A 62252-nucleotide genomic window follows, 5' to 3' on the forward strand; every position below is an offset into this window, starting at 1 on the left:
CCAAATAACAATTATTTAGGTTTTAATACCAATCTCAATGGTAGAGGGAGCGTACGATGCTTGATCATATCAACATTGGAAATACTTCCAACACATATCGTCAGCTCACCTTTAGCTAGTCTCCGTTTATTCCGTAGCTTTTATTTCGAGTTACTAACACTTAGCAACCGAACCGGTATCTAATACCCTGGTGCTACTAGGAGTACTAGTAAAGTACACATCAACACAATGTATATCCAATATACTTCTATCGACCTTGCCAGCCTTCTCATCTACCAAGTATCTAGGGTAATTCTGCTCCAGTGGTTGTTCCTCTTATTACAGAAGCACTTAGTCTCGGGTTTGGGTTCAACCTTGGGTTTCTTCACTAGAGCAGCAGCTGATTTGCCGTTTCATGAAGTATCCCTTCTTGCCCTTGCCCTTCTTAAAACTAGTGGTTCCACCAACCATCAACAATTGATGCTCCTGGTTGATTTCTACTTTTGTGGTGTCAAACAACACCAATATCTCAAGGATCATCATATATGTCCCTGATACATTATAGTTCATCACGAAGCTCTAGCAGCTTGGTGGTAATGACTTCGGAGAAACATCACTATCTCATCTGGAAGATCAACTCCCACTCGATTCAAATGATTGTTGTACTCAGACAATCTGAGCATAAGCACAACAATTGAGCTTTTCTCCTTAGTTTGCAGGCTAAGAAAATCGTCGGAGGTCTCATACCTCTTGACGTGGGCACGAGCCTGAAATCCCAATTTCAGCCCTCGAAACATCTCATATGTTTCGCGATGTTTCAAAATCGTCTTCGGTGCCTCAATTCTAAACCGTTTAACTGAACTATCACGTAGTTATCAAAATGTGTATGTCAGATGTTCGCAACATCCACAGACAATGTTCGAGGTTCAGCACACTGAGCGGTGCATTGAGGACATAAGCCTTCTATGAAGCAATGAGAACAATCCTCAGTTTACGGACCTTGTCCGCATAATTCTACTATCAACTTTCAACTAAATTTTCTCTAGGAACATATCTAAACAGTAGAACTAAAGCGCGAGCTACGACATAATTTGCAAAATCCTTTTGACTATGTTCAGGATAAACAAGTTCATCTTATGAACTCCCACTCAGATAGACATCCCTCTAGTCATCTAAGTGATTACATGATCCGAGTCAACTAGGCCGTGTCCGATCATCACGTGAGACGGACTAGTCAACATCGGTGAACATCTTCATGTTGATCGTATCTTCTATACGACTCATGCTCGACCTTTCGGTCTTCTGTGTTCCGAGGCCATGTCTGTACACATGCTAGGCTCGTCAAGTCAACCTAAGTGTTTTGCGTGTGTAAATCTGTCTTACACCCGTTGTATGTGAACGTAAGAATCTATACACCCGATCATCACGTGGTGCTTCGAAACTACAAACTGTCGCAACGGTGCACAGTTAGGGGGAACACTTTCTTGAAATTATTATGAGGGATCATCTTATTTACTACCGTCGTTCTAAGTAAACAAGATGTGTAAACATGATAAACATCACATGCAATCAAATAGTGACATGATATGGCCAATATCATATTGCTCCTTTTGATCTCCATCTTCGGGGCTCCATGATCATCATTGTCACCGGCATGACACCATGATCTCCATCATCATGATCTCCATCATCGTGTCTTCTTGAAGATGTCTCGTCATCTATTACTTCTACTACTATGGCTAACGCTTTAGCAATAAAGTAAAGTAATTACATGACGTTTATGTTGACACGCAGGTCATAAATAAATTAAGACAACTCCTATGGCTCCTGCCGGTTGTCATACTCATCGACATGCAAGTCGTGATTCCTATTACAAGAACATGATCAATCTCATACATCACATATATCATTCATCACATCCTTTTGGCCATATCACATCACATAGCATACCCTGCAAAAACAAGTTAGACGTCCTCTAATTGTTGTTTGCATGTTTTACGTGGCTGCTATGGGTTTCTAGCAAGAACGTTTCTTACCTACGCAAAAACCACAACGTGATATGCCAATTGCTATTTACCCTTCATAAGGACCCTTTTCATCGAATCCGATCCGACTAAAGTGGGAGAGACAGACACCCGCCAGCCACCTAATGCAACTAGTGCATGTCAGTCGGTGGAACCGGTCTCACGTAAGCATACGTGTAAGGTTGGTCCGGGCCGCTTCATCCCACGATGCCGCCGAATCAAGATAAGACTAGTAACGGCAAGCATATTGAACAAAATCAACGCCCACAACTACTTTGTGTTCTACTCGTGCATAGAAACTACGCATAGACCTAGCTCATGATGCCACTGTTGGGGTACGTAGCAGAAATTCAAAATTTTCTACGCATCACCAAGATCAATCTATGGAGTAATCTAGCAACGAGGGGAAGGAGAGTGCATCTACATACCCTTGTAGATCGCTAAGCGGAAGCGTTCAAGTGAACAGGGTTGATGGAGTCGTACTCGTCGTGATCCAAATCACCGATGATCCTAGTGCCGAACGGACGGCACCTCCGCGTTCAACACACGTGCAGCCCGGTGACGTCTCCCATGCCTTGATCCAGCAAGGAGAGAGGGAGAGGTTGAGGAAGACTCCATCCAGAAGCAGCACAACGGCGTGGTGGTGATGGAGGAGCGTGGCAATCCTGCAGGGCTTCGCCAAGCACCGCGAGATATGAGGAGAAAGAGAGGGAGGGCTGCACCAACGAGAGAGATCAAATCGCGTGTTATGGGCAGCCCCTAGGCCTCACTATATATAGGGGAGAGGGAGGAGGGTGCACCCCCTCTAGGGTTCCCACCCCTAGGGGGGGCAGCAGCCCTAGATGGGAAAGGGGAGGCGGCCAAGAGGGGAGTCCCTCCCCCCCAAGGCACCTAGGAGGTGCCTTCCCCTCCTAGGACTCTTCCTTTAGGGTTTCCCCACACTAGGCGCATGGGCCCTAGGGGAAACTGGCGCCCCAGCCCACTTTGGGCTGGATCCCTTCCCACTTCAGCCCATGGGGCCCTCCGGGATAGGTGGCCCCACCCGGTGGACCCCCGGGACCCTTTCGGTGGTCCCGGTACAATACCGGTGACCCCGAAACTTGTCCCGATGGCCGAAATAGCACTTCCTATATATAATTCTTTACCTCCGGACCATTCCGGAACTCCTCGTGACGTCTGGGATCTCATCCGGGACTCCGAACAACATTCGGTAACCACATACAAACTTCCTTTTTAACCCTAGCGTCATCGAACCTTAAGTGTGTAGACCCTACGGGTTCGGGAGACATGCAGACATGACCGAGACGTTCTCCGGTCAATAACCAACAGCGGGATCTGGATACCCATGTTGGCTCCCACATGTTCCACGATGATCTCATCGGATGAACCACGATGTCAAGGACTTAATCAATCCCGTATACAATTCCCTTTGTCTATCGGTACGATACTTGCCCGAGATTCGATCGTCGGTATCTCGATACCTTGTTCAATCTCGTTACCGACAAGTCTCTTTACTCGTTCCGTAACACATCATCCCGTGATCAACTCCTTGATCACATTGTGCACATTATGATGATGTCCTACCGAGTGGGCCCAGAGATACCTCTCCGTCACACGGAGTGACAAATGCCAGTCTCGATTCGTGCCAACCCAACAGACACTTTCGGAGATACCCGTAGTGCACCTTTATAGTCACCCAGTTACGTTGTGACGTTTGGTACACCCAAAGCACTCCTACGGTATCCGGGAGTTGCACAATCTCATGGTCTAAGGAAATGATACTTGACATTAGAAAAGCTTTAGCATACGAACTACACGATCTAGTGCTATGCTTAGGATTGGGTATTGTCCATCACATCATTCTCCTAATGATGTGATCCCGTTATCAACGACATCCAATGTCCATGGTCAGGAAACCGTAACCATCTATTGATCAACGAGCTAGTCAACTAGAGGCTTACTAGGGACATGGTGTTGTCTATGTATCCACACATGTATGTGAGTTTCCTATCAATACAATTCTAGCATGGATAATAAATGATTATCATGAACAAGGAAATATAATAATAACTAATTTATTATTGCCTCTAGGGCATATTTCCAACAATAGTAATGTAATTAATTGATGAGTTATGCATGCGTGCGCAGCTTCCACGATATTCTCCTGGAGATTAAGCTTGAGCAGGGACTAGTAATCGTCTTAGACTCGAGACGAAAAGATCCCGAGACCTATGCGGACATGACTAAAATTCTCAACAAGTAAGTTCAATCGATCATTATCGCACCATATCGGCAACTTTTTGTTCATTTCCTGATATCTCAAGTAATAATTATTATCTCTGTCTTGCAGGGTTTGGAAAAAGTTCACTGCAGAAGCTCCGGGACTGCCAAAGGAGCTACGATATACATACCCGAAAGTAAGTACTACTAGCTAGCTACTTCCGCGCATCTCCCGTTGATTCTAACTACTTTCATCGATGCCATTTATAATGCTTCATTATCAGTTTGATTGACCTCCATTTCTCGTAAAGTGCTTGTGGCAGGAACAAGGGAATGATTTCTGTGGATACTACGTCTGCGAGTTCATCTACTCTCAAAGACAATTTGATGTGCGTAAGCAATAATATTCACAATTTCATTTTATTACACTATCATTTCTGTTGAGTTTCATTCATATATATGTATTAACCCCTTTCTTCAAATTAGACGTGGCAGATGCGGAATGAACTCCTACCAGAAGATCGCATGAAAGCAATTCAAGAGGAATTGGCGGGATTCTTTTTTGACCACGTCATCAATAAAGCCGGAGAATATCATGTTGAAGCTGGGTTCTTATATAATTAGGGGAGATTCTATTGTAAGAGATCTTAATATTGTATATATGTAGCTAGTAGCGTCGGATAGATATACGAAAACTTATTGTTCGCGCAATCTCTCGGAGAAGGAGAGGTCGATATCACTTCTCTTGGTATGCATGACGAACTTCTGTACTTAATGGTTTCCTTCATTTGCTTACTAGCTAGCGTGTCCAGGGCCTCTCTATACGTATAGTACGTAGCGTCGACCAAGCACGGAGATAAGAGAGGACACTTTTCTCTATTAATTAATTAGCTACCTAACATAATATGTGAAACACTTTAATTAACCATACAAACCCCCAAATCCCCACCCCCTTTCAGAAGAAAAAACAAAAAACTCTAACCCCTGAAAAGCTGACTCGTGGATGATTTTAGGTCCCGGTTGGTGCCATCAACCGGGACCAAAGGCTCTTCTGCCTGGGCTCGCCGCAGCGGCCACGTGGAGGCCCATCTGTCCCGGTTCATATAAGAACCGGGACTAAAGGCTAATGGCTTTAGTAACGACCCTTTAGTCCCGGTTACTAAATCGGGACAGATGAGCCTTACGAACTGGGACAAATGACCATTTTTCTACTAGTGCCAAGTTAGGTTAAAAAAAACACCACGCACGTTGCCATCGAGAGCGAATCATTTTGGCCGCCTGACTCGGGCAAGCATATATGTGCAGCTATCGGCTAGATTCCCACCAAAAACTAGAGAATATTTCCTGTACCAAAGACCAATCCTTGCTGACTTGCTCTGCTAAGTTAGGAACTCGGGATAAGCTTCTCCCATAGATCCAAACGCACAAGGGGTGCCTTGATAACATTTTTCAAACAATACGGGGCTGTTTGGTTTGAGACTAAGTTTACCTAAGGTTGTCACATCTAAGGTTAGGCAAGTTTGATCAACATAGATTGGTGTTTGGTGCAAGCCACATTTTAGGCAAGCCACATTAGGGTCCCACATTACATAAACTCAAAAAGTGTGGTAAGATTCTCTTCGGCTTGTCAACTTGTAGCTCTCATTTTAAAGAATTAACCTTAGGCAAGTGTGGCAATATTGTATGGCAAAGTGTGACATGATTAGGCCTAGAACCAAACAGCCCCTACATGTGACCTGCAAGTAGACTTGGTCACAGCACACAAATGGGCTGACAAAACCAAGGTCCCGGCAACGGCGGCATATGCCCGGTACATGTCCTCTGGCTGCCCTATAAATATCATCCGTGCCATGAGATGCATACACCATAGACCATACAAAACGCAAATCAAGAAGCAAAGAAGGAGAAAGAGAAAGCAGAAGATGAGCACCGCCAAGACGTCATGGCCGGAGGTGGTCGGCTAGCCAGCGGCGCAGGCCGTGACTCAGGTGAACACCGACAGGCCTGACGTCACAATCGAGGTGCTCCCTTCTGGCACCAATGTGGCCCCAGGGTTCAGTAGCAATCGCGTCGGCGTCTTCTTCGACGGGACTGGCAGCGTCGCGGCCACTCCAACGGTTGGTTAGGCCGGCGCCGCCATCTTGCAAGATCGACGTACCACTTGACAGATCGAAAGAGTCTTTTCATGTTATTTTGATTATTTAGAAGTGGAAGACACATTTGATTTCATTAATGTATTCGTTATGATTGTAGCCCTTAGCTACTTAAAGGGCGTGCTGGGTGTGTACTCTTTGCGTCTGTATGGTCTCGATGTAAGTTTTGAGTTCATAATATACGTACCCTTTATATTAAAGAAAAGAAATTAATGAGTGAAGACCTTTATGGACAAAGATGTCATAGTTGTAATTGTAATGGGCTCCAATGAACCCAACAAATGTTGGTAATTCTGCAAAAACTTATAGCCTGGTACTATTATCACATGGTTTGACCATATTGGTTTATATGTGTAAACCCAATACCCAGATTTCCTGGCTTAGACCGGCTTCAAGCTTAAGTACTTCGGCACTAAAATGATGTGACTTTACCAGAAGAAAAAATAAAATGATGTTGTTCCCAGTCGCTTGACAGGTTTACTCACAGCTTTCCAGAGCATAACAAAGGCTCAATTTACAATTGTTGTTGGATTATTAATATTATTATGTTGTTTTCCACATTGTAAGGGATATATATTGCTTTGTGTATAATGGAATTTATGAGTTTAGTCAGTAAAAAATCTGCTTAAGTTATATTTAAAGAAAAAGGAGTTGATTGAATAGAATAGCCAGGCCCTGTGTCGACCCCCGCTAGGGCGACTCTCAGGCGGTGCCCAAACCCTAGCCGTCGGGGGCGCGATCTGCCTCTTCCCCTCCCTCCGCCGCCGCCGGGCTAAGCCCGGAGGCTGACGGCGGTGGCGGGGGACTCCCTCTCTCCCGCGTCTAAGGGGTGGTGCGGGGCCCCTAAACGCGTGGTGGCACGGCCGATCCAATCTATTAGGTGCGGCGGCGTAGTGGTCAGCCCTGCCTCGGGCGGCGGCAGCTACAGGCGTCACTGTACCGGGAAGGGCGGTGCTATGGTCGGCTGCGGTGCGCCATCGGGCGTCGGATCGGCAGCGGTGGCGTGGAGGGCCTGGTGGGCTGTTCGGGGGAGCCTCTGGTCAGATCTGATTTGGCCGGTGCAGCTGGTGGTGGTGGCCATCTCCTCCATCAGTGGTGGTCGGCCTGAGGCTGGATGGTCAGATCCCGAGATCCGTCATCTAGACCCGGCTGCGAGTCGGGAAGATAGAGTTGCCTGTGAAAACCGAGCCGATGGCAGTGTTCTGCGTCGTTACCTTGATGAAGGCATCGTCGTGTAACTATTGTCGACCCACTTGTGCTGCTCCGGGGGAAATCCTAGGATCTGGTCTTCTACATCGAACGATGGCGGTACTGCGGTGTCGTTTCTCTCTTGGGAGCATCGTTTGGAGCAGTGCTGGAGGACAGAGGCAGGGGGTGGAAAGGCTTCGTCTTGCACAGAGCTTCAGTGGAGATGTCAAGTCATGCGTGGACGGCGGGTGATACGCTGTGTCATGCCTGGTCGGCAGGTGCTACGCATGATAGATCATCCTAAATTTTCGTGTCTGGATGGACGAGCGCAGGGCAGTGACGCCGTTGGACGCCGTGGTGGCGTCGACGGATGGACGGACTGGCAAGGATGATGCGGATCTCTCTCCTGAAGATGGGTCAGCGGTCCGATGATGATGGCGGCTTCTAAAACGTGTGCATGTGGTGTACGTTTTAGGTCTGCTGCATCGGCTATTGGTTCCGATACATTATGTGGATGGATCGGAGACGTCACCGGTTTTAGATATGGGGAATGAGAGCACTCCACATTATCGAGTCGTGTAGGTGTGAGTGGTGGCTTCGTGTGGATTGATGTATATTCTTGTTAGACCTTTGTTGAATAATAAATAAAGATGGTCGTATGCATCGACTGATGCAGAGGTCGGGGGTTTTGACCTTCTTTTCCAAAAATAATTATTTAATGAAAAAATGTAATGTGTTACTGCTTTTCTACAACTAAATCGCGTAATTGAAACTTAACAGGAAACTTATCGCCATGCAAAGTATCACCTTCGTTATCATTTCATGGTGCATTTGAAATTCACACTGGTCCAACTGTTAACAACAATTTTCGTTGTGTTAACCGCTGACTAGACAAGTTCATCGAAGAAAAGAAACTACCGGCTTATCCGGTTCACAGGAATATGAACCATATATGAATGAAAAAGGTATAGGGGTGCAAAACTAAGGATTCAAAACCGGAGGAAAACTAAAAGCTGGACGTTCGGTACAACGTTGGAAGAGCAGAGGAAGCCGTTCCATCAGGGGGTACTCAAAGAGCAACTTTACGGTTTTTGTTTTTTCTTGGCTGCATAGTGAATCTCTGCGGTAAAGCATCTGGCTGGCTTGAATAAACTATTTAGAAAGTAATTGATCTTTCTCGGTCGAGTTTTGCTAGACTTGCGGGCACATCTTACGGAATCTAATTTACGGGCTGAATTGGCAGGAGCAGATTGGAAACTACCGGGCCCACTATTGAAACCGGGGGAGGAGAGTATACCTAGCCAAAACTCGGGCCGGACCGGGCTTCGGGTCGCGCCTAGTCAAGCCCGAGTCAAAAAACCCAAGCCCAAGCCCGGCCCGGCCCGGCCATCGGGCCTGGTTTTTAGGCCCGAGCCTGGCCCAAACACATAAAAGCCCGACGGGCCTCGAGCCGGGCCTCTTCAGGAAATTACAAAAACGACGGGCTCGGGTCTGGCCCGGCCCGGCCTTCGGGCTCAAAATCTAGGCCCGAACCCGGCCCGAAAGCAGTGTCAGGCCGGACTAGGTCGGGCTTTTTCGGGTCGGGTCGGCTGGGCCGGACTTTTCATGGCCAGGACTAGAGGAGAGATTAGTGGGTGGAGCTATACCTAGCCAAAAGTTGGGCCGGCCCAGGCTTTTGGCCGGACCTAGCCAAGCCCAAGTCAAAAAACCCAGGCTCGAGCCTGGCCCGGCCCGACCATCGGGCCTGGTTTTTAGGCCCGAGCCCAGCCTGAACACATAAAAGCCCGACAGGCCTTGGGCCTTGGGCCGGGCCTCTTTAGGAAATTGCAAAAATGACGGACCCGGGCCCGGGCCGGTCCGGCCTTTGGGCTCAAAATCTATGCCCGAGCCTAGCCCGGGAGAAGCGTTGTGTTGGGCCGGGCCGGGCGTTTTTGGGCCGGGCCGGGCCGGGCTTCCCATGTCCAGGACTAGGTGGAGCCAGGTACGTCCGTAGATAACAATCCGTAGGAGTCAGCCCGTAGCTATAGCATTTTTGTTCTCTCGGGCATACGTGAAACATGAGCTCCTAGTGGATTTCCCATTTCCTATGGAATCACGGGACATGAGCAGTATTCTAGAGCTAGAAAACATCGACTAGATTGGCACCAGAAGCTAGAAAACATTTCGTGTATCAAATACCAATCTTTAGTTGGCTAGGCTTGGATAGCTTTTGTAAAAAGAGCCTAATGACCCGAATTCAATTCCTAGAAGTCTAGTATTGGGCGCCGGTGCGCCGGCCGAAAGGTTCGGCCAGTCTACCCCCAGCCGCCTGATCTAGAAGCACGAGGCCGTCCGATCGCACCTTCTCTTCTATCTATTTCTTACCTTATCCTCTCCTCGAGCACACACAGAGAGAAGCAACTTAGTCAGGGCCGCCATGGATGCGCGACCACGAAGCACCGCCGGCTCGCACTGACCGCCGCGCTGTCGCAACCGCATGCCTCGTCGTCGCCGTCGCTGCTCGCCGGTTGGAGCACTGGTCGCCGCCCCAGTTCACTAACCGGGTCGCTGCCCTCCCCCCTCCCACCGACCGTCGTTCGAGCAGCCCCGACGACCTTGCAGCGCGCCTCACCGCGGTGGCCGTCGCAGTTCGCCGCGGTGACCTGTCACGGCTCTAAAAATGCTTCGGTTGTTGCAGCTTTGGAATTGCTGATTCCAGCAAAATTTCTTCCCGGTTGTATCAAAAATTGCTTTGCATCTCTGAAAAAACATAGGCTCCAGCAAAAAAATCCAAAGGTTCCAGCAAAAAAAGATGCTGGTTGAAGCAAAATTGCTTGTTGGTTGTATCAAAAATTGCTTGCCGATCCCATCGAAGAAGAAAGCCATTGCCGCCGTGGACAAACACCGCCATGGGTGGATGCAGCAAAATTTATCTTCGGTTCCAACAAAATCATAACATGGTCGTAGCAAAAAATCGACTGGAAAAACAGGTTATGTCATGGAGATAGATGCAGCACAAATCCACAGAACACCGGTAGTAGCAAAAACCAAAAACAATTGTAGCAAAATTGTTCGCCGGTTCCAACAATATCAGCGTGGTAGCAGGATTTGGTGGGTTGGTGGTAGCAAATACATGGGCTGGTTCCAGCAAAGAAAAGCATGCATGTAGCAAAATCTTGTTGCGGCGGTCATGGAGACGAGCACAACCAGCTGGGCGGCTGTGGCGACAAGCGCTGGTTGCCGCACGCTTGCGGTGATGCAGCGGCTCGCCGGAGCGGCGTGAGGCGGGTGGATAGTGGTCGCTCGCCCGAGCAGCGTGGGCAGGTGGTGGTGGGCTCGCCGGAGCAAGGATGCGACGGCGTGAGCGAGAGGCAGAGACGAGGTAGGCAAGATATGAGCGAGAGGATGAGTGGATGGGGATGGGCGGTTGATAGGATAAGGACGTGGGTGCCTGGGGTTACGCGTGGGACCCATGGAGACGTGGTGTGCGTGAGGCACTGCAACCGTTGTGTTGTGCGCGATGAGAGCGGTGCGACCGACCGAAAGTTCGGTCGGCGCGCCGGATACAAGCATTTTCCTTTCTAAAATTGACAGGTGATGCGAATTAATAGGTGATGCACAGGGATTTTCTCTCGTTTATTGAGAATCAAGTTTGATGCATGGTGGAATCACTTATCAAAAAATATCTTGATACTTGTTTAAAAAAATTCCAAGGACCATGTTTATTTTGGTACTCATACTAAAATGGTTGTATGCATCCCTAGTTGGTATAGAGGCCGGGGAAGTGAAATTCTCCCTTATTTTGACATTCGGCGCCTCTTCATCAAGAGGATAGGAGTAGCGACAGGTGTCGTCTAGATGGTGGCCTCGGGCTTATTGTTGTATTACCTTGTAAGGTCTTTACGAATAATAAATAAAATGGTCGCATGCATCTCCCAGATGCAGAGATCGGAGGTGTTTTCTCCTTTAAAAAATAGACCCAAATGCACAAGAAGTACCAATATTTTTTGAACAATACATGTGGCCTGCAAACAGACTTGGTCAGAGCACACAAGGAGTGACAAAACCAAGGTTTCGGCAACTGACATCATAGCCCCTGGTGCACATCGGATCCCAACAACACTACACTCGCAAAAGTTTACATAGGATTTATCTTAGATGAGATTATTTTATTGAATATCAAGAGAGAGAAAGACATCTAGTTACTGCCGTGGACCCATAGGTCTGTGGGAACTACTCACAAATCATCGCGGAGGCGGCAAGGTTGATGAAGAACCTCCCCAATGATTTTCTCCTCCGGCAGAGTACCGGCGAAGGTCTTCAGATGGGACCGCAGAAGAACAGATGCTTGCGGCGGCATAAGAATTGTCTCGGGTCTCGTTCTGGGGTTTTGAAATATTAGGGAATTTATAAAATAGAGATTAGGTCAATTGGAGCCACGGGGGCCAGAAGTGTTGACCCCAACCCCCCTAGGGGTGCGCCGTGTGAGCTTGTCGCTCCCTCGTGCATCTTCTGGTCTCTACTCAAGCTTCTAGGGTCTCTCATAGTCCAGAAAAAATCACAGTAAAGTTTCATCGTGTTCGGACTTAGTTAGTACTTCGTTAGTACTCCCTTCATTCTATAATGTAGTACGTTCACATTTTTCGAGATTTAACTTTGATCATAATTTTAACTTTCGAGTAAGAATTTTCTACGAGATAAATAAAACGCAAAAAAACAGGAACTGACACTGAACACTATGTTAATAGTTTAGTACTCAAAAATGATATAAAATAACATATAAAGTATGTAAGAATGATAATATAATAGCATAAAATAATTAAAAATATAGATGCATTGGAGATGTATCGAACCTCACCACTCGAACAAAAGGTTACCACAACACATGTCTATGTAACAAAAAAACACCACTTTGCATCTGGGTAGCAGGGGCATGCAACCAAACAATCATGCGTGTATTCTTGTTCATTCATATTGGGAAATGCAGACAACCAAACTACGTACGGAACATGATTTTCTGTCTTTATCCACTCTGTCAGGCCCATCAACTTTGGGGGGGGGGGGGGCAGGCTCTCATTTGCTAAAGAGGACAAAATCCATGCAGGTTAGTATAGTTTTTGCTAGGAGCTTGATGTACCAAAAGCATCAAACTCCCTATTCAATCGAAATAACAGACCAAAAGCTAGAAAACATTTCATACCAAATACCAATCCTTGGTTGGCTAGGCTAGGATAGTTTTTGCTATAGAGCCAAACGCACAAGGGGTACCTTGATGACATTTTTCGAACAATACATGTTGCCTCGCAGACTTAGTCACACCACACAAGGGGGTGACAAAACCAAGGTTCCGGCAACGGCGCCATATGTCCAGTGCACACCATATCATGCTCTGGCTGCCCTATAAGTATCATCCATATCTAACATAGTCACAGCACAAGTCAAGCAGCAGCTCATCCAGCACTCGTGTAGTTCTACCTAGCTCGTACGTACTGCTTCTGTCCATGCATCCCCTGTTACGATCTTTGTTCTCGCACAGATTTATCTAGACGTTCACGACTGAACACATTGTGCTGCAGATTCATCTTGGAGGCGAGGAGAAAAGGAAGAACAGAAGATGAGCACCGCCAAGACGTCGTGGCCGGAGGTGGTGGGTTGGCCGGCGGCGCAGGCCGTGACTCAGGTCGGCACCGACAGGCCCGACGTCGCCATCGAGGTGCTCCCATACGGCACCAGCGTGGCCCCTGGGTTCAACGGAGAGCGGGTCCGTGTCTTCTTCGATGGGACTGGCAGCGTTGCCGGCACTCCATACGTTGGTTAGGCCCGCACCGCCATCGCCGTGTGTGTCGATGTTACCGGTTGACGGATCATATTGAAAGAGGGGTTTAATGTTACAAGGCCGGGTGTGTACTCTTGAAGTTATATACTTGTATTGTCTCGATGTAATGTTTTAAGCTAATAAAATAGTCTCTCCGTCTCAAATTAGTTGTCACATAAATGGATAAAAATGAATGTGACTAGAACTAAAATATGTTCAGCTAGATACATCCATTTATGCAATAATTAATTCCGAACAAAGGGAATAGTACCTTTTACCAAAGAAAATATTTGAGTGGAGACTTTATGTTAGGAGCTGGTATAGTTGTAAACTTGTAATCGTACTGGGATCGAATGAACACAACAAATGTTGATAGTTCAACACGAACTTATATATATTGGTATTATTTGTCACTTGATTTTACCGTATAGGTTCATACAGGTGAATCCAATCCACGGTTTTTCTAGCTTAGAGCATCTCCAGCCGTTCGGCTCCCCAGTGGCTTAAAGTAGCGTCGCCTGGGGCAACTGGCGATAAAATGGGCGTGTGGGTGGTCGGTTTCCCAACCGCCGCCCCGAGGTCGCCCTAGACGCCGTTTTTTAAAAACCAAACTCGGTTAAAAATTCGGCCAAACACGACACAAATTTGAAGAAAATTTAGGCATTTCATCGATATTTGTACAAATTAAAGACATAACTTAAAAACAAACTAAAAACATCGACGACTACTACTACTACTACTACTACTACGCTACCATCGCCGCCCGCCGCCTTCAACCTTCTACATGCCGAGGAGCCTGTAGAAGTTGTTGTAGTCGCCGCCGTCCTTGTTGCACCCCTGACCCGTGTCGCCGATGCGTGGGGGGTTGGACGGCCCGGGTGCATCGTCGTCGCTGTCGTCGAGGATGACGATGCCGCCCTCGTAGCAGCCGCGGCGCCGGGCGGCGATCTCTTTGAGGGCGCGGTGCTGGCGCTCCATCTCCTGCCAGACGTAGTCGTCCCGCGCCCATTTCAGGCCAGTCTCCTCGTCGGCGGCCATGGCCTCATGCTCCTTCACGGCGAGCAGCCCCGGCTCGGTCTTCGGCTTGACGAGGCGGGAGGAGAAGGGACACCATCCTGGTTGATGACGAGGGCGCCGCCGCGGGTGCGTCGCCCGAGCGGCGTCTCCCGTGGCTCTGACTTGATGGGGAGGAGCGCCGGCGACCCGGAGGAACGGGAGCCCGACGATGACGAGGATGCCGTCTTCATTCGCCTCGGCATCTAGGAGCTGTCGCGGAGGCGAGAGAAGGAGGGGCACCCGGTACTCCAACCGCAGCGAGTTGCTGCCCTCGATGTGCTCGAGGACGGCTTCGAGCGTGCGCCCGGGGATGCCCCACCATTGGCGCCGCCCGTCGGCGTTGAGGCGGCCGTGGGGCTCGACGCCGTTCGTGGAGGGGAGCTGGTCGGCGTGGCGGCCGTCGAAGTACGCCATCCACGGCGTGTGGTTGTCGGGGCGTACCTCGGGTGTTGTCGCGCGTGCTTCGGCAACGACGATCTCATGCGCGCGATCTCTGCGCGGCGGTGGGCGGCGGCGGCACCGGGACTCCGCCGGCGCTGAGCCTCCACGAGCCCGGCACCCGCATGTCTAACGGCACCGGGTAGTGTGCCTCCTAGAGGAGGCGGGCTTCGTCCTCGTGCGGGTGGTGGCGGCCGATGCCATTGACCGCCGCTCTGTCGCCGGGGTAGCGCTCGGCCATGGTCGTCGGAGGAGGGACGTCGGCTGGGAGAGAAGGGAGAGGGGCGTCGACGGCGATAGGGCGAGAGGGGCGTCTTCTGTGAAAGGGGGAGAGGGGCTGTGTGTGCGGCCACCGGCGAGGGAGGGGCAGCTTTTATAGCGGCCTGTGGGCGGCGAGCGGGCGGCAGTCGTGCGTACGTGTGGCAGGAGGGGGCGGTACACGCGTCGACGCCTTCACTGCGTCACCCATGAGGAATCAATGGAAGGCTGACCGGCGGCAGCCTTCGCATTGATTCCCCACAGGAAAACGAGGCGATGAGGATGAAGAACGCGCCTAGTCGCTGACTCGGCGGGTCCATCAGGCTTTTGCGTCAAAAATGTTTTCTCTGGCGCCCCCAGCACGTCGGGTTCGGCTTGGATCCACCGACGCTAAATTCGGCCCTAACCGGCGAAAAATGAACTTCTAAAAGCGCGACTGAGCCGTTTTTTTCACGCTAACGATAAGAAAAAGGCCTTAAAGGGGTCTGTTGGGGGGAGGGGGAGTGGAGATGCTCTTAGCCTCCAGCTTCATGCTTGATTACTTTGAATAGATTTTACCTGTCGTGTCCCTGACGCAAGACATGAAAGAAAAAAGTGTTCTATTTGAGTATTAATTACTTTCTCCGTCCCATAATATAAGGTAGTGTCAAAAAATGTCTTACATTATGGGACGGGACGAAGGAAGTACCATACATTTGTACTGGTGGGAACAAGAAACAGAAGCCAATTTCCATGACCCAAAAGAGTGCCTGGCCGATGCCATCCTTGACGCAGGCAGTGGCACCATCAAGCTTGCAGGTACGCCTCTAGCAAGCTGACCATGAGGGGAAAAAAACATTAAGGAAAGGGCACTGTAGTTGGAAAAAGAAGTAGCCGCTCAAGTGATAACCACGTCAAGCCGAAACTATTTGCAAACAAGGAGAAGCAAGTGACGGATTAGCATATTCTTTAATTCAACAACCTATTTTACACTAAAACCACCAGCAAGAATTAGTCACTATACTAATCTGATAATATCATATGTGATTAATCAAACACATTCGAAATTCCAACACTCATTGCAACTGAGACAAATGGCGCAGAAGCCCGAATCTGGCCGAAAAGTTGCTTGGTTATATCCACATGTTGGTACTCGTTCCATCGCCGTCGTACCTATGTAAGACATTATTTTTCTACTTGGGGATCTCAATTGTTCTCAAAATCAATCTAATTTCTTTAGGAAGAGATATCATTTCCTTTATATGGGCGGAGAAGGCTTGTTGCGCAGATATTAAAATTTAGTACCATCAAGGAAGCAAGACACAGAACCCATAAAACTCAGACCAGTTCAATCTCGAAAGAAAAAAAACTCAGACCAGTACAAAACAAAATAAACTGTCAAATTCAAGTTGGGCCAACATAGTCAGTGCAGCACCGGTATAGCAGAACAAAAAAGGAGATTGCACATTACCTAGAAGTCATGTTCACAAAAGGCTCTATTATATACCCAACAATTTTGTTTTTTGCATTATTAGAAAAGCTAGTTTTTTGCATTGGTGTCATACTAAAAGATTTCATTAAAGCTGAGGAAAACAAAGTCCCATGGAAGATTTCATTATAGATGAAAGCTTACCTACATAAGCATAATCTTTATATTTATCTTTATATTTACCTAATAATAAAGCAAATTGGGTTTTTTTCGTCCGTCATGGCATTTTCAGAAAAGTCCCTCTATTTGAAAGAATTCAACCCGCAGTCCTGTTTTAAGTTAAAACGAATCGTTATTTTCGTATTTTACACAAAAGTCCCTGTCTTTTCTTGAAATCAACCTGCCGTCCGGATTTAAGTCACACCTGAACCGTTATTTTACATTTTTCGAAAACACCCCTGATGTTTTAGATAATTCATCGGCGGATCATATTTAAGTCAAACAAATGCTTTTTAAAATCATCCATATCTTTTAAACCGTAACTCCGATTTGAACATGTTATATATGAAATTTGATTAGAAAAATATGTAGAATATGAATATGAGATTATTTTTACCTGTTAAGTATTTTTAAATATTATTTTGGAATATATTTGAGTCAAACCAAATGATTTTCTAAATTATCTGTATCTTTTAAACCGTAACTTCGATTTTAACATATTATATATAAAATTTTATTAGAAAAATGTGTGAAATCTAAATATGATGTTAATTTTACCTGTTAAATATTTTTAAAATATTGTTATGGAAGCAAACTTATAATTTATAGCGTAAGATTCGTTTTTTTCATACCGACGGCGATCCGGATTGCAAATAAACACCCCACTATAACGGTATACGGAAAAGAAAACATCGATAACTACACATGCATACCTCTGAAAAATGTCGCAGGAGAAAACAACAGATTTCTCATCACGAGAGTGAGAGAAAGCGAGCGAGAGAGAGAGGGAGAGGGAGGAGAAAGGGAGAGAGATACGTCTTAGGATTAACCATATTCAACACACGTTTTTTGTTGTTTTGTGTGAACACCGAGACCATCGCCGGCGAGGGTGAGAAGGAGGATAAGCGAGAAGGAGGATAAGCGGCAACACAAATATGATGCCTCGCAAAAATAAAGGAGATGGACCTATTGTGGTCTTGAGTGATGGTTGTTGAGTTAAGAGCGTGTGTTATGTTTTCTCTCCCGTTGCAACGCACGGGCTCTTTTGCTAGTGGAATAAAATCACAGCAGGTAGTCAACTATAGGTTGGCAAGAAAATGAACTTCCCAAACAAAACAGATGCTCTTGGAACCTTTACCAGGACTCTTTTACAATTCAAGTAGGTATCACATTCATACACGTCCTATCAAGAGAAATAACTAATTCCGCATTGTCAAACCAGAAAGTGTCATTCATGTACATAACTCAGCACATCACATAAGATGAAGCAACTACTATGAATCTAAAATCTCAGAGGGTATGTACAATTGATCCAAGCAAAGCACTCACCGAGCATGAATTCACCATTTGTCGCCGCCTCCTACTTCAGCCCATCTACTCCGCTGTTGCCCTCACCAACAGTCCTATCAGTTAACTATAAGCAGAAGAAAAGGATTGAACAACAGCCGATCATCTGCAAACTAGGAAGGAACGGAGTGAAGGCACCGAAAGAAAATTTGGGACAGCGTTGTACTGATCAGCGCAACCATCACCTCACCGGGAGGACACCGTCGGCAGTAGGTAAACCCGCCTGTATTAATTTCTGCTTAATCTAGTCACTCAAAATAATCTCCATGTAGAGTAGATAATCATAATCTGATTAAGACATGCGAATACAGCACAAAGTAACAAAGTATTCTAATCCCTCCTAACCTGATACCGAGATTCTTCCCACTAAACTCAAGCAAAGTTTGTAAACATAGGTTAATGGAAACCTGCTCAGGATGTGCATGCAGTGTGTAGAGCTGGATAAATCATTAAATCTAAAAAAAGTGAAACAAGGATACATAAAAAGTCGACACTCGAGTAACTACTGCCTGAAAATATCATACTGCAAATTTTACATTGCCCATGTATTCTCAGTTATTACCTTTTGTACAATGGTGCCCTGGTCAAAAAGCTCCTACCAAGGACAGAAGTGATACCAAACCTGAAAAATATCACTTAAATAACACCTCTGGTAATACAAATTCCATTATTAATGCAGACCATAGAGTCCTGGATAAGTGGATTGCATACCATATAGTATGCAGTACATATGACACACATATCAGTTATATGTACTGATAGGAAGAGATATTCGACAGGAAGCTCCAGGTAAAAAGTTTTTTTTTAAAGATCAAGAGAACCTACAAGATACTCCATTATAATTCTTGAAGAGTTATCTTTATCTAACAATAAAGTAAATTGGGTTTCTTTCGTCCGTCATGGCATTTTTCAGAAAAGTCCCTCTATTTCAGAGAGTTCAACCCGCAGTCCTGTTTAAAGTTAAACTGAATCGTTATTTTTGTATTTTACACAAAATTCCATGTCTTTTCTTGAAATCAACCCGTCGTCCAGATTTAAGTCACACCCGAACCGTTATTTTACATTTTTTGAAAAAAACCCTGATGTTTTAGATAATTCATCCGCGGATCATATTTAAGTCAAACAAATGCTTTTTAAAATCATCCATATCTTTTAAACCGTAACTCCAATTTGAACATGTTATATATGAAATTTGATTAGAAAAATATGTAGAATATTGAATATGAGATTATTTTTAAGTATTTTTAAATATTATTTTGAAATATATTTGAGTCAAACCAAATGATTTTCTAAATTATTTGTATATTTAACTTCGATTTTGACATATTATATATGAAATTTTATTAGAAAAATGTGTGGAATCTAAATATGATGTTAATTTTACCTGTTAAATATTTTTAAAATATTGTTATGGAAGCAAACTTATAATTTATAGCATAAGATTCTTTTTTTTCATACCGGCGGCTATCCGGATTGCAAATAAACACCCCACTATAACGGTATACGAAAAAGAAAACATTGATAAGTACACATGCATACCTATAAAAATGTCGTAAGGGAAAATAACAGATTTCTCATCGCGAGAGTGAGAGAAAGCGAGCGAGAGAGAGAGGGAGAGGGAGAGAGAGAGACGCCTTAGGATTAACCATATTCAACACATGTTTTTTATTGTTTTGTGTGAACACCGAGGCCATCGCCGGCGAGGGTGAGAAGGAGGATAAGCGGCAACACAAATATGATGCCTCGCAAAAATAAAGGAGATGGACCTATTGTGGTCTTGAGTGATGGTTGTTGAGTTAAGAGCGTGTGTTATGTTTTTTTCTCCCGTTGCAACGCACGGGCTCTTTTGCTAGTCTACAGACATTATTAATTCAGACCATAGAATCCTGGATAAGTGGATTGCATACCATACAGTATGCAGTACATATGACAGACATATCAGTTATTGTATTGATAGGAAGAGATATTCGACAGGAAGCTCCAGGTAAAAGGTTTTTTTAACAGATCAAGACAACCTAGAATATACTTCATTATAATTCTTGAAGAGTTATAAATCTAAAGAGAACAAATACAGAAGCATCCAAGCTATTGATGTATTAACTATCAGCGGCATCCGGTCATGTATTTTAAGAGAAGATCCCAAGACAATGAAACCAAAGCAGATTCTAGGCTCTAAAAAACACCTTCAACAAACTTGAACTTCCATCCTATTAATTAATCTAGACAACCAGAGAACCTTGTGTGTGGTTTTGTCCTCGACAAAACATATTAACTCTCTCAAACCAAAGAAATAGCTTCGCAGATTTCGCCAAAAGGGACAAATCATTACTACTGACCTGGGGCAATACGAGAGCATATCCAGAGCTCATACGAGCACTCAAGCAAGGTGATTTTGAATTGGAGACCTATATGGTCCGTTGCAGCAGTGCTTTTTGCTTGTTGTGACAGGCCATCTCCTAATACTGTTCATACTCCAATTGGGTGGGACTCTAGACGGATGGCAGCCGATGTGCTCAATCGATAGGGGCAATAACAGTGAGGCATTGAAAGCATGCAAGCCAACAAAGAGCAGGCAAGGCGGTGGATCAGGCGACACAAGAAGCCTGCATTGCACCGCAGGCACTGTGGTGGCGAACCCGAGCATTTGGACTTTGATAAAGTACCTGCTGAACAAGGTTGCATACCTGCACTATGCAACATAACACAATCAACACTACAATCGTTGCAAAAAATGAAGAGCACTACACTCGTTCAAGTATGCATCATGTTTCATGCAGATCAATCAGTATACCTTTTCCTCAGCATGACCATAAAGTTCTCCTGGAAGAATAACTACATGATGTACATACCACCTTGCAAAGCTAAGTAAAAAAATTGATAAAATGTAACTGAAATTTTAAAAATTCACTAAATAACTGGTCTGCATTTTTAGATACTAAAAATATTCAATAGACAACAGCAGAACGAGAGATCAATGGCAGGAACAACCCTGAAACTAAATCCTAGGCCAAATCAATGGCTAATTCAACCACATTTTTCTTTCATTCCTCTAATATATGGACGCCAATAAGTGCCACGCGTGTGGGCGTTAGGGGGTCTGCCCACACATTTTGTGTGGTGTATAAGAGAAACAGCCCACACACCTACGTGTGAGCAAAACAAGTAATGCCCACACACCTCTTTTTTTCCTCCCGACCCCTCTCACACGCGTGCGTGCGGGCGAAATAGATAACGCCCACACGCCCCGTACGTCAAGCCTCGTACCTCGTGGTCCCGCACGCCCCGCGTGACAATCACCGCGCGTCCCGCAGTTGCCATGGTCCAGACCCTCGTCCATGTTCGTACATCCACGTTGATGGAGACTTCAACCCACGGAGGGTAACGGTTGCGCGAGTCAATGGAGGGCTCCACCCACGAAGGGTCCACGAAGAAGCAACCTTGTCTATTCCATCATGGCCGTCGCCCACGAAGGACTTGCCTCACTAGCGGTAGATCTTCACGAAGTAGGCGATCTCCTTGCCCTTACAAACTCCTTGGTTCAACTCCACAATCTTGTCGGAGGCTCCCAAGTGACACCTAGCCAATCTAGGAGACACCACTCTCCAAGAAGTAACAAATGGTGTGTTGATGATGAACTCCGTGCTCTTGTGCTTCAAATGATAGTCTCCCCAACACTCAACTCTCTCACACAGGATTTGGATTTGGTGGAAAGAAGATTTGAGTGGAAAGCAAGTTGGGGAAGGCTAGAGATCAAGATTCATATGGTTGGAATGGAATATCTTGACCTCAACACAAGTGTAGGTGGTTCTCTCTCAGAAAATGTGTATTGGAAGTGTAGGTATGTTCTGATGGCTCTCTCCACGAATGAAGAGTGGGTGGAGGGGTATGTATAGCCTCCACACAAAATCTAACCGTTACACACAATTTTCCAAACTCGGTGGGACCGAATGGTTAAACTCGGTCGGACCGATTCAGCAAACCTAGTGACCGTTAGGATTTTCGGTGGGACTGAGATGCAACTCGGTAGGACCGATATGGTTAGGGTTAGGGCATAATGTAATCTCGGTGTGACCGATTACACAAACTCGGTGGGACCGATTTTGGTAATAAGCTAACCAGAGAGTTGGTCAGGTAAACTCGGTGGGACCGATTCGCTCATCTCGGTGAGACCGAAATGTTACAAAAGGGAAACAGAGAGTTTACATTGCAATCTCGGTGGGACCGATCGCTCATCTCAGTAAGACCGAAACGTTACGAAGGGAAACAGAGAGATTACAATCCCATCTCGGTGAGACCGATTTGCCTAGGGTTTGTGGCAGTGGCTATGACATTTGAAACTCGGTGGCGCCGGATAGAAAGAATCGATGGGGCCGAGTTTTACTTTTGGTTTAGGTCATATGTGGATGTGGGAAGGTAGTTGAGGGTTTTGGAGCATATCACTAAGCATTTTGAGCAAGCAAGCCATTAAGCAACACCTCATCCCTCCTTGATAGTATTGGCTTTTCCTATAGACTCAATGTGATCTTGGATCACTAAAATATAAAATGTAGAGTCTTGAGCTTCAAGCTTGAGCCAAACTTTTGTCCTTAGAATTTTGAGGGATCCACTTTCCTCATCCATGCCATGCCATTCATTGAGCTTTTCCTGAAATATTAATCTTGGAATAGTGTTAGCTCAATGAGCTATATGTTGTTAGGAATTACCAAAACCACCCAGGGTTAGTTGCACTTTCAATCTCCCCATTTTTGGTAATTGATGACAACATATAGATCAAAGCTTCGACAAATGATAATAAGAGTGAAAGATATTGTCGCTTTGAGAAGTATGTGAAAAGCAAGAGCTCCCCCTAAATTTGTGCATATCTTAAGATTTGCTTTGGACTGCAAATGCACAATGAGTTAGGATCATGGGTTACTCTTCCATGTCACATACATCTTGGTGGAGCACTCAAAATGATAAGAATTAAATACATGCACTCATCACCAAGCAAAGTGAATGATCATATAAGGATAAGTAAGATAATATCATCTAACAAGCATAAGTGTAGCTTATGATCAACCACATGATCATCAATGTCTCACAGATAATAGCATAGTATCTCAAGAAATCAAAAGACAAACAAAGTTCAACCACCAAAGCAAGAGAGAATAAAAAGCAACGCTCTCTCTCGAAGCCTATAATCTATACATTTTTCTCCCCCTTTGGCAACAAGTTACCAAAAAGTTCATAGAAAATGCATAGCACTAGAACGTCTCTCAAGCTTGGTCTTCAGGTGGTGGTGTCCGGAGAACGCCAAGGACGAAGGCTTTAGTTGATGTGGATGGAGCTGAAGGAGTTGGTGCTGGAGCTGGTTGCGCTGGAGCTGTAGCTGGTGCAGATGAAGTGACTCTAGTGTCTGTTACTGGCACTGCAGTTGATCTCTGAGCTCGAGGCACTCTGGCAAATGCATCAGTGGTTGTCTTGCCCTTCCTCTCCTGCATATCATCTTGAAGTTGCTCCACAACAGACTGAATCTCAGTTACCTTCACATCTAAATCATAGAATTTTTGCTCCACGATTCTTTTCAAGCTCTCCTGGTTTTGAGTCAGGGTGGCCAGTCCCTTCTCAATCCTTAGAGTGGATGCAATCAGGTAGCCAAGTTGATCTTGCTTGCTTTTCAAAAAGTACTCAGATGCCTCCTCTTGAGTTGGCATCTTGGCAGCCTTCTCTTTCTTTGCGTTCTCCTTCTTCTCTTGAGCTTGTACTGATGATGGTTCATTCTCATTCATCACAACTTGATTGTCCTCAAAGTCTGGGTAGATAGGCAAGTGTTCCTTATCCAACAAGTATGTGCATGTGCCCATCTTTGAGTTTATCAACTCCTGGATCTGTGGGGCATATCCACAACTTCTTTTCTGGTCAGCTGCAGTCCTCTTGATAGTCTCAACTATAAGGCTCATGACCTTGAACTTCTGTGGCACATCAAATATATGTAGCAAGTTAATTGCATGGCCTCTAATCATTCTGTGATCACCAGACTTGGGCAAGAGAGTGTGCCTAAGGATCCAATTGATTGTAGGCATCCCTGGCAGCAAGTGTTTTACTGACCCAAACTGGTGAGTCTCAAGATCATCTTCAGGAATCTCCTTGTACATGTTTGCCATAGAGTTGTGATCCATCTTCTTCTTGGCATAGACATCCAAGTCATCATCTTCTTCCTTAGCAGCATTGATCAGATTTGCCCATTCCTCAATAGTTGAGTGGTACCTTGTACCTTCAGACATCCATACTATCCTGCCATCTGGATAGAAGTGTGTTGTGGAGTAGAATTGCATTATGAGCTCCTCATTCCACTTTGTGAGCTTCTGTCCAACAAAGTCTGCAACTCCACAAGCACTGAAGCTGTCAAACACACCAGGATAGTGTTCCTCATTTTCCTTGATATACTTCCAGTCGACCCACCTCATTTCACACACTATAGGCTTCTTGTCCAACAACACTGTCTCATAGAAGTCCTGCTATTCCTTTGTGTGGAACCTGTAATCAACAGCAGTCCTTCTCCTGGTAGCATATGGATCTGTCTCTCTCCATTTCCTCAACCCTGAGTCTCTCCTGATCTTCATGTTCTCAGCCACAGGATGAGCATCATTGTGGTCTGGAATCTTGGGTTTGAGCTTTCTCAGGACTTGCCCTTCATCATCTTCATCAGCAGCAACTTCAGGCACTGGGGCCTTGTTCTTCTCAGCAGCTGGTATACTCCTGGTATTCCTCTTAGGTGCACTCTTGGGCTTGGAGGCTGCTTTGGGTGCTTCTTTGGGCTTTGATGAAGCAGCCCCTGTCCTGATAGCATCACCCATAAACTTCTGTACCTTGGGTGCTGGTGCAGCAACCTCTTCTTCTTCTTCCATCATGGAAGCCTTTCCAATCACTCTGGCCATGGTCTTCTTGACCCTTTCCTTCCTTTTCTTTCCTTCTGCAGTAGCCTCTTTGGGTTCAGATCCCAAAGGGACTTGAGTAGATGCTCTGGCCTTAGACATTGGAATTCTCTTTGCAGGAACCTTTTGCTTCATGCCTGGCTTGGTGGCAGCAGCAGTGCTATATTCCTTCTTAACCACTTTCTTCTTGGAAGTGGCCTCATCCTCAACTGCCACATAGTCTTCATCCTCAGACTCTGAAGTTTTCTTCTTCCTTGTTCTGGTGGCAGCTTTGGGCAAGTTGCTGGGAGTGCTCCTGCTACCATCATCTGAACTGCTAGAGGGACTAGTGCCCTCACTCAGGTGAACCTGCTCCTCTGACCTGTTCTGGCTGTCACTCTGATCAGACATATTGCAAACACTGACTGCAGACCCTGTGAATAGATATAGATGAGATAGAGTGGATGAGCATCACAAAATGCAGAGGTTTTTGCAAAAGAGTGAGTCAAAAAATTAGTTTTAGTTTTCCACAGAAAGCATTTCGGATCAACCGATTTGTAAACTCGGTGATACCGAAGCAGCTGTTGGAACCTAAACTAGTGAACTCGGTCAGATCGAGTCACAGTTCGGTGGCACCGAGACTGCTAGGGTTTCACAAAGTCCTGAACTCGGTCACACCGATTTGCAACTCTTGGTCAGACCGAAAATTACATGTGCAATGGCCTGAGCCGAATCGGTGGTATCGAGTTCCACAACTCGGATGGTCCGAGATGGTTTCGGCGGAAACCTAACCCTAAATTTTCAATTCAACTCTAATCTACGGAGTGTTCTGACTGGATAGAAGCGTTTCAATCATGGTAAGAATCATAATAAACACAATGTGCTAGGAATCGGACGGGGATAGCACTGTGATCGAGTCCATACCCTAGTTCGGCGATGAACTCGCTACGGCGGCAACGGCGGGGAAGAATTCCGTTGACGGCAGCGGAGACCAGCGACAGGAGGCGGCTGGCGACGAGGAGGACGATCCGGAGACCAAGGAGGCAGAGCGAGCTATGCGCGGGCAAAGGGGTTTCGAAGAAATTTCCAAAATTTTACCCGTGAGTATATATAGCCCGACCATGTCGGTGTGACCGAGTGGAACAACTCGGTGGCACCGAGATTCATAACTGCAAGCAGTTACTGAAACTCGGTGTGACCGAAATGTTCAAATCGGTTGCACCGAGATTGAAAACCTAGATCGACTTAGTGATCTCGGTATGACCGAAATGGAGGAATTGGTCAGACCGAAAAGCATAAAGAAGTTTTGGAAGTTTAAGTCTATGACGAATCGGGGACTCCGAGTGCTCCTCACACAGAGTGGTTCGAATCTGACTTGATCAAATTTTGTGATGTAGCATGAATAGAGTTTGAGACGAGAAAAGCATAGATAGCTAGAGAGGGTTCTTAGGCATTCTTGTCCATCCACTTGGCAAAAGAAAATAAAACCAATCAATCAAAACAACAAGTGGATGTCCTCGAATGAGTAAAATATGCAATCAACATGCTCACACAATAAAATGGCAATTGAAATATGTGGCAAAGCATGCACAACCAATTCTAGCATCTATCAAACAATTGGCGATGACTAGGTCATCTATATATGAGTATATTGACTTAGGAGTCAAATGAGAGCATTTGATCATAGGTCATACTCATCGTTTAAGCACAAGTGGGGTTACCACTTTCACATAAAGCATTTGTTGTGTTCACACCATTAGAGTTGCTTTAGCTTAGATGTGAGATCCCCCCTAAGAGGGATGAACTAACCTTGGGTTTTGTCGATGATGACTTCATGTAGATGTTGAAGATGTGGATGCTCAATGTTGATGTAGATCATTTGGAGCTATCCATTGGAGTGAGTTGCACTTTCAATACCTACACGGGTTAGTCCCACAAGGAACAAACAAGGATATCCATAGACATAAAGTGATGCACACACAAGATGATGTCTATGAAAGCTTTTAGGTTACCTTGTCCCTTGTCTTACCAACAAGAGGGTTTGTGACTCCTTGAACTAGTGCAAGATGTGGAAGTTGATTGCACTTGTTCTTGCCAAGATGATAAGAGTGAAGTATGTTGGCGGAGTCACCCTCAAGAACTCTCTAGTTCTTCTTCTTCGGGATCCACACCATCTTGATGGGAATCCTCATGTTGTAGTTGTACTTGATGAAGTGGAACTTGAAGTAGTCTTGGGAACCCACTTGACCAAGGCCTTAGGAGCTTCTTCAAATGCATCAATTTCCTCTTGAAGATTGTCCTTTCCTTTTTGCTTGTGGTCTTGTGGTGGAAGATCATCTTGAGCTTGTGTCCCTTTGAGAGAAGTAGGATCATACTTCTCTTGTTGAGGAACAAACTTCGTCTTGGGGTATTGATCTTCTTCCCACTTAACTCCATTGGCATTGAACTTTCGTTCAAAACCAACACCTTGATTCTTCCGGTGCCTTCCTTGGTTGCGTACAATTTCCTCGAATTGCTTACTTCCGGCAAGGCTCTTGTAAACACCTTTCTCTATAATTCCCTTTAATAAGCTATTTTCGTGCTCAAGTGTAACTTGGCTAAGAGAATCATTAGTGGAATCAAGAGAACTACTAGAAGCAACAATATTGGATTTAGCATGATTATTGTTACTACTAGAGGAAGAATCTTTCTTGTTCTTGTTACTAGACTTGACTTGAGGCATGTAAGTGGATAAGAGTAAACGCTTGGCAATGTAAGAAGAACTTTTCTTACGAAGATCATCATTGATTGCTTTTAAGAACGCATGCTCTTGCTCAAGGTTGAGCTTTTCAAAGCGCAATTTCTCATGAGTCCTTAAAAGTTCTCGATGATCTCCTAAGATAGTTTCATGAACTAACTTAAGAGTGTTTAGTTCTTTAGTTAGAGACTCAATCTTCTCCTTATCATTGTCATTCGTTTTATCTTGATTAGCATGATTAATTGACGTTTCATCATAGTATTCATCACTAGAGTTGTCAACAAGTAAATCATCATCACCTAACAAGTCATCTTCATCACTATTAAAATTAACATACTCGGGGTGTGATACCTTTGGGCCTTTAGCCATGAAGCATGTTCCAACTCCTTCATTTGGTGAGTCAAATATGTCGTAGGAGTTGGTTGTCACAAGTGCTAGACCGGCAACACCTTCATATTGAGTATATTCGGAGTCGGAGTGATAGCTTCTCTCGGAGTGGTTGTCGGAGTCAGAGTCGGATACCCACTCACCAACATGAGCTTGATGTCTTCGTTTTGTGTAGCTCCTTGATGACTTGTCCTTTCTTTCCGAATCCTTGCTTCTCCGTGAGGGTCTTCGTTCATAACGATCATCTCTACTCCTTCTTTCTCTAGATGGTTATTCTTCTCTTCTACTTCTTCTCTTGGGAGAATCTTCTCTTCTCTTGTAGGGGGCCGTACACTCATTGGAATAGTGTCCGAGCCTTCCACAATTGTAGCAATTTCGCTCTCGACTAGAAGATCTTTTGTCATTGTAGGACCTTGATTTGGAGCTTCTCTCTTTGCTTCTACTCTTGTAGAACTTGTTGAAGTTCTTCACCATTAAGCTCAATTCTTCATTGAAGGTTTGTTTCTCACTCGATGATGTGGGGGCTTCACATGAGGCTTTGTAAGCACCACTTGATTTGTTGTGAAGTTCCTCTTTATCCTTGAGTGACATCTCATGAGCAACAATTCTTCCGATGACTTCCGTTGGCTTGAGATCTTTGTGATTGGGCAGCATTTGGATCAATGTGCACACGGTATCATATTTTCCATCCAAGGCTCTTAGGATCTTCTTGATGATGAATCTATCGGTCATCTCTTCACTCCCTAAGCCGGTAATCTCATTTGTGATAAGAGCAAGCCTAGAGTACATTTCAGCGACACCTTCACCATCCTTCATTTTGAACTTGTCAAGTTGACTTTGAAGCACATCCAATTTGGATTCGTTGACGGAGTCGGTACCTTCGTGCATATCAATGAAAGTATCCCAAATTTCCTTTGCATTCTCAAGACGGCTGATTTTGTTGAATTCTTCGGGGCACAATCCGTTGAAGAGGATATCACACGCTTGAGCGTTGTATTGCAGCATCTTCAACTCTTCCGCGGTAGCTTCACGGTTCGGTTCTTTCCCATCAAAGAATTCACCTTGCAAGCCAATACACACAATAGCCCAAACGGCGGGGTTATGTCCAAGAATATGCATTTTCATCTTATGCTTCCAACTAGCAAAATTAGTGCCATCAAAGTAAGGACCTCTACGGTGATAATTTCCCTCGCTAGACGCCATACTCTCCTAGGTTGTGAAATCAAGGCTATGACCACCAAAAGCTATGGAAATCAAAGCAAATGGAGACCAAAGCTCTGATACCACTTGTAGGATCGAAAGTATGTCTAGAGGGGGGGTGATTAGACTACTTGACCAAATAAAAATCTAGCCTTTTCCCAATTTTAGTTCTTGGCGGATTTTAGCTATCTTAGCACAAGTCAAGCAATCTCCACACAATTCAAGCAAGCATGCAAAAGAGTATATGAGCAGCGAAAAGTAAAGCATGCAACTTGCAAGAATGTAAAGGGAAGGGTTTGGAGGATTCAAACGCAATTGGAGACACGGATGTTTTGTCGTGGTTCCGATAGGTGGTGCTATCGTACATCCACGTTGATGGAGACTTCAACCCACGGAGGGTAACGGTTGCGCGAGTCCACGGAGGGCTCCACCCACGAAGGGTCCACGAAGAAGCAACCTTGTCTATTCCATCATGGCCGTCGCCCACGAAGGACTTGCCTCACTAGCGGTAGATCTTCACGAAGTAGGCGATCTCCTTGCCCTTACAAACTCCTTGGTTCAACTCCACAATCTTGTCGGAGGCTCCCAAGTGACACCTAGCCAATCTAGGAGACACCACTCTCCAAGAAGTAACAAATGGTGTGTTGATGATAAACTCCTTGCTCTTGTGCTTCAAATGATAGTCTCCCCAACACTCAATTATCTCTCACGGGATTTGGATTTGGTGGAAAGAAGATTTGAGTGGAAAGCAACTTGGGGAAGGCTAGAGATCAAGATTCATATGGTTGGAATGGAATATCTTGACCTCAACACAAGTGTAGGTGGTTCTCTCTCAGAAAATGTGTATTGGAAGTGTAGGTATGTTATGATGGCTCTCTCCACGAATGAAGAGTGGGTGGAGGGGTATATATAGCCTCCACACAAAATCTAACCGTTACACACAATTTGCCAAACTCGGTGGGACCGAATGGTTAAACTCGGTCGGACCGATTCAGCAAACCTAGTGACCATTAGGATTTTCGGTGGGACTGAGATGCAACTCGATAGGACCGATATGGTTAGGGTTAGGTCATAACGTAATCTCTGTGTGACCGATTACACAAACTCGGTGGGACCGATTTTGGTAATAAGCTAACCAGAGAGTTGGTCAGGTAAACTCGGTGGGACCGATTCACTCATCTCGGTGAGACCAAAATGTTACAAAAGGGAAACAGAGAGTTTACATTGCAATCTCGGTGGGACCGATCGCTCATCTCGGTAAGACCGAAACATTACGAAGGGAAACAGAGAGATTACAATCCCATCTCGGTGAGACCGATTTGCCTAGGGTTTGTGGCAGTGGCTATGACATTTGAAACTCGGTGGCGCCGGATAGAAAGAATCGGTGGGGCCAAGTTTGACTTTTGGTTTAGGTCATATGTGGATGTGGGAAGGTAGTTGAGGGTTTTGGAGCATATCACTAAGCATTTTGAGCAAGCAAGCCATTAAGCAACACCTCATCCCTCCTTGATAGTATTGGCTTTTCCTATAGACTCAATGTGATCTTGGATCACTAAAATATAAAATGTAGAGTCTTGAGCTTCAAGCTTGAGCCAAACTTTTTGTCTTTAGAATTTTGAGGGATCCACTTTCCTCATCCATGCCATGCCATTCATTGAGCTTTTCCTGAAATATTAATCTTGGAATAGTGTTAGCTCAATGAGCTATATGTTGTTAGGAATTACCAAAACCACCCAGGGATAGTTGCACTTTCAGTGGGCGAGCCACTCGTCATGGATGTTATGCTTGAATGCCGCTAGGGCTTCTGCATCCGGATAGTCTACAATTTGATTTTTCTTAGTCAGGAAGCGTGTCCAGAATTGTCTGGCCGATTCCCCTGGCTGTTGGGTTATGTGGCTCAAGTCATCAGCGTCCGGTGGCCACACATAAGTGCCCTGGAAGTTGTCAAGAAATGCATCTTCCAAATCCTCCCAACTGCCAACGGAATCTGCTGGCAAGCTATTCAGCCAATACCGAGCTGGTCCTTTGAGTTTTAGTGGGAGGTACTTGATGGCATGTAGATCGTCACCGCGAGCCATGTGGATGTGAAGGAGGAAATCCTCAATCCATACAGCGGGATCTATTGTGCCATCATATGATTCGATATTTACGGGTTTGAAACCCTCCGGGAATTCATGATTCATAACTTCATCAGTGAAGCATAGGGGGTGTGCGGCGCCTTTGTGCCAGGCTATATCCCGACGTAGTTCGTATGAGTCTTGTCTATTGTATTCGGCCCGGGCGGATTTACTCTCGGTGTACCCGACGCGACGATCATCGTCCCGTGTGGGTGCACGTGCTCGTGTTCCGTATATTGACCTTGCGATTTTTGCCTTACTGTCCAAGATGTCTCGCAGGTCCTCTGTGTTGCCCTAGACCTTAGTATTTTTGACTGAGTGGCGACGGGGTGCGGTCTGAACTTTAGGCCGAAATGCCTCTCTGGTTCGGCCGCGTAGTAGCCAGCCAGCCGCATCGTACACTGGTGAATGAGGTTTCAATGCTTCCTCCTCGAGGTGAGGTAGCAACCTGCGTTTTGGGTAACTCTTGGACGGGCGCTCGAGTCCATGCTCCTTGGCTGCAAGGACTTCGGTCCATCTGTCTGCTAGCAAGTCTTGATCAGCTTGAAGCTGTTGTTGTTTCTTCTTTAGGCTACTTGTCGTGGCCATAAGCCGGCGCTTGAAGCGCTCTTGCTCGACGGGGTCCTCAGGCACGATAAACTCTTCGTCGCCGAGGCTTGCCTCATCTTCGGAGAGAGGCATGTAATTGTCCTCCTCCGGTTCTCCATCTGTTGCCTGCTCTGGGGGGCTAGCTTGTTCGTCCTCTAGCTCTGCACCGTGCTGGAGGGGATTGTTGTTGTCTTCGGCGCTATCCGGAGTGTTATTATCTCCTTTGCCGGTATCACTGCTCTTGCTGTGGCGGGACTTAGAGCGGTTCCGCTGACGTCGGCGCTTGGGTTGCTTCTTGGAGGGGTCATCCTCCGCTTTCTCATCGCCATTGGCTTCTTTGGGGGTGTCCACCATGTATATATCATATGATGAGGTGGCGGTCCAGTGCCTCGAGGGCGGTGGATCCTGTTCGTCTCCGGCCTCGTCGTCCGTCGAAGTCTTCGGAGCCGAAGTCGAGCATGCCGGTTAAGTCGTCGACAGTGGCTACTAAGTGGGTGGTGGGTGGGCAGCGAATTTCTTCGTCGTCCGCATCCCATTCTAGCCGGACATAGTTCGGCCAAGGTTCTCCTGACAGGGAGAGAGACCTTAATGAATTTAGCACATCCCCGAAGGGTGAGTGCTGAAAGATGTCCGGGGAGGTGAACTCCATGATTGGCGCCCAGTCGGACTCGACGGGCACGGATATGAGCGGCTCGGAGTCCGTGGCCGGAGATGAATCCAGTGGTTTGGCGACACGGCTCTCGTAAGGGGTGAAGTCAGTATCCGACTCTATCGCCACTAAGAGTGCGACCTCCATGGCGGGGTCCATCCCTCCGCTCTCGGATGGCACGACTTGCTTCGGATTGATGGACGGAGTAGCTGCGGATGCGATCTCCCGAACACTGTCCGACGGTAGAGTTACGTCTTGCTCATCATGACTGCGCGGCGCGTCCGGCATGGGCTCGAATCCGTCGAAGATCAAGTCTCCGCGGATATCGGTTGTGTAGTTCAAGTTTCCAAATCTGACCTGATGGCCAGGGGCATAGCTCTAAATCTGCTCCAAATGGCCAAGCGAATTGGCCCACAGTGCAAAGCCGCCGAATATGAAGATCTATCCGGGGAGGAAAGCCTCACCCTGGACCGCATCGCTAGCGATGATCGAAGGAGCCATCAAGCCCTATGGTGACGACAGAGTGGAACTCTCAATGAAAGCACCAATGTTGGTGTCAAAACCGGCGGATCTCGGGTAGGGGGTCCCGAACTGTGCGTCTAAGGCGGATGGTAACAGGAGGCAGGGGACACGATGTTTACCCAGGTTCGGGCCCTCTTGATGGAGGTAAAACCCTACGTCCTGCTTGATTATTCTTGATGATATGAGTATTACAAGAGTTGATCTTACCACGAGATCAGAGAGGCTAAACCCTAGAAGCTAGCCTATGGTCTGATTGTATGTTGTCCTACGGACTAAAACCCTTCGGTTTATATAGACACCGGAGGGGGCTAGGGTTACACAAGGTCGGCTACAAAGGAGGAGATATCCATATCCGTATTGCTTAGCTTGCCTTCCACGCCAAGTAGAGTCCTATCCGGACATGGGACGAAGTCTTCAATCTTGTATCTTCATAGTCCAACAGTCCGGCCAAAGGATATAGTCTGGCTGTCCGAAGACCCCCTAATCCAGGACTCCCTCAATTGTCATATTGCTTTGCATGATCATGTAGTTGACATCGTATTTGTGCCAAAGCCACCATGCATAATTTATCATACACGTCACTCTTGATTCATTGCCATTCCCGGTACACCGCCGGAGGCATTCATATAGAGTCATATTTTGTTCTAGTATCGAGTTGTAATCATTGAGTTGTAAATAAATAGAAGTGCGATGACCATCATTAATAGAGCATTGTCCCAATACAAAAAGAGAAAGGCCAAATAAAAAAAGAAAGGCCCAAAAAAGAAAAAGAAAAAGGGACAATGCTACTATCCTCTTTTTCTACACTTGTGCTTCAAAGTAGCACCATGATCTTTATGATAGGGAGTCTCTTGTTTTTTCACCTTCACATACTAGTGGGAATTTTTCATTATAGAACTTGGCTTGTATATTCCAACAATGAGCTTCCTCAAATGCCCTAGGTCTTCGTGAGCAAGCAAGTTGGATGCACACCCACTTAGTTTATTTTGTTGAGCTTTCATACATTTATAGCTCTAGTGCATCCGCTGCATGGCAATCCCTACTCCTTGCATTGACATCAATTGATGGGCATCTTCCTAGCCCATTGATTAGCCACGTCAATGTGAGACTTTCTTCTTTTTTGTCTTCTCCACATAACCTCCATCATCATATTCTATTCCACCCAGAGTGCTATATCCATGGCTCACACTCATGTATTGCGTGAAAGTTAAAAAAGTTTGAGATTACTAAAGTATGAAACAATTGCTTGGCTTGTCATCGGGGTTGTGCATGATGAGAGCATTCTTGTGTGACGAAAATGGAGCATGACCAAACTATATGATTTTGCAGGGATGAACTTTCTTTTGCCATGTTATTTTGAGAAGACATGATTGCTTAGTTAGTATGCTTGAAGTATTATTATTTTTATGTCAATATTAAACTTTTGTCTTGAATCTTTCGGATCTGAACATTCATGCCATAATAAAGAAAATTACATTGAGAATTATGCTAGGTAGCATTCCACATTAAAAATTCTGTTTTTATCATTTACTTACTCGGGGACGAGCAGGAATTAAGCTTGGAGATGCTTGATACGTCTCCAACGTATCTATAATTTTTTATTGTTCCATGCTATTATATTATCTGTTTTGGATGTTAATGGGCTTATTTATACACTTTTATATTATTTTTGGGACTAACCTACTAACCCAAAACCCAGTGCAAATTGCTGTTTTTTTGGCCTATTTCAGTGTTTCGCAGAAAAGGAATATCAAACGGAATCCAAATGGAATGAAACCTTCGAGAGAGTTATTTTTGGAACAAACGTGATCCAGGGGTCTTGGAGTGGATGTCAATAAAGAAGCAAGGAGGCCACGAGGCAGGGAGGCGCGCCTGCCCCCCCCCCCTGGGCGCGCCCCCCACCCTCGTGGGCCCCTCGTAGTTCCACCGACCTACTTCTTTCTCCTATATATATCCATATACCCCAAAAACATCCAAGAGCATCACGAAACCCTATTTCCACCACCGCAACCTTCTGTACCCAAGAGATCCCATCTTGGGGCCTTTTCCGGAGCTCCGTCGGAGGGGGAATCGATCATGGAGGGCTTCTACATCAACACCATAGCCTCTCCGATGATGTGTGAGTAGTTTACCACAGACCTTCGGGTCCATAGTTATTAGCTAGATGGCTTCTTCTCTCTTTTTGGATCTCAATACAATGTTCTTCTTAATCTTCTTGGAGATCTATTTGATGTAACTCTTTTTGCGGTGTGTTTGTCGAGATCCGATGAATTGTGGGTTTATGATTAAGTTTATCTATGAACAATATTTGAATCTTCTCTGAAATCTTTTATGTATAATTGGTTATCTTTGCAAGTCTCTCCGAATTATCGGTTTAGTTTGGCCTACTAGATTGATCTTTCTTGCAATGGGAGAAGTGCTTAGCTTTGGGTTCAATCTTGCAGTGTTCTTTCCCAGTGACAGCAGGGGCAGCAAGGCACATATTGTATTGTTGCCATCGAGGATAAAAAGATGGGGTTTATATCATATTGCTTGAGTTTATCCCTCTACATCATGTCATCTTGCCTAATGTGTTACTCTGTTCTTATGAACTTAATACTCTAGATGCATGCCTTGATGAGCTTGTCGCTCCCTCGTGCATCTCTGGTCTCTCCCCGAAGCTTCTAGGGTCTCTCATAATCCAGAAAAAATCATCATAAAGTTTCATTGTGTTTGGACTTTGTTGGTACTCCCTCCATTTCATAACGTAGTGCACTCACATTTTTCGAGATTTAACTTTGACCATAAATTTAACCAACTTGGGTGACGGCGGCGGGAGTATGACAGATACCTTTGAATTCGTATTCGAAAGAAGTTTTCAAAGGTGTAACTTTTCAGTGAAATGATTTGTGTATTATTGGTCTAATTTATGGTCAAAGTTGGATCCCGAAAAGCATGGACGCATTACATTATGGAATAGAGGGGGCATGGTTTTTCTATCAAAGAAAGAAAACGCAAAAACAGGAACTGGCACTGAACACTGGGTTAATAGGTTAGTCTCCAAAAATAATATAAAATATATAAAAATGATAATATAATAGCATGAAACAATTAAAATTATATATATGTTGGAGACGTATCAAACCTCACCACTCCAACAAGAGATAATCACAACACATGTCATATATGTAACCAAACAACCACTTTGCATCTGGGCAGCAAGGGCTTGCAACCAAACATTCGTTCGTATGTTTTTGTTCATTCATACTGGGGAATGCAGAGAACCAAACTACGTACGAAACATGATTTTCTATCTTTATCCGCTCTGTCAGGCCCAGCAACTTAATAGTGATAGTTTGGTTGGGGTATGTAGTTTGCCTAAGACGATATGATTTCTTTAACAGGTCGTTTGGCACCCATCATTTGGGTGAAAATTTGCGGAATTCATTTGTGAATTTCAACATGAACGTGTTTGGCTGCCCAGAATTTGGCGTGGAAAATCATTTGACAAATCGAGCTGATTGAAACAGTATGTAAAACCAAATCCCGTCAAGGTACGTGTGATTCCCCAAATCTGTTTAGCCCCGACGCCTTCGTCTTGGGATCCGGCTGGAAAATAATTCTATAAGACCAGGTCTCACGTGAGACCCATTCTGATGGATGACACGTGGCATTCATAAATCATAAAGCACCCCTCACTTAAAATCATGGGGAAGAGAGATTAGATGCTTTGTGATTTGTGAATGTCACGTGTCATCCATCAGGACGGGTCTCACCTGCTAACTGCGAGACCTGGTCTCATATAATTTTTTTTCGATCTAGCTTGCCTGATTTTAAAGCGATGGGGGCGGGACTTATTTTGTTCCAATTAAATCAAGTCACGTACGCGGAAATACGGATAGGCACACGCCGAGAGAGCAGACAAGTCTCGTCCCTCGTCTTGTCCCTGACGCCCGCGTCTCCTTCAGCCACAACCGACCACAAGATCTGTTGCCGCCGCCCAGTCCAAGGACCCGGGCCACCGGAGTCCATCTCCACCGGCATGGCATCCCAACGCCAGGCCAAAGGCATCCCCATGTCCTGACTGTTCTTAATCTCCGATCCGATCGATCTGATCAACTGATCTGAATTGATTTGATTGATTGCAGTCGCTGTGCAAGGCGTGCGGGATCCGGTACCGGAAGAGGCGGCGGGTGGCCATGGGGCTCGACCCGGAGGCCAAGAGGAAGCCCAAGAGGGACGACGACGCCCTATCCAAGGCTGCCGCAGCTGCAGCCGCAGCCACAGCCGAGGCCTCTACCCAGGAGGAGGACAAGGCCGGCGACGACGACAAGGCCGGGGAGGAGAAGGCCAGCACCAAGAAGACCAAGACGACTACAAAGACGACGCACACAGTTGAGCTCCACATGGTGGGGTTCGCCAAGGACGCCGTGCTCAAGCAGCGACGCCGCATGCGGAGGAAGCCGTCGTGCCTGGGCGAGGAGGAGCGGGCCGCCATACTCCTCCTGTCGCTCTCATCAGGTGTAATATACGCCTGAACCTTGGTCTTTGGTTGATCAATCGTGTTAGTCAGTTGGATCGATCGCTGATGAATATGAAGAAGCGTTGTTGGCCAAAGTTTTTTTTTTTAGGATCAACGCTGCTGCATCTTTATTTAGCCAGCAAAGCTGGAAATGTCATCAGCAATTACATCAAGCACAAAGTCAGGGGAGACCCTAACCACACCTTACATAGCTCATCACCCACACCTACTTTAGCGAATTTATGAGCAGCAACGTTTGCCGAACGACGCACCCACTCGACACGAAATTCCAAGCAAGAGTTGAGCAGCTCCTTTATCTCTTGAATCCACGGGCCAACAGCACTCAGGCACCGTCCAGGTTGTTTTAACATCTGAACCACAGCCATGCTATCAAGCTCAAGGTGTATACGCTGAACACCAAGCTCGACAGCAAGCTGCACACCCCGCTGGCAAGCAAGAATGCACACCCCGCTGGCAAGCAAGAATCTCAGAGGCTTCAGGGACCGCCATGTTAGGGAAGAAGTGACATACCCCAGCTCTGAAAGCTCCACCATGATCTCGAAGCACCGCACCCCTGCCCCCCGAGTTTCTCTGCTTGGAGACAGCTCCATCCGAGTTTACCTTAACCAAGCCCGGCGCCGGGGCCTCCCACTTCTGCACCTGACGAGGCTTCGGAGCCCTTGCTTCCACAGCATGAACATCTCTCCACTCCACCAGGTGTGAGTAGACACCTTCGACAACCTCACGTGGATGAGCAATCCTTCTTCCATCTCGTGTTTCATTACGAGCATGCCACAACCCGTACGTTGCATGAATCATAGCTTGTTTCTCATCTTCATTTGCACCTGCAAAGAAAGAAAGCAGCCAGCTCGAGAGTGCCTTCTGGGAGTCCATAGGAAGCGGTGGTGCTGCCACCGCAACGCCCTTCTCTGAAGACAAAATCTGCCAAAACTGGGAGGAGTGTGGGCAAGCCCAGAATCTGTGAAACACCGTCTCCTCACGACCGCAGGCCACACAGAACACCCCCGGTTTGATCCGACGTCGGTGCAGCTCATGACCCACAGCCAGGCCATTGCGGATCATCCTCCAGACATGGATTTTGGCCTTGCCTGGTGCATTTGTGCTCCACAAGCCCAGGTATCCACTGTGGTCCTGTACCGAAGATGAAGAGGCTGGCTGTCCAGTCCTCACACGCTTCAGTGAGACCGCCAAATGGTATTGCCGATCGCACACTAAACACCCCATTCTTTGTACCATTCCAAGCCAAATAGTCGTCGGCTCCAACACCCCCCACAGCTACTTGTTTGATATCATCAGCATCTGAAGGGGTGAACATGGCGTCGATCTTGTGCACATCCCAGCCTGAACCTTCCTCGTTCAACAAATCAGCCACTTTAGTTATGCCCGCCATATACACTTGACCCAGTGGTCGTAATGAGCCTTGTCGCGGGATCCAATTGGCCAAAGTTTGTTGTTGGTAAGGATTTCTTCTCAAAATCATAGTGACAGCCAAACTTAAAATTTGGATTTGGAATCTGGATTTTGCCAAATGAAATCTGATAGAGATTTCATTTCACTTGATTTCTGCCAAATGAAATTAAATCATAGGAGCCAAACGAGCTGTAAATGAAATCGGAGAGGGGGGCTCTCATTTGCCCAAAAAAAAAACAAGCCCGGCAGAGCAACAGATGCAAGGAGGACAAAATCTTTGCAGGTTAGGATAGTTTTTGCTAGGAGTTTGATGTACCAAAAGTATCAAACTCCCTTTTAAATCGAAATAACAGACCAAAAGCTAAAAAACATTTCATGTACCAAATACCAATCCTTGGTTGGCTATAAAGTATATAAGAATGATAATATAATAGCATAAAATAATTAAAAATTATAGATACATTGAAGACGTATCAAATCTCACCACTCAAACAAGAGGTTATCACAACACATGTGTTATATGTAACCAAACGGCACCACTTTGCATCTAGGTAGCAAGGGCTTGCAACCAAACACTCGTTCGTGTGTTTTTGTTCATTCATACTGGGGAATGCAGACAACCAAACTACATACAAAACTTGATTTTCTGTCTTTATCCACTCTGTCAGGCTCAGCAACTTAGTAGTGGTAGTTTGGTTGGGGTATGTAGTCTGCCTAAGACCATATGATTTCTTTAAATGAAATCGGAGAGGGAGGCTCTCATTTGCCCCCAAAAAATAAAACAAGCCCGGCAGAGCGACAATTCAAGGAGGACAAAATCCATGCAGGTTAGGATAGTTTTTGCTCGGAGTTTGATGTACCAAAAGCATCAAACTCCCTTTTAAATTGAAATAACAGACCAAAAGCTAGAAAACATTTCATGTACCAAATACCAATTCTTGGTTGGTTAGGTTAGGATAGTTTTTGCTATAGATCCAAACGCACAAGGGGTACCTTAATAACATTTTTCGAACACATGTGGCCTCGCAGACTTAGTCACAGCACACAAGGGGATGACAAAACCAAGGTTCCGGCAACGGCGGCACATGCCCTGTGCACACCGTATCATCCTCCGGCTGCCCTATAAGTATCATCCATATCTAACATAGTCACAGCACAAGTCAAGCAGCAGCTCATCCAGCACTCGTGTAGTTCTACCTAGCTCGTACGTACATGCATCCCCTCTTGCAATCTTTGTTCTACTCTGTGTCCATCTAAACGTTCACGACTGAACACATTGTGCATTTGTGCTGCAGATTGATCTCAGGAGCGAGGAGAAAAGGAGGAACAGAAGATGAGCACCGCCAAGACGTCGTGGCCGGAGGTGGTGGGCTGGCCGGCGACGCAGGCCGTGACTCAGGTCGGCACCGACAGGCCCGACGTCGCCATCGAGGTGCTCCCATACGGCACCAGCGTGGCCCCTGGGTTAAACGGAGAGCGGGTCCGTGTCTTCTTCGATGGGACTGGCAGCGTTGCCGGCACTCCATACGTTGGTTAGGCCCGCACCGCCATCGCCGTGTGTGTCGATGTTACCGGTTGACGGGTCATATTGAAAGAGGGGTTTAACGTTACAAGGCCGGGTGTGTACTCTTGAAGTTCTATACTTGTATTGTCTCGATGTAATATTTTAAGCTAATAAAATACTCTCTCCGTCTCAAATTAATTGTCATAGAAATGGATGAAAATATATGTGACTAGAACTAAAATATATTCAGCTAGATACTTCCATTTATGCAACAATTAATTGCGGACAAAGAAAATAGTACCAAAGAATATATTTGAGTGGAGACTTTATGTTAGGAGCTGGTATAGTTGTAAACTTGTAATCGTACTGGGATCGAATGAACACAACAAATGTTGGTAGTTCAACACGAACTTATATATATTGGTATTATTTGTCACTTGATTTTACCGTATAGGTTCATACAGGTGAATCCAATCCACGGTTTTTCTAGCTTAGAGCATGTCCAGCCGTTCGGCTTCCCAGTGGCTTAAAATAGCGTCGTCTGGGGGCCAACTGGCGATAAAATAGGCGTGGGGTGGTCGGTTTCCCAACCACTGCCCCGAGGTCGCCCTAGACGCCGTTTTTTTAAAACCAAACTCGATTAAAATTCGGCCAAACACGACACAAATTTGAAAAAAAAAATAGGTATTTCATTGATATTTGTATAAATTAAAAACATAACTTAAAAACAAACTAAAAACATCGACGACGACTACTACTACTACGCTACCGCCGCCGCCCGCCGCCTTCAACCTTCTACATGCCAGAAAAAGGGTCATTTGTCCCGGTTCTGGAACCGGGACTAAAGGATCGTTACTAAAGCCCCCCCCCCCCCCCAACCGGGACTAAAGGCTCTCCACGTGGCCGCTGCGTGAAGGTCCACATTTAGTCCCGGTTGGTAACACCAACCGGTACTAAAAGAAAAATTATGATTTTTTTAAAAAAAATCTTGAATTTTCAAATTTCTGAATTATTTTAACCTCTAATCTCTAATCACCCCTCATCACTGCTCAATTTAACCTCTAATCTCTAATCACCCCTCATCATTCCAAATCATCTAACTTTCCGGATGGTCACCCATCCTTTCACTACCCCAGCCTGAGCACGCGCAACTTTCGGGTTCTATTCTCCCTCGTTTTTAAGTCTGCACTTGTTGTTTTCCTGACAATAATAAGATGTCAATCCTATTAACTCTCAGGAGTTTAGCTTGAGCATGAAGTCACACATTTCATTGTTTGAGTTTGAAACTATCGTTCTAAAAAATAATAATTATTTAGTAACACTAATATTTCTTGAATAAGTTGTTTGACCATTGTTTGACCACAGTTTGACCATAGTTTGACCAGATTTGACCAAAATTCAAAAAAAACTGAAATAATTATTTAGTAACACTAATATTCTTGAATAATTATTTAGTAACACTAATACTTCTTGAATAAGTAGCTTGACCAGATTTAACGAAAATTCAAAAAAAAACTGAAATTTAAGCATAACTTTTTTCCTTTTAGAATTTGAGAATTCTAAAAATTTGCAAACAGACCATAGGCTGTCAAAATCAGATGCGGATTTTCGTGCTGAACATCTTAATATATTATACTTTTTTCTGACATCGTATGCAAAAGTTATAGCTGTTTTACATTTTCCCTACACTTTTTGCAAAACATGTCCAAATTTAAGTTTTTAAATTTTCCTATGTAGTAACATAACTACATCTCGAAGGATTTTAACTTTTGAAGTTTTACCATTTTCTTTTGTTTTTTACAAAACTGAAAAGGCGATACACGGGGGGGTGAATTTGAAAATTGCACCATTAGTACCGGTTCGTGGCACCAACCGGTACTACCTTTAGTACCGATTGGTGCCACGAACCGGTACTAATGCCTCAATCCCATTTGTCCCGGTTGGTGGCTCGAACCGGGACTAAAGGTCTAACCTTTAGTACCAGTTCGTGCCACGAATCGGTACTAATGGGCATCGCACCCTTTAGTCTCGGTTCGTGGCACCAACCGAGACTAAAGGTCCCATTTGAACCGGGACTAATGCTTGTACGGTGCCCTAGCCGCTCGAACCGGGACTAATGCTCACATTAGTCCCGGTTCGTAATGCAACCGGGATTAATGCTCTTTTCTGGCCGAACCAAAGCCCTGTTTTCTACTAGTGTGGTGTAGTCGCCGTCGTCCTTGTTGCACCCCTGACCCGTGTCGCCGATGCGTGGGGGTTGGACGGCCCGGGTGCGTCGTCGTCGTTGTCGTCGAGGATGACGATGGCGCCCTCGTCGCGGCCGCAGCCGGGCAGCGATCTCCTTGAGGGCGCGGTGCTGGCGCTCCATCTCCTGCCAGACGTAGTCGTCACGCGCCCATTTCAGGCCAATATGATATTTACAATTCCATGGCGAGCATGCAGTGTGTAGAACTGGATAAATCATTAATTCTAAAAAAGTGAAACAATGATACAGAAAAAGTCGACACTCAAGTAACTACTGCATGAAAATATCATACTGCAAATTTTACATTGCCCATGAATTCTCAGTTATTACCTTTTATACAATGGTGTCCCTGATCAAAGATCTCCTACCAAGGACATAAGTGATACCAAACCTGAAAAAATATCACTTAAATAACACCTCCAGTAATACAAATTCCATTATTAATGCAGACCATAGAATCCTGGATAAGTGGATTGCATACCATACAGTATGCAGTACACATGACATCACATATTAGTTATATGTACTGATAGGAAGAGATATTCAATAGGATGCTCCAGGTAAAAGTTTCTTTTCAACAGATTATTAGAGAGGCGATAAAAGCTCTAGATCAAGACAACCTAAAAAATACTCCATTATAATTCTCGAAAAATTATAAGTCTAAATAGAACAAATACAGAACCATCCAAGCTATTGATGTATTAACTATCAGCGGCACCTGGTCAGGTATTTTAAGAGAAGAGCCCAAGAGAATGAAATGAAAGCAGGCCCCAGGCTCTAAAAAAACACCTTCAACAAACTTAAACTTCCATCCTATTAGTTAATCTAGACAACCAGAGAACCTTGTGTATGGATTGTCCTAGGCAATACAGATTGACTCTCTCAAACCAAAGAAATAGCTTCGTCAGATTTCGCCAAAAGTGACAAATCAGTACGACCTGGGACAATACGAGAGCATATCCAGAGCTCATACGAGCACTCAAGCAAGGTGATTTGGAATTGGAGACCTACATGGGCCATTGCAGCAGTGCTTTTTTGCTTGCTGTGACAGGTCATCTCCTAACACTGTTCAGACTTTCATTGGGTGGGACTCTAGAAGGATGGCACCTGATATGATCAATCGATAGCGGCGGTAACAGTGAGGCATTAAAAGCATGCAAGCCAACAGAGAGCAGGCAAGGCGGTGGATCAGGTGACACAGCAAGCCTGTGTTGCACCGCAGGCACTGTGGCGGTGAACCTGAGCATTTGGACTTTGATAAAGTACCTGCTGAACAAGGCTGCATACCTGCACTATGCAACATAACACAATCAACACTACAATCGTTCAAGTATGCATCATGTTTCATGCAGATCAATCAGTATACCTTTTCCTCAGCACAACCATAAAGTTCTCCTGGCAGAATAACTACATGATGTACATACCACCTTGCAAAGCTAAGTAAAAAATTTGATAAAATGTAACTGAAATTTTAAAAATTCACTAAATACTGGTCTGCATTTTTAGATACTAAAAAAATTCAATAGACAACTGCAGAACCGAGAGATCAATGGCAGGAACCCTGAAACTAAATCCTAGGCCAAATCGATGGCTAATTCAAGCACATTTTTCTTTCATTCCTCTAATCTAATCATGCTACTCAGCTACTGTAAAGGAGGTCCAAATATTGTTAAGTAGAGCCGAGGAATAAAGCATTGGAAACAAAACAGAAGTGATCAATCTTCTTGTTCTGTGCCTGTAAAACACTAATCAGACTGGGTATCCAAAATAAATCAAGTCAATGTAAAAGAGATAAATACAAATAATTTGTTTTTTCATTCCAGTAAAAATTTCCCCCAGCACGTTATGTATGCGGATGCACAATAATAATAGAGTGTGCTGACATTATAAACTTATTATTATTGCAGGCCAAACTGAACCTTAAACACAAGTAGGCCTAGAAAGATAACATATACTCCCTCTGTTCCAAAATAGATGACTCAACTTTGTACTAACTTTAGTACAAAATTAGTACAAAGTTGGGTCATCTATTTTGGAACGGAGGGAGTATTAAGCATTGGCAATTTGCCACACATGGAATCTGTTTCAAATTAAGATATGCCACTAACTCCATTGTAAAAGAATTAAACGAGAAGTCTTCATGAGAACAATGGAGGAAGGGCTCACCACAAGTTTAGGTTCGTTGATCTGGACGTGGCATCGAGAAGAACAACGGGATAGAGGGGCTGGGTGGAGCTAGCCATCGTGTGATCCTCATCTAAGAGGCACATGTATGCTTCTCGCTCATGTCGGTCCTGTGCAGCCGCAGCCCCAGCTCAGATGAATCAATGTTACAAATGACATGAATGTTCAGTAAATTCTCATCTCCAAATCTAGTGCGTTTAATGAATCAGATCTCAAACGTATCCTCGAAAAAAGACATCAAGGCGATCTGCACTGATCTTAAGAACATTCTTCAGCAGCAGATCAGTGGAAGTGCAAGACAATAGCAGATTGTCAAATTCTATCATTGTCCCTTGAACTCCTAAGCTTGAGAACACACAAATGCTTCTATTTATTTAACGCACCTCTGCTTCAAACTTCTGAATTGTTGCTACTTCTGAATTCTCTGATTGTAGTGTGACAACTTCTGACATTTCTGATTGTATGCAAATTGGCATAAATCTGTTGTCTATTCACCAAGCTTTTGATGATGAATCAGATTGATGCAACATTACTACTGTAAGATCTAGATTGAGACGAGGGGAAAAAATCTTGCAATATGATCACAATATGTATCAGATTGAAGCGGCAAGCTTAGCATTTCTTCAGATATTTCCAAGGGAACAGCAGGGTTGAACAGTGTTGTTACTTCGGGTCTGAATAACAGTACCGAGAGCACGTTTTCTTACAAGATGACAGCCGGAACATGATCTAACTACAGGTCAACATCGATCCATCACACGCCAGAAGAGATTTGACAAAGAGCCTAAGAGGAGGTGAACTTGGTGACGGCCTTGGTGCCCTCGGAGACGGCGTGCTTGGCGAGCTCGCCGGGGAGGACGAGGCGGACGGAGGTCTGGATCTCCCTAGAGGTGATGGTGGGCTTCTTGTTGTAGCGGGCGAGCTTGGCCGACTCCCCGGCGAGCTTCTCGAAGATGTCGTTGATGAAGGAGTTCATGATGGACATGGCCTTGGAGGAGATGCCGATGTCGGGGTGCACCTGCTTCAGCACCTTGAAGATGTAGATCTTGTACGTCTCCACGCTCTTCTTGGCCTTCTTCTTGCCCTTCTTCTCGCCGCCGTCCTTGCCGGCGGAGGTCTTCCCCGCCGGCAGCCGCTTCTCGGCCTTGGGCTTCTTCGCCGCGGGGGCCTTCTCCGCCGCCGGCTCCTCCTCCGCGGGCTTCTTCGCCGCCGGCTTCTTCTCCGCCTTGGGCGCCATGGACGCTGCTGCCGCCGCCGCTTCGGAGGTGAGGTGGGGGTTTCGGTGGACGGTGGGAGAACTGGTGGGGAATTGGGGGATGGGTTGTGGCGAGACGGGGAGGGGATGGAGAGCTTTATAGGAGGGAGGAGGTGGGCGCTGATTGGTGGAGGGGTCGTGCCGCGGATCGGTGACATGGAGTGATGCCAGCCGTTCGCCGCTGTCTGCGATGGACGAGCCAGATGCACTTCGGCGCGGATCGCTGACGTGGCGAGCAGGTGACGGGTTTTTTTTTTTTGAGGATAGCAGGTGACGGGTTTCGTTCGGCTCACGCGCGCGCATGTACAAATTGGAGGATCCCTCAAAAAAAATGTAGCAATGTGAAAAGTTTGTAATTTTACGGAGCTGCATTCTAGGTCCCAGCTGCCAGTGACACGGAACCTGGCTACCAAAGCCAACAGGTTCAGAAACATAAGGAAAAACCTGTACTTAACTTGATGGTAGCTGCATCCTTATGGAGCATTTGGAAATTAAGGAATGGTTTCTACTTTCAGGGCCGTACCTGGAGAAATGTCAGATGTGTGCTAGCAAAATTAAGCTCCCACTTGCATCAATAACCCTGTTTGGATCCCTAAGTTGGAGTTAGTTCTAGTTAGTTGGGGCTCAAATAACCAAAAAGTATTCAAACATGATGGGTTAGTTTGGGTTAGTTGGATCTAACCCACCCAAAAAACTAGCCCACACTAGAGGAGCTTATTTGGGTTAGTTCTCCTGGGCCCACTAGAAAGAATAGTAAAAAATATTACCCCTCCCATCCAAATAGGGTCCAAGTAGTCAAATGATTGAGAAATATTATTTATTGTCAATCTAACCCTACCATCCAAACAACTCTTTGGTTAGAGTTACTTCAGGGTTAGTTCAGGGTTAAAATCTAACTCTAACCTCTAACTGAGTTAGAGTATCCAAACAGGGCCAATGGAAGGTTATCTGCAACGACACTCAGGCGACCTTGCTGCGTCAGTACATCCGTCTCCTGGACAAGCGACGGGAGGAACTCCTGCGGATTGCCTGGAGGTGACTTCTGGGAGCAAGATGTGAATCTGTAGTGGTCGAACTTCAGACTATCTCTTTTCAGGTCGATGGACCTTGTAATAAGTAGTTGAACTTCTAGTAGCGTTTGGTGTTCGGTGGTCGTTTTCTGCCGTGGCTGAGTTGGGTTGTGGGGTACCTTGTCCCCCGGATGTACCATGTGCTGTTTAAGACTCTGCTTTGTAGCTTCTGTTTTGCTTCATTAATAAAAATGGGGCGGGGGAAACCCCTTTCATTCAAAAAAAATGAACTTAGAACAATATTGTGTGTGCCCGGTGGCCTGTATGTGAGGTGTAGGCCCATGTTGTTCGCGCATGTGGTAGTGGATCACATGAATTTTACATAAACTTTGACAATTCACGATATTTGCAGGAAATCATTGATGTGATCTATTTGGTCTCAGCGTTAGTGATAGGTTCCTATCCACTCACAATATTTATGAACTTGTTGAGTACTTCCTGTAGACCTGTACCCATCTTTTGGTATTCTACTCTCTATAATCTGAATATTTGGAGGAGATGTCAGATGGCCCCAAAGCAGCCAGAGAGTACTTCTACTCCATCTATGTCAGATGTCAAGCGTAGTTGAAGGCGGTGACTACTTCATAGCTTATGGAGCAGACCAGAAAGAAGAAGGGGCATGCCAGCAGGTGTAGATTAGACGTAGTAAACAACTTGGTCACGTCGGTCGTGATTAAGCCTAGGATATCAATCGTACTATCATGGTGGTGCCATGTTTTCAGGTGCCAATGGTTTGAAACTTTTGAAAATTGGTTTGTAATGTTACAAGTTCGTATTGGACACGCTATGTTTCTGTTGTACAACTCGAAGGGATATAAGGTTCATGAGACGGCGTTTCATGGGCTATATGTCAAAGACAGGCACGCTACACCATATAGTGGTGTGTCGCCATGCTTCTCCACCTACCTCCAGCCACTTATATAGTCTCTACTCCATCTATTTTCTAGGGCTAGCATAGCACATGAACAGATTTCGATAGAGCTTTGCTCATCTTTATCTTTTCTTGGAGGATCAAGGCCTCCTTTAGAAGAAAAATCCCTTGTGGATTACCAAGAACTCCATGTCCTTTGGATTGGAGAAGACTATCTCTCAAGACCCCGTCACTCTTAGAGATTTGGGAAGAACCCTACATTAGTTAGCAATTACCCATGTTTGTGTTGGATCTTGGTGTGTATCTTCCTTGGCGGTGATTTGAGTAAACTTGTGTGGTGAACCTTATCATTTGTGTTTCTTCTTGAGATTGATGTGATCTTTGCGATTTTTCTCCATTTCCACCTCCAAATTATAAAGGTTTGGCAACAATAGGAGTTGGTCCTATATCACCAGCACAAGGACAAACACCACCAACCATGAAGGAGACTTTCATCGAAGTACACTACATCAAAGGAATGACACTCTATGACAAAGAGGAAAAGGGTAATACGTATTGTAATCTAATACCATGGTCCGATTCATATCACAATACGTCCCCCATGCACTGACACTGAGTATTTCATAACCAGGGCTATATAAAGGGTACCGGAGCATCGTAGAAGGGGATCCGTCTTTTTTTGCCTAATTTAGCCTACACAGCCTATAAGATTCACAACGCCTGTCGTCGAAACAACACCACAACTCAAGTTTCTCTAACTCGATGAGTAGGCCATGATACTCTGTTTGTGGCTCGTCTTCTACTAGATGCTATCCCGCGTGTTGCGACAGGAATATGTCGCAATATATGTCAATAAGTTTTGGGTGTATGAAACATTTGGATTAATAATATATGAAAAACAAAAATACATATTATATATTGTATTGGATTATCGTATAGTTAAAAAATATCTATTGACCATAGGTACTATAATATAATGGATTTTTTTTCATTCATGTTGGGTGTGCCTTTGATAATGTGACATGTGCCTGTTGAAACAAATAGTACTCCCTTCCCAAATATAAGTTTCTAGAGATTTCAACAAATGACTACATATAGAGCAAAATGAGTGAATCTACACTCTAAAATATGTCACATGCATCTGTATGTTGTAGTCCATTTGAAATGTCTACAAAGACTTATATTTAAGAACGGAGGGAGTAGTGGGGATCTACTAATAATGAAAAATAATTCTCATGCATCTTATGGTGAACCTTTGAAGATGTGGCATGTGTGCATGTTAACATAGTAGAAGTAGTGGGGATGAACTATTTAGGTATATAGGATTCATGATTTTCATGGCATCATTTCCCAGACTACAAATTTCACATACACTACCTCTAATGCTGCTATTAGGACTCAAGACCAAAATTACTCAACAGGACTCCATGGTACGATTTGTTTCCTTGTTGGTTCTACTCAGCATATACATCTACATGTTCTTGCTACATATGTTGGCTTGCCTTTATGGTTCTCGGTTTAATTCATACAAACGATCAGGCAGGCAGAGAGGATAGGTACAGTACGTGTGAAACAGCAAATACTGAACTGGCAACTATTCACAACATGATTTTGTTGGCCACATATCAAAATAAGAAGGACAAAAATGAAAAACAAAATCCAGTTTCAACTACATATTTTCTACACAAGTACATGGTATGTGTTGAACAATGTGATCATCCCAATGACACAGTATAACCACATAGTACTTTCTATCATACCACATATTTCCCGTTGCAGCTAACTCAACCTTCTTCAATCATCACAGTGAAACACAGTGCATCAACATACTAATACCTGTTAGAGCACAAAGATTTTTTAAAAAAACAAGAAGGCTACCACTGCCCGGCATTTACCCCTTAACAGTTAACTCAACATTCCATCAGTTCCATCTCCATTTAGGTTGACATGAAGTCAGAATGTAAGATGGTGCCGCTGAGGTGAAGATCAGAACATGCCATCACCAGCCATCAAAGCTGTCTTCAGAGTTACCAAGAAAGTTTAATGTGCAAGTGATGTATCAACAGCTATTGAAAGATGAAAAAGATGCTGTTACTCCTTGGGCAACTGATCATGAGGCTGTGAGACGAAAAATTTAGCGTTCTCTGCAACCTCTGCTTCAAGCACAGCCTCCAGGAGTATATCTGAACCTTTTGGCTCACCTGTCAAGATATAATAACACGGAACATATATTGGTCTGCAGTGATAGGAGAGTTGTTGCAGCATATCACTTAAGAGCATGTATAGTGGTTAATAAGGCAATTCTCTCTTATGTATTCCATGTCATCTAGAGAAGACAAAAACAAAACATGTTATACAATGCATTATATGTTGGTGTTAGCTCTAACAATTGTACTCTTATGATCCTAAAATCATGGGGTGGTTGAAATTAAATTAGAAAACGTGCAAACAGGAAAGGCATATCTAGTACAATGGGGAAAATGTATTATCTTTATTTATTATTAAGAGATCATCTCTTTCTTAGCTAAGAGAAGGCAATATTTTTTCTTCGTTTCTCTCTTCCACCTCATCAATTATCCTATGTGGCATTATTACAATAAGACTGTTGAACACAGGAAATGCTCATGATCTCCTAGGTGCTCCCCTCAACCATATCTCAACTACCAAAAAAAAAACATCGGGATCTGTGCCCCATCCTGTATTCCTGTGTGTATATCATCTCTTACATAACATGTATTCATTTATTGTTATCCTATCCTATATACTTAAGAAGTTGATCCCCACTAGTTCTATTTATCTCAACATGCACACATGCCACCTCATCAACCCCATTACTTTCATTTCTCTCAACATGCATGGGAAATGCTACTTATACTGCTTCTCTCAACATGCACACATCCCAATTCATCAACCCCCTACTTTATTTATCTCAACATGCATAAGAAACACTATTCATATTCTACAAATATTTTACAACTATATAATAATAAAATATAAATATAATAAATCATTTTATTTGCAGTCTTGATTCCCATATTCAGATTCCAGACAACCAAACCTCATCAAAATAATACATTGCAACCAATTCCCGCAGCAACGCTCGGGGTATCATCTAGTTTTGATAGAGACTTGTTGACTCTGGAATGGACATGGATTTTAGACTTGTGTTATCTGTCTAGAAATAGGATTTGAATATCCACCATGATTATCCACTAGTACTTCCGCTTGTCATGTACAGGACATAATATGAAGGGCACTTAATGAACATGGCAAGATCAGACTACAACTATGGTGGCATTAGAGTACCGCTAGCCAAGGTAATTGGAACAATGAAATTTAAGACTGAGTGAACCCTTGATGCTTATCTTAGATCCAAAATGGTACAGCTGGAGCATCATTTAAAAATGTCAGGAATTTTATCTCAGGTACCCTTGCCAAGAGAATTCATGGGTTGTATGAACCTATACTTCACCGTCGTGCAAAGTGAATATAGTTGCTGGTGATTTTGGAAGCAATCCAAACAAACATATGCTGCAGCAAATTTAAAAACATCACCAACAGATGTTACATCGTGGGAAAGAAGACAACGGCGGAGCTATGTTGGGGCCGAGGGGGGCCGTGGCCCCCCCAGCTTTGGAGAAAACCCTGAAGATTTTTTTTTGAAGGGCCAGGATGAGGTGAAAATTAGCCTTTTGCCCCCCCAGCTCTTTGTCATTTACGTTTCACCCCCCCAATGGTTTTGGTCTAGCTCCGCCACTGAAAGAAGATATGGAAGTCTTCCTCTGTATAACTACAGGACTTAGTTTTGTGGTTAGGTTTTTCTCTATGACTATCACTCACAATTTCTTGATTCTTGAGTTATATACCACTAACAAAATGTACAGGTTCACTGAATAAGTCAATGACCATATAGTAAAGTGGTAGCACTAGCAGAAAAATACATGTTAGGAGTTAAGATCGTTGTTTATGTACCTGTGTGTTTCGGAAGCAATCCAGCACTTTCAGCTGATATTGGGAGTACATTTAGCAGTCCATTGCTCTCTTTGAATTGTTCTCCATTACTCACACTCATGGAAGAACTCATCTTAATTCCTGGGGATACACTTAGCTTGGCATACATCATTGCTTGGCTGTGCAGATTTGTAGAGCTTGTATTCGCTGATTCCATGTCCTACGGGAATCAGCAATCAATGCCTAATAAAGTAGCTCATGCATTAAAATTGACGAGACATGTCATCATACCTTAGATGTCATTGCAAATTTACTAGTTACATCGAATTGTGTAGCTTCAGCTGTTTGTTCTGATATATTGGTAAAAGGAATCATTAGTCATCAAATAAAATAAAGCATGGGAAAAATACTGAATCGTAAAGGAACAAGCATGGTATTATAGTGAAGGAAAGACATTATAATCACCAGAGTTCTGAATTCCGTCAGGATTATTTAACCTCCTGGTAAATTGATCAGGATTTTTTCTACAAAAGCTCTCAATTTCATCACGAATTATACTGCGAATATCATCACGAAATTCTCCGGACTGCATAATCATAGTAAACTCTGTCAACTAGACTCAAATTGCCACAGCCCTAGAATATGGTAATATAATAAATGCATTAGCGAGCATTTGCATGCATCATGTTTTAACTTTAAATTAATTTTGAATTGAGAGAATTTCAAAGCCTCATGTTTTTGTTGAAGGGCAAAACCCTAAATGTTCTTCAATGTATCCAAAATGCCTTTCTAAACCCTAGAAACTTTGGAAAGAGCTTATAATAAATATCAGATTCTTCCCAAAAAAATTAGAAGTTTAAGAAGAATTATTTTGGGCCTTGAATTTAAATCATTATTGTATTTGATTTGGATTAAATTTTACCACCAAGGAAAGGATCCGCGGCAACTGATCCACTGTACCAACTTGTACACGAATGAAATCACTGCTCCCACAATGCCACCTGAACTGCCGATCTTCACTGCCGCCAAAAAGGTAGGAAATTGGGTGGGATTTTACCAGCTTGTGGAGCCAACCACTCAATCCAGAGAGAAATCGCCGCCGAATCCATGGATCAGTAAGTTCTGAGTACCAATTTGTCAGATCCCAGTGAGGATCCAACAGAATTGACAAAGAAATCGAGCAATTTGCAGAACAGAACTAGGATTTGAGGCCGATCAAGGAGGCCATTCTATATTACTGTAGCTGTACATTGTATCAGGTTCTAGCCATTGAAGCAGAATAACAAGGGGAATAATGGAATTGTTGCCAGAGCCCGGCATTATATAGGCGCAGAAAGTAATTCTCGAGTAAAAGTAACTGTAGTTGATCCGAAGCGTTAAATTTGCCTGAAGCCATCATAGCCGTCGAGCGAAGCGAGATAGGGCATCCGATAACTGAACTTTATCGACACTTAAGAAACATCTTCAGAACAGATGTAGAGGCTGATACATATCCAAACCTAAATTGCATTTCTATGAAGCATCCTACGCATTTTATGCTATAGCGTGCTATTTAAAACAATAGGATGAACTATGTACAAGTGCATTTGGGCGTTCAACCCAACAATGAACTATGACAACGTTACCGTACATCAACGTATGCAATAGATAATTTAATTAGCCAAATACTTATATTAAGACAGAGAAAATGAGATGTCATACCTGAGTTGCAGAACTATCAGATGTTCCTGCTTCAGTCATGCTCTCTGATGTTTAAACAAAGGTCCTATTAGTTTAAGTCAAATGCAGTACTCTGAACTTCTGTAGTAATCATATACAAAAAGTTACCTGTGTTGTGCTGCCTTTTGATAAACTGGCCAGGAGTTATTCTAGATAAGTTCTGAACTTCATAACCAATTGATTGTAACTTTGACATAGCATCTTGAAGCTCTGTATTAATCTGAGTAATGGAGGGGCACAAATTAATTGTGCATAATAATCGAGAATTTAAACACAAGAATGTCTCAATTATGTTGAATAGCATGAACTATTAGCAAGTTAGCATTGATAAATCATTCAATCTGTTCCAGTTTATCATTATTATAAATAAAAAGCAGCCTCCTAACAGCATATGCAACGTGTGGAACTGTAGCTAGCAACTATTTTTCTGAAAACAGCTAACTGTAAGTTTCCTTTGCTTACAGATATTATGACAATCTCACACTGTGAATGCACATGATGCAAACAAACAAATTTACATGAACTTAGGTATGGGTGGTTATGAGTCAATGCACATGATGCAAAGTTCTGCCATGGTCTCTTACAAACAGCTGCCTAACTATCTCACACTGGGTCGACAGAGGAGATCGGGTTCGGTCCAGTGGTAAAATTCCTCTCTCCTTCGTTAGATCAAGGCGATGGGGCGCGGCGCGAAGAGTTTGGACGAATCAGACTTGCAGGAGGTTGCTGTCCATGAAGGACGAATTCCTTTCTCAACAGCAAGCGACGACGGATCTGAGAGTGGATGTCAATTTGCTCAAGGCCGACGTGGTTTCCATTCTTTCTTCACAAGGTGAAAACTCTGAACAAGTAGGAGATGTTCAAAAGGCTGTCCTTGATCTGGGTAAATAGCTAGCTGCTACGAGCTCTGTTCTGAAAACTACGCAACCACAGAGCTCTAGGAATGCTGAGAAACAGCTGGTTACTGAAGACTTGGAGCATGTTAAATCTCCCACTCTGCAGCAAAGTCAACTAGAACAGCATAATACCAGAACTGAAGTTCTCAGGAAACAAATGGAATTGGAGAAGGAACTCAACAGGCACTGTGAGTCTGACAATTTGCAACAGCCACCTGGTGGTGTCAATGACCATACACCTACTGCTCTTTCTCCAGGACAAGCTCATACTCCTGCTTTCAATCAATTCAACCAAAGCAGGGAGAGACAGCTTTGGCAAGGTTATTTCAAGACTTATGAACAGGAAATGAAAGCATAGTTCCATGAAGTCTATAACAAAAGGGCCTAAGATGGATTTTCCCAGATTTGAAGGAGAAGATCCTGTGAGATGGATTAGACGGTGCAATAGATATTTCCAAATGGCTGCAGCTCCTGAGAATTACAAAGTTTCATTGGCACAGCTCTATATCATTGGAGAGGCTGATGTCTGGTTAAGGAGGTCTGGGCTATTGAAAAAGTAATTGACATGGCCTGAATTCTGCACTGAATTGACAAAGAGATTTTCCTCCAAAGGTTCCTATGATTTAACAGAGAAGTTTAACACAATCAAACAGAAAAATCTAACAGTGTTGGAATACACCAAAATATTTGAAGATCTCCTGGCTGATGTGCAGGAAGAAACACCTGAACTTTCTGAACTCTGGTTTGTGAGGTGCTATGTAAAGGGACTTAGAGAGGGCATCAAGTATCAAGTTAGACCCCTTAGACCTCAGACACCTACTGATGGTTATTGGTTAGCGAGATACTGAGCCATGTCACCCTCCTAAGAAGCCTCCAGTGCCATACAACAACTTCTATCAGAGACAGAACAATACAGCGCAGCAGAGAAATGTGCCCCACCAATTACCTCAACAACAACCCCTAAAACAACTGGAACCTCCTAATGCTCAGTTCCAAAGAGCAAGGAAAGTGGGAGAGTGCTGGAGATGTGGAGATAAGTGGGTGCTGGATATGAGTTCTGGTCATGCCTTTTGGCCTGTCAACTGCTCCAAGAACTTTTCAGGCTGTGATGAACAACATATGTGGGCCTTACTTAAGAAAATTCTTGTTAGTTTTCTTTGATGATATCCTGATATACAGCTCAAATCTGAGTGACCACATCAAGCACTTGCAGATAATTTTCTCCCTTTTGAGGAAACATCAGCTATTTGCCAAAATGTCCAAATGTGTCTTTGTTGTTCCCCAGGTGGAATATTTGGGACATATTCTCTCTGCTGATGGTGTTTCTATTGATCCCTCTAAGATCCAAGCAGTTGCAGATTGGGTTACCCCTACTACTGTCACTCAGTTGATAAGTTTCTTAGGGCTGGCTAGTTAATACAGAAGAATCATTAAGAATTATGGAATCATGTGTAAGCCACTGCATGACATGCTCAAAAAGGGCCAGTTCAAGTGGTCTGCAGCTCAGGACACTGCTTTTCAGCAGGTGAAGCAGGCAGGGATCTCTGCCCCTGTTCTTGCATTGCCTGATTTCTCCACTCCTTTTATACCGGAAACTGATGCCTCTGGCACTGGAATTGGAGCTGTACTTATGCAAAATGACATGCTCAAAAAGGGCCAGTTCAAGTGGTCTGCAGCTCAGGACACTGCTTTTCAGCAGGTGAAGCAGGCAGGGGTCTCTGCCCCTGTTCTTGCATTGCCTGATTTCTCCACTCCTTTTATACCGGAAACTGATGCCTCTGGCACTGGAATTGGAGCTGTACTTATGCAAAATGGAAAAGCATTGGCTTACTAAGTTACTATAGTGCAGCTCTTTGCCCTAGGAATTCTGTCATGTCTACTTATGAAAAAGAAGCACTAGCTATAGTAGAAGCTTTGAAGAGGTGGAGACACTATTTTCTGGGAGCAAAGTTAATTATCAAAACAGACCAGCAGTCTCTGAAGTTTATCACTGATCAGAGACTTACAGAAGGCATTCAACATAAGCTAATGATGAAGTTACTGGAATTTGATTTTTTCCATTCAGTACAAAAAGGGTATCTACAACAGAGTAGCAGATGCTCTTTCTAGAAAAGTTCATCAGTTCATGACTGTCTATGGGAATTCCTCTCTGGGCACATGATTTATATGACAGCTACCAACAAGACAGTCTCTACAAGCCCATTTTGGAACAGCTGCTCTTACACAACAATGCCTCCCCTACAGAATACTCCTTTCACTTTGGAATCATCAGGTATAGGGGCAAGATTGTTGTGGGTGACAATACTGAACTGAAAAAAAAACTGTTGACAGCCCTACATTCCTCTCCTATCGGAGGACATTCTGGTATGAGGGCTACTTAATCGGAGAATTAAGAATATTTTCTTTTGGCCTGGATTAAAGAAGTTTGTGGAGAATTATATTGCAGTGTCCTGTTTGCCAGAGCCAAAGGTGAGCATTGTCTTATACCTCATCTCTTAGACCCTCTGCCCATTGCTGATATGGCCTGGCAACACATTACCATGGACTTTATAGAAGGATTGCCTAATTCTCATGGGAAGGAAGTGATAGTGGTGGTAGTAGACAGATTTACCAAATATGCCCATTTTATTCCACTTTCACACCCCTACACAGTTTAGTCTGTTGCTACAGCTTTCTTGGAGAACATTAGTAAGTTGCATGGCCCTCCTAAACTGATAATATCTGACAGAGATAGAATTTTCAGCAGCCAATTGTGGAAAGATATATATTCACTGGGCCGGTGCAGCAACGAACCATAAGCGGCAAGAGTAACAACTCCTGCACTTGCGCCGGTGCAGCAACGAACCATAAGCACAGATGGCAACAGTAACAACTCCTGCACTTGCGCCGGTGCAGCAACGAACCATAAGCACACGCGGCAGCGGCAACAAGCAGATTGCATTTTTTTCCCCTTTTGAGTATTTATAGTTTTTCTATTTCATCTCTAGTCTAGCCGATTTCCATGTAGACCAGCAGGCAACTAGGCGTGTACCTTGTTTGATGTTGTGTTTCAACTTCAAAGTGAGGTCAGTAGCAATTAGGCATGTAGGTATGCAGCTCGTTTGATTGGACATGATTTTCCTCGCACAAATATTGGGAATGATTGACGGGCATTCAAAGAAGTATGGTATAAATTCTACGATTTGTTAAGAGTATAGTATAGAGAGATGTTTGCTATTGTTTCTTTTCAGGTCTAGGAGCATTTTTTAATTATTATTTTGACATAATGTTTACTCAAAAGACAGTTTCTAAAATTGGAAAAAGAAATGGAAAACTTCAAGGCTCAGTTTTTAAGTATTGTTAATGCTTTTTCATGTTTCTGCTAGTTGAATTTCATGAATTTTGGTTGAGTGGACTTGCATTTATACCTAAATTTTTAAAGCTTAAATGTTTGCCCCGGCTAACTTCAATTCCTAGATCCGCCATTGAGTAAGACATGGTTTCACATGGCACTAATGATGAGAAAATGTAAGCACAAAAATCAACTCACACAATGGCGCCAAAAACACATACATGTGCAAGAATCAGCAAGGTACCTTCTTCGCTGCAGTCTGCTCGAAGATGTCGTCCATCTGCCGGCGGTAGAGCATGAGGCGACCGACCGCTCTCCCGGTCATCCTCCCTGCCACCCTTGCCATCTTGATCATGTCACTGGGCTCTGCCAAGAACAGATGAATCAGACTAAACGGAAAAAAAGGACCCGCGCTGCAATTCCTCACAAATTGAGAAGAGAGAGCTCCCCAAATCAACTTCTTATGGCAGTAATTCGCAACATAACCTATCCGATTTAGCAGCTCAGCCAGGCAATGAGATCAAACGAAAGGCAAGACAAAAGAGAGGTGCTGTGACTCCAGATCTTACTCATCATCACGGAGCAGGCCCCGAGGATGACCAAAAGCTGGCCGGTGGAGACGCCCAGCATCTTGTTCGCTGGAACCACCGACCCGCCGGCAGGAGAGATAGGAGATCTCACCGCCCGGCGAGGGCGGCACAGCTGGTGCGCGGAATCTGGCGCGTTGCGGTGCGGCCGTGACTCGGCTTTCGGCTGGTCCAGGGGTGGTAGGCCGACTGCAACGAATGATGTGGATTGAATAGTCAATGATAGTATGGGAAATAATAAGAGGTTGTAACGAAACCTAATCTTTTGTTGAAATCCTGTTCCGTTTGCAACAGCACAAGGTCATTTGATCACACAATTAATAAACTAAGCCATATCACATATGCTACAGCAAGCATTCGTAATAAATAAACCAAGTCATATATGACATGGTTCAACAGTCATTCCTATATATTCAAGTATGATTTTTTCCTCTGCCATATCAAAGCACGAACAAACCTTCAATCAGCATATTCAGTCACACAAATTATAATATACCAAGCCATATTTGACATGGTCAAGCAAGCCTTGTGAACAAATAAACCAAGCCAAAAGCACACGCTGCAGCTACACTGATTTATCCTCCGCCATATCAAATCATGGACAAACATCAATCAATTTGTAAACAGAAGCAAGCTCATGCAGTGACATGGCAATATAAACAGCCTGGGAGAGCAAAAACTATGAATTTGTTAGCCACGAACCTTCGATTGGCCTACAGGATGTGCCGACCTTGAAACAACCTGCAAGTTCCAGAGAAATAGTTAGCATATAAGAATCCGGCATGGGAGGAATCAGGATTTAAGAAGCGGTTAAAAGTGAGGTGAGCTGACGCCGCCATGGGGTACAGGAGTGGGCGGCGACCAGCTACTAGACGGGGCGGGGAAGGGGTGGGGGAGGTCCCCGCATCCAAGATTTGTGGGATAGGCAGGGGAGGGATGAAGACTGGCCGGATGGGGCAGAGGCGGAGAGGGAGGAGGCACGCGGATGGCCGGAGATGGAGATGGAGATGTCGAGCGGGCGGGGCGGGGGGGGGGGGGGGGGTCTCTACAGGGGCGAGGTGGAGAGGGGAAGGCCGTTGCTGGCCGGAGACAGGAAAGGAGGGGGAGGAGGGGCGAGGCCGGAGCTCACCTGCGCCGCCGCTTCTCCCCTCGTCCCGCGAGGGCGCCCCTGTGTCTACGGGACTCTCGCGTCAAGCCGACCGCAAGATGGGCCGGCTCAGGCACGCGGGAGCCACAGCATCGTGTTCTTTTTCACGTTTTTTCTTTTCGTTTTTCGCTTTCTTTTTTTACTTTAGTTTATACTTCCAAATATTCCAAGTAAATATATTCGAAAAAAACATTTTACACTTAAATCACTTGAAAAAAATGTTATCCAAGCATTTGAAAAGCGTATAATATGTATATAGAAAATGTACCTCATGTATCGAAAAACTATAATGTGTGTCAAACAAATTGATAATGTATTAAACAAAATGATAATCAACCATTTGAAAAAATATGTTAAATAAGTGTCTGTACAATGTTAATCAAGCATTCGGATTTTTTTAAATGTGTATGTGTATAGAAAGAATGTTGCCATGTATTAAAAAATGTTAATCTTGTACTTGAAAATTGTTACTCAATCATTTTGAGAAATGTTAAATTTGTACAGAAAAATGTTGACCATGTATTAAAAGATGTTAATCTTCTTTTTGAAAAGAGTTAATAATGTTAATTGTGTATAGAGACAATGTTTACCATGTATTAAAAATGTTAATCTTGTACTTGGAAAATGATAATCAAGCATTTTGCAAAAACAAAATGCTAACTATGTATAGAAAAAAGTTGATAATATTCAAAAACATTAATATTATGCATTAAAAATGATAATCAAGCATTTGAAAAAACGTTAAATGTGTATAGAAAAAATGTTGACATTGTATTAAAAATGGGTTCTGAATTGTGTTCTCAGTGCAAAGGGAGTCTTTGAGAAGGTGTGAATCTTGTACTTGAAAAATATTAGTCATGCATTTCGAAAAAAATGGGAAAGGTGCATAGAAAAAATGTTGACCATCTATTCCAAAACTGTTAAACTTACACTTACAAATAGCTAATCAGGCATTTTGAAAAATGTTAAATGTCTATAAAAAATGTTTACCATGTATTAAAATGCGTTAATCTTGAACTTTAAAATTTTAATCAAGCAATTTGAAAAATGTTAAATGTGTATAAAAATATTGCCATGTATTAAAAATGTTAATCTTGTACTTGAAAAATGTTAATCAAGCATTTTACAAAACATTTAAATGTGTATAGAAGAAATGTTGAAAAAGTATTTAGAATATGCTAATTTTGTAATTTAAATTTTTTAATCAAGCATTTAAAAAATATTAAATGTGTATAGAAAAATGTTCAACATGTATCGATTTTTTTAATCTTGTACTTGAAAAACGTTAATCAAGCATTTTGAAAAAAAGGTTAAACGTGTATAGAGAAAATGTTGATCATGTATTGAAAAAATGTTAAACTTGTATTTGAAAGATGTTAAATATGTATTGGATATAAATCAAAAATATGTGTGTAGAAAAAAGTAGACATAAAAAATATGTTTTTTAAGAAAAGTGTAATCATGTATTTGGAAATGTTAAATGTGTGTATAAAAAATGTTTCTAATGTATAAGAAAAATGTTGAATGTGTACAAAAGGTTAACACGTGTTGAAAAAAATGAAACCGATAAAACATCTAGAAAAAAACAAAGAAATATGAAGAAAGCCAATAAAAACAAAAAAAAGGAAAATAAATGAAAAGACGAAGAAACCAATGCAAAAAGAATGAAATCGAGAAAACAAAGAAAGTAACAATGAAAACAAAGGAAAACAAATTAAAAGCCAAGAAAAAACGAAGAAAGAAATCAAGAAAAGCAAAAAGAATCCCGATAAAGAAACACATAAAAAGGAAAAGAAAAATCAATGACATCCGAGAAAGAAACAAAGAAAAAAACAGAGAAAATTGTGAATAAAACAAAAAATAGGTCAAACCAGCAAAGCGATCAACCGCTCGCGAAGATGGACTACTCCCTCCTCATCATGGTGGCCACCGGGATGATGGAGATGGCCACCGGTGATGATTTCCCCCTACGACGGAGTGACGGATTGGGGTCTAGATTGTTTTTTCATGGCTACAGAGGCTTGCGGCGGTGGAACTTCTGATCTAGGGTTATCCTCGGGGGTTTTGGAATATTTGGCAATTTATAGGACGAAGAGGCGGTGCGGGAGGACACCGAGGTGGGCACAACCCACCAGGGCGTGCTTGGGCCCCCAGGCACGCCCAGGTGGGTTGTGCCCACTCGGGGCTCCCCTTCGGCACTTATTTGCCCCACTGGATGTCTTCTGGTCCAAAAAAAATCTCCAAAAAGTTTCGCTGCGTTTGGACTTCGTTTGATATTGATTTTCTACGATGTAAAAAACAAGCAAAAACAGCAACTAGCACTGGGCACTATGTCAATAGGTTAGTCCCAAAAAATGGTATAAAGTTGCTGTAAAATGATTGT

At 44.1% G+C, this 62252-nt stretch overlaps 2 protein-coding genes across 2 annotated transcripts; one reads left to right on the plus strand and one right to left on the minus strand.

Annotated features, from left to right (window-relative positions):
* Nucleotides 1–37106: 37106 nt before the first annotated feature.
* LOC125546638 (GATA transcription factor 17-like) lies at nt 37107–37773 on the plus strand (the record flags this gene model as incomplete). The annotated part of the gene is made up of 2 exons (XM_048710816.1): nt 37107–37223; nt 37305–37773. Coding segments are annotated over 2 exons (507 nt in total), but the record flags the coding sequence as incomplete, so codon positions are not given.
* A 7860-nt stretch (nt 37774–45633) lies between these two features.
* Nucleotides 45634–59934, minus strand: LOC125546639. Its single transcript, XM_048710817.1, has 11 exons — nt 59852–59934; nt 59425–59463; nt 58705–58911; nt 58380–58501; nt 54017–54128; nt 53891–53934; nt 52655–52775; nt 52481–52539; nt 52211–52409; nt 50333–50439; nt 45634–46618 (listed from the first exon to the last, which is right to left on the minus strand). Exons 3-11 carry the CDS (start codon nt 58763–58765, stop codon nt 45827–45829), a joined length of 1617 nt encoding a protein of 538 aa, XP_048566774.1. The 5' UTR covers nt 58766–58911; nt 59425–59463; nt 59852–59934; the 3' UTR covers nt 45634–45826.
* Between the last annotated feature and the right edge of the window lie 2318 nt (nt 59935–62252).

The sequence above is a fragment of the Triticum urartu genome, chromosome 3 (assembly GCF_003073215.2).
Source record: "Triticum urartu cultivar G1812 chromosome 3, Tu2.1, whole genome shotgun sequence".
Lineage (NCBI taxonomy): Eukaryota > Viridiplantae > Streptophyta > Magnoliopsida > Poales > Poaceae > Triticum > Triticum urartu.

What these genes read in the sequence shown, in the direction of transcription:
- LOC125546639 (XM_048710817.1), bottom strand. Translation starts at nt 58,765, where the DNA reads ATGCTGGGCGTCTCCACCGGCCAGCTTTTGGTCATCCTCGGGGCCTGC. An exon ending in AATTTGCAATGACATCTAAG is followed by an intron (nt 52,410 to 52,480) that starts GTATGATGACAT and finishes TGATTCCCGTAG; the next exon opens with GACATGGAATCAGCGAATAC. An exon ending in ATGATCAGTTGCCCAAGGAG is followed by an intron (nt 46,619 to 50,332) that starts TAACAGCATCTT and finishes ATTTTTTTTGAG; the next exon opens with GGATCCTCCAATTTGTACAT.